This window comes from Oncorhynchus tshawytscha, linkage group LG01 (genome assembly GCF_018296145.1).
Source record: "Oncorhynchus tshawytscha isolate Ot180627B linkage group LG01, Otsh_v2.0, whole genome shotgun sequence".
NCBI lineage: Eukaryota > Metazoa > Chordata > Actinopteri > Salmoniformes > Salmonidae > Oncorhynchus > Oncorhynchus tshawytscha.
The window spans coordinates 16,427,946-16,488,893 of NC_056429.1; the positions used below are offsets into that span (position 1 = coordinate 16,427,946).

A 60,948-nucleotide genomic window follows, 5' to 3' on the forward strand; every position below is an offset into this window, starting at 1 on the left:
GGGACAACAGACTGGGATAGGGAAAGATTGAATATGTTTGTAAACACTTCAACCAGCAGGTTTGCGCATGCCCTGAGGACTTTGTTAACATTCTCGGTTTCACGAAATCATGGCTCTCTCCGGATATACTGTCCACATCCTTACTGCCAGGGGGGTCTCCATACATTGCATGGAAAAAGAAAGGTGGAGGTGTATGTTTCATGATTAACTACTCATTGTGTGTTTATGGTTAACGTACAAGAACTGAATTTTGTTTGTTCTCCCTATCTGGAATGCCTCACCATCAAATGCCGACCACATTACCTCTCGAGAGAATTCTCTTCAGTCATTGTCACGACCATGTATTTTCACATTTAGATGGAATATTTGGCTGTTTTGGCGGCCTGAGCCAATTCGCCTCTAAGAAGAACATATAAGGTCCTTGGACTATAAGGAGTAACGTTAGGCTCCTTTAGTTTATTATTATTGGGCTACCCAGGCCTATGTTGTGCATTTAAAGGTTAAGAACATAAATTGTGGATGTATGATATTGTTTTGTATTGTATTGCACCCTCAACTTTTTCCACTGATCCCTTCTCCAATATTCATGTAATCTGTTGTTGCTAGCGATATTCATAAAAAAGACATTTCTATTTTGAGATCTGGTTGCGGACTCCCTGCAGTGTCGGACCCACTTTGGGAACCCCCGGCTAACTCGTTAAGTTTGTCTAGCTCAACCTTCATTTTTTAAGGCATTGGATGTCAAAGGTAGTTATTTTTGTGACAAAGTTCAGGATTAAAGTAAATGTATTTTAGATTAGTAGATGTTAATTATTGGAGGCGTACCAGACAGGAGGTAGGTCTACATGTCATTGAGTTCTCTGTTTTATCCTTTCTCCTTTCCTCCAGACCTCCAGCAGCGTACTCTCTCTGTATCTGAAGAGGAGGTTCCCCCTGAGCAGCAGCAGTGTGAGCAGGAGTGGAGCCCCAGTCTGGGACAGGAGGACCCAGAGCCCACACAGATTAAAGAAGAGCAGGAGGAACTCAGGACCAGTCAGGAGGAACAGCAGCTTAAAGGGCTTGAGGCAGAGACCATAGAATTCATATTCAATCCTGTCTGTGTGAAAAGTGATCGTGATGAAGACCCAACTCAGCCCTCCCATCTCTATCAAGCCCAAAAGGGAAACGGAGAGAGAGACACTCTACCCAGTACTACAACTGAAAATATCAAAACAGAACCTAATGGAGAGGACTATAGGGAATCAGAACCAACCAGTGTCTCTCAGCCTTTCTTTAGTGTAAATCCAGACTGTTCTGCATCTCAGAGTGAAAACAGTCAAAGTGTCAGTGGTATGGAGACTGGAGAACCTCCTTCAGGTTTTAAGTCAGTCAAATCAAAAATAAAGATGATAAAAGGACAAATGTCCCACATCAAAACTAAGGGTAGGAAATCTACACAGTTGTCCCTCCTGAAATCACCCAGTCAAAGTCATGCTACTCCTTGTTGTTGTAAGGTGTGTGGCAAGTCTTTTCATCACATGGGTACATTAATTAAACACGTGCAAATTCATACAAAGGATGAAGAAGGTATTTGTGGTGTGTGTGGAAAATGGTTTCAGTCTACAGAAAGTATGAAAGATCACTTCCAAACTCACATTGCAGATAGGTTTTGTTGTCATGTTTGTGGTAAAGGTTTCACCTTAAACAGTAATCTAAAAAGACACATGAGGAGCCACACAAGAGAGAAACCATATGGCTGTCATTATTGTGGCCAAGGATTCAGCACTGGCAGCACTCTGAATAGACACATTAGGATCCACACAGGGGAGAAGCCATTTTGCTGCCCTGATTGTGGCAAATCATTCACTCAGAGTGGACATCTAAAAATACACATGAGGACCCACACAGGGGAGAAACCACATAGCTGCCCTGATTGTGGCAAAGGATTCAGCATTGCCAGTAATCTGTCAGTGCACATGAAGATCCACACAGGAGAGAAAAGACAAAAGGATTCAGCACTGGCACCAATCTGAAAGTGCACATGAGAACTCAGGGGAGAGACCATACTGATGTCCTCATAGTAGAAATGTATTTCCCAATCAGGTACATTAAATAACAGACACACCAAGGAAGCACTTTAAATGTGTGGAACTGGCAGTATTTTTCTAAATGATAGAACTCTGCTAAAGTAACATGAAGAACGATCACAAGGGGGAGAAAACATGAGTGTGCTGTTTGGGGAGAGGTCTGGAGACAAGATTGAGAGGCACATTGTACAGTGCCTTTAAAAAGTATTCATACCCCTTGACTTATTCAACATTTTGTTGTGTTATAGCCTGAATTTACAATGACTTGAATAAATGTAAAAAATAATTATGAGCTTATATGGTATTAAAGTTAAGGGACATCACCCTGGGTGAGATGAACCTCAGTTGGGGATAAAAAGGGAAAACACCATCTTTGAACTAAGTGTGTTACTTGCAAATTACTGTAAGTGTGTACTCCGGGTTGCAATCCTTATTAAACAAACTAACCTCTGATCAAGGAAGTTTCCCGTGGTCTCTTGTATGAACATAGGGCAGAATTCCCTTGCATTTCCATCTGGTCACTCTCCCATAAAGCCCAGATTGGTGAGGTGCCATAGAGACTGTTATCCTTCTTGCAGGTTCTCCCATCTCAGCCAAGGAACTCCGTAGTTCTGTCGGAGTGGTCATTGGGTTATTGGTCTCCTGCCTGTTCAAGGTCCTTCTTGCCCGGGTTGCTCAGTTTGGTCGGACGGTCAGCTCTAGCCAAAGTCAGGGTAGTTCCATATTTTTTCAGTTTCCCAATGATTGAGACCACTGTGCTCAATCAAACATTCAACACACTATAAATTGTTTTATACCCTTCCCCTTTCACAGTCCTGGAGATCTACGGACAATTCCTTGGACTTCATGGTATAGTTTCTGCTCTGACATGTACTGTCATGTACCTTATATAGACAGGTGTGTTTCTTTCTAAATCATCTCCAAACAATTGAATTGGCCACAGGTGGACTCCAATCAAGTTGTAGCGACATCTCAAAGATGATCAAAGGAAATTGGATGCACCTGAGCTCAATTTTGAATGTCATAGCAAAGAGGTGTGAATACCTTTGTAAATTAGTTATGGGTGTTTCATTTTCAGTTTAAAAAAAAAACGTTTTTCTAAAAACATGTTTTCACTTTGTCGTAAGAGGGTATTGTGTGTAGATAGGTGAGAATGATTTATTTAATCAAATTTGAATTCAGGCTGTAACACAACACACTGTGGTATAAGTCAAGGGGTATGAATACTTTCTGAAGGCATTGTATATTCCACTCTTAGGTGAATAAAATATGACTGAATTACAACTTCAACATAAGAACAATACATCACCCGAAGCAGCCACCACTGTCTAACAGAGAGCAGTCTGGATTTCTGAGCAACAGTAGTCCCTGGTCATTAGTTATAGGATGACAGAAAAACATTTGAAATGTCCTCCATCTCTACATAAAATATGGTTTTGTCAATATGTTGAAATTTGCCACATTACATCTGTTATGAAGTTGTTAAAGGGCAATTCCATGGTAACTCTATGCACAAGGACCACCTTTTAACAATTTCCACGGAGGATTTTACAAAAACATATTTACAGATAGAACTGTGCAGATCCAAAGTGTGGTAACAGAATAAAACTGAGTTTTATACTGTCATTCTGTTACCAAACTTAGCATCTGCACAGTTTTTCCAGTAAATGTGTTTTTATTTCATTTACTGTGTAAATTGTTCAAAGTAGTCATTGTGTATATAGTTGTATGGTTTGTTAAACTTAGGTAATCAATGGTTTTGGTTTGGCACACATTTTTAAATGAAAAAATCAGATCAATTCCGTTACCATGGAATTGCCCTATGAAGTAGTTTTCGCAATATCAATTACTTTGTATATCAGTTAGGAGCTGAAATAATCCTACCATTATTATTACTTCTGAGCTTGATGCCAATATCCACTCTGAGGGGAAAATACATTTTTATTTTGTTTTCCATGTTTTGAAAAGCATTAAGAAAATTGTTGTGCTATGCTCAAGTGGACCCATTCATATACTGTAAATGAATCTTCTGAAACGTGTTTTTTTATATTCTAGGGATTGTACATTTTATCTGCCTTTGTATAACAGAATAAATGTTGATAACACATGTTCATTGTGAGGTGTCTTTACCTGCACATTTTTCTTTCCTCTGACTGTTCATTGCACTTTTATGAAACATTGGAACCATTTAAATGTTTGACAGTTACAGTTCAGAAAGTATTCAGACCCCTTGACCTTTTACACATTTTGTTACGTTACAGCCTTATTCTAAAATTGATTAAATTAAACAATTTCCTTATCAATCTAAACACAATACCCCATAATGACAAAGCGAAAACAGGATTCTAGAAAATGTTTCACATTTATAAAAAATAAAACAGAAATACCTTATTTACATAAGTATTCAGACCCTTTGCTACGAGATTCGAAATTGAGATCAGGTGCATCCTGTTTCCATTGATCATCCTTGAGATGTTTCTACAACTTGATTGGAGTCCACCTGTGGTAAATTCAATTGATTGGACATTATTTGGAAAGGCACACACCTGTCTATATAAGGTCCCACAATTGACAATGCATGTCAGAGCAAAAACCAAGCAATGAGGTCGAAGGAATTGTCTGTAGAGCTGCGAGACAAGATTGTGTCGAGGCACAGATCTGGGGAAGGGTATGAAAAAATGTCTGCAGCATTGAAGGTCCCCAAGAACACAGTGACCTCCATCATTCTTAAATGGAAGAAGTTAGGAACCACCAAGACTCTTCCTCGAGCTGGCCGCTCGGCCAAACTGAGAAATCGGGGGAGATGGGTCTTGGTCAGGAAGGTGACCAAGAACCCGATGGTCACTCTGACAGAGCTCCAGAGTTCCTCTGTGGAGATGGGAGAAACTTACAGTTGGACAACCATCTCTGCAGCATTCCACCAATAAGGCTTTTATGGTGGAGTGGCTAGACGGAAGCCACACCTCAGTAAAAGGCACATGACAGCCCACTTGGAGTTTGCCTAAAGGCACCTAAAGGACTCTCAGACCATGAGAAACAAGATTCTCTGGTCTGATGAAACCAAGATTGAACTTTGGCCTGAATGCTAAATGTCACGTCTGGAGGAAACCTGGCACCATCCCTAAGGTGAAGCGTGGTGGTGGTAGCATCACGCTGTGGGGATGTTTTTCAGCTGCAAGGACTGGGAGATTAATGAGGATTGAGGGAAGATGAACGGAGCAAAGTTCAGCGAGATCCTTGATGAAACCTGTTCCAGAGCGCTTGAGACCTCAGTCTGGGGCAAAGGTTCACCTTCCAACAGGATAATGACCCTAAGCACACAGCCAAGACAACGCAGGAGTGGCTTCGGAACAAGTCTTTGAATGTCCTTGAGTGGCAAAGCCAGAGCCCGGACTTGAACCCGATCTAATATCTTTGGCAAGACCTGAAAATAGCTGTGCAGCGACGCTCCCCATCCAACCTGACAGAGCTTGAGAGGATCCACAGAGAAGAATGGGAGAAACTCACCAAATACAGGTGTGCAAAGTTTGTAGTGTCATATCCAAGAAGACCCGAGGCTGTAAGTGCTGAGTAAAGGGTCTGAATACTTACAGTTGAAGTCGGAAGTTTACATTGACCTTAGCCAAATATATTTTAACTCAGTTTTTTCCCAATTCCTGATATTTAATCCTCTTAAAAAATCCCAGTTAGGATCACCACTTTATTTTAAGAATATGAAATGTGAGAATAATACTGGAGAGAATGATTTATTTCAGCTTTTATTTATTTCATCACATTCCCAGTGGGTTAGAAGTTTACATACACTCAATCAGTATTTGGTAGCATTGCCTTTAAATTGTTTAACTTGGGTCAAACATTTCGGGTAGCCTTCCACAAGCTTCCCACAATAAATTGGGTGAATTTTGGCCCATTTCTCCTGACAGAGCTGGTGTAATTGAGTCAGGTTTGTTGGCCTCCTTGGTTGCACACAAATTTTCTATAGGATTGAGGTCAGGGCTTTGTGATGGCCACTCCAATACCTTGACTTTGTTGTCCTTAAGCCGTTTTGCCACAACTTTGGAAGTATGTTTGGGGTCATTGTCATTTTGGAAGATCCATTTGCTACCAAGCTTTAACTTCCTGACTGATGTCTTGAGATGTTGCTTCAATATAGCCACATCATTTCCTACTTATGATGCCATCTATTTTGTGAAGTGCACCAGTCCCGCCTACAGCAAAGCACCCCCACAACATGCTGCTGCCACCCCCGTGCTTCACAGTTGGGATGGTGTTCTTCGGCTTGCAAGCCGCCCCATTTTTCCTCCAAACGATGGTCATTATGGTCAAACATTTATATTTTTGTTACATCAGACCAGAGGACATTTCTCCAAAAAGTACAATCTTTGTCCTCATGTGCAGTTGCAAACTGTAGTCTAGCTTTTTTATGGCGGTTTTGGAGCAGTGGTTTCTTCCTTGCTGAGCGGCCTTTCAGGTTATGTCGATATAGGACTCGTTTTTACCGTGGATATAGATACTTTTGTACGTGTTTCCTCCAGCATCTTCACAAGGTCCTTTGCTGTTTTTCTGGGATTGATTTGCACTTTTTGCACCAAAGTATACGTTCATCTCTAGGAGACAGAAGACATCTCCATCCTGAGCGGTATGACGGCTGTGTGGTCCCATGGTGTTTATACTTGCGTACTATAGTTTGTACAGATGATCTCGGTACCTTCAGGCATTTGGAAGTTGTTCCCAAGGATGAACCAGACTTATGGAGGTCTACAATTTTTTTTCTGAGGCCTTGGCTGATTTCTTTTCATTTTCCCATGATATCAAGCAAAGAGGCACTGAGTTTGAAGGTAGGCCTTGAAATACATCCACAGGTACACCTCTAATTGACTCAAATGATGTCAATTAGCCTATCAGAAGCTTCTAAAGCCATGACATAATTTCTGGAATTTTCTAAGCTGTTTAAAGGCACAGTCAACTTAGTGTATGTAATCTTCTGACCCACTGGAATTGTGATACAGTGAATTATAAGTGAAATAATCTGTCTGTAATCAATTGTTGGAAAAATTACTTGTGTCATGCACAAAGTAGATGTCCTAACCGACATGCCAAAACTATAGTTTGTTAACAAGAAAATTGTGGAGTGGTTGAAAACAAGTTTTAATGACTCCAACCTAAGTGTATGTAAACATCCGACTTCAACTGTATTACTGCACTGTTGGAGGAACACAAGCACGACACTACACCCGCAATAACATCTGCTAAATATGTGTATGTGACCAATAACATTTGATTTAATTTTAACAAAATGTGGAAAAAGTTAAGGGGTCTGAATACTTTAACGAATACACTGTACATTTCATCTTCATGTTCTGGTGCCGTTCGGGCAATTTAAAGTTTTGATTGGGGACTTATTTTGTTGAGGAATGTAACTGTTTTTCTGGGTGATTGGAATTTTTTTCCCACATTTTGTTACCTTACATACTTATTCTAAAATTGATTAAATCATTTTTTTCCCGTCATCAATCTACACACAACACCCCATAATGACAAAGCAAAAACTGTTTTTTATTTTTTATAAACTAGCAAAAATCTAAGAACATTTTGGGATTTTTCTTTATCGGGTATTTTGTGTAGATTGCTGCAGATTTTTACATTTTGTATCCATTTTAGAATAAGGTTGTAATGTAACAACATATGGAAAAAGTCAAGGGGTCTGAATACTTTCTGAAGGCACTGTATATATCGTACTTTAACAAAGGCCTTTTCAAAGTCAGCTATGAATACCAGGCCTGGTTTCCCAGATGTTTCATAGTGTTCTATTGTTTCCAGTACTTCTCTTATATTATCTCTGATTAGGATGAATAACATACAACAACACCTTTTTAATTCTATGTGCTATGCATTTTGCTAGGATTTTTTTTATATACAGTACCTTAACTGGTATGCCATCCAGCCCTGGATTTGTCCCAGACTTGAAGGCTTTAATTTAAGAATGATAGTAAAAAGCTTTGGGGCACCATAAATTACATTTTGGGGAAAAAAGCCAGTTCGGCTCCATAATTCACTGAATCAGATGACTCAATCATCACAAAGCCCACTGATATTGTCAACTATTTTAATGACTTTTTCATTGGCAAGATAAGCAAACTTAGGGAGGACATGCCAGCAACAAATGTTGGCACTACACATCCAAGTATATCGGACCAAGTTATGAAAAACAATAATTGTACTTTTGAATTCTGTAAAGCCAGTGTGGAAGAGGTGAAAAAAGTATTGTTGTCTATCAACATTGACAAGCCACCCGGGTCTGACAATCTGGATGGAAAATTTCGGAGGATAATAGCAGACGATATTGCCGCTCCTATTTGCCACATCTTCAATTTAAGCCTACTTGTGCCCTCAGGCCTAAAGTCATTCCGCTACCCAAGAATAGTAAAGCCCCTTTTACTGGCTCAAATAGCTGAGCCTGTTCAGCCTGTTACCAACCCTTAGTAAACTTCTGGGAAAAAAATTGTGTTTGACCAGATACAATGCTATTTCACAGTAAACAAATTGACAAACAGACTTTCAGCACGCTTAAAGGGAAGGACACTCAACAAGCACAGCACTTACACAAATGACTGATGATTGGCTGAGAGAAATTGATAATAAAATGATTGTGGGGGCTGTCTTGTTAGGCTTCAGTGTAGCATTTGACATTATCATAGTCTGCTGCTGGACAAATGTATGTGTTCTGGCTTTACACCCACTGATAAAGTGGATAAAGAGTTACTTGTCTAACAGAACAGAGGGTGTTCTTTAATGGAAACCTCTCAAACATAATCCAGGTAGAATCAGGAATTCCCCATGTTAGCTCTTTAGGCCCCTTCCTTTTTACATTTTTTGTTACTAATGACATGCCACTGACTTTGAGTAAAGCCAGAGTGTATATAGATGCAGATCACTCAACACTATACACGTCAGCTACTACAGCGACTGAAATGACTGCAACATTCAACTAAGAGCTGCAGTTAGTTTTAGAGTGGATGGCAAGGAATAAGTTAGCCATACATATTGTTTTAACTAAAAGCATTGCATTTGGGACAAAACATTCACTAAACCCCCTAAACCCTAAACCTCAACTAAATCTTGTAATAAATCATGTGGAAATTGAGCAAGTTGAGACGGTTAACCTGCTTGGAGTAACCCTGGATTGTAGACCTTCATGGTCAAAATATATTGATACAATAGTAGTTAAGATGGGGAGAAGTATGTCCAAAATAAAGCGCTGCTCTGCCTTCTTAACAACACTATCAACAAGGCAGGTCCTACAGGCCCTAGTTTTTAATTTTTTTATTGATTTATTTCACCTTTATTTAACCAGGTAGGCCAGTTGAGAACAAGTTCTCATTTACAATTGCGACCAGGCCAAGATAAAGCAAAGCAGTTCGACACATACAACGACACAGAGTTACACATGGAGTAAAACAAACATACAGTTAATAATACAGTATAAACAAGTCTATATACGATGTGAGCAAATGAGGTGAGATAAGGGAGGTAAAGGCAAAAAAAGGCCATGGTGGCAAAGTAAATACAATATAGCAAGTAAAACACTGGAATGGTAGATTTGCAATGGAATAATGTGTAGTAAGGTTAGGGAGGTAGGGCAATAAATAGGCCATAGTGGTAAAATAATTACAATTTAGCATTAACACTGGAATGATAGATGTGCAGATGATGATGTGCAAGTAGAGATACTGGGGTGCAAAGGAGCAAAAATAATAATAATATGGGGATGAGGTAGTTGGGTGTGTTATTTACAGATGGGCTGTGTACAGGTGCAATGATCGGTAAGCTGCTCTGACAGCTGATGCTTACAGTTAGTAAGGGAGAAATAAGTTTCCAGCTTCAGTGATTTTTGCAATTCGTTCCAGTCATTGGCAGCAGAGAACTGGAAGGAAAGGCGGCCAAAGAGGAGTTGGCTTTGGGGATGACCAGTGAATTATACCTGCTGGAGCGCGTGCTACGGGTGGGTGTTGCTATTGTGACCAGTGAGCTGAGATAAGGCAGGGCTTTACCTAGCAAAGACTTATAGATGACCTTTGTAGTTGTCCACATATTCTAAGTCAGAATCGTCCAGAGTCGTCTAGATTTATCGGTGGTGACAGTATTTCCTAGCCTCAGTGCAGTGGGCAGCTGGGAGGAGGTGCTCTTATTCTCCATGGACTTTACAGTGTCCAAAAACCTTTTGGAATTAGTACTACAGGATGCAAAGTTCTGTTTGAAAAAGCTAGCCTTAGCTTTCCTAACTTACTGTGTATATTGGTTCCTGACTTCTCTGAAAAGTTGCATATCGTGGGGGCTATTCAAATCAAATCAAATCAAATTTATTTATATAGCCCTTCGTACATCAGCTGATATCTCAAAGTGCTGTACAGAAACCCAGCCTAAAACCCCAAACAGCAAGCAATGCAGGTGTAGAAGCACGGTGTATTAGCAAGTATTCGATGCTAATGCAGTACACCACGGGATTTTTTTTGTGCTGGTCAAGGGCAGTCAAGTCTGGAGTGAACCAAGGGCTATATCTGTTCTTAGTTCTACATTTTTTGAACAGGGCATGCTTATTTAAGATGGTGAGGAAAACACTTTTAAAGAACAACCAGGCATCCTCTACTGACAGGAAGAGGTCAATATCCTTCCAGGAAACCCGGGCCAGGTCAATTAGAAAGGCCAGCTCGTTGAAGTGTTTTAGGGAGTGTTTGACAGTGATGAGGGGTGGTCGAATGACCGCGGGCCCATTACAGACGCAGGCAATGAGGCAGTGATCACTGAGATCCTGGTTGAAGACAGCAGAGGTGTATTTAGAGGGCAAGTTGGTCAGGATGATATCTATGAGGGTGCCCATGGTTACGGATTCAGGGTTGTACCGGGTAGGTTCCTTGATTGTTTGTGTGAGATTGAGTGCATCTAGCTTAGATTGTAGGACGGTCAGGGTGCTAAACATATCCCAGTTTAGTTCACCTAACAGTATGAACTCTAAAGATACATGGTGGGAAATCAATTCACATATGGTGTCCAGTGCACAGCTGGGGGCTGAGGGGGTCTATAACAAGCGGCAACAGTGAGAGACTTATTTCTGGAAGTGTGGATTTTTTAAAGTAGAAGCTCAAACTGTTTTGGCACAGACCTGGATAGTATGACAGAACTCTGCAGGCTATCTGCAGTAGATTGCAACTCTGCACCCTTTGGCAGTTCTATCTTGAAGGAAAATGTTGTAGTTGGGGATGGAAATTTCAAAGTTTTCGGTGGCCTTCCTAAGCCAGGATTCAGACACAGCTAGGTCATCAGGGTTGGCGGAGTGTGCTAAAGCAGTGAATAAATCAAATTTAGGGAGGAGGCTTCTGATGTTAACATGCATGAAACCAAGGCTTTTACGGTTACAGAAGACAACAAATGAGAGCACCTGGGGTATATGTGTGATGCTGGGGGCTACTGGGCCTGGGTTAACCTCTACATCACCAGAGGAACAGAGGAGGAGTAGGATAAGGGTACGGCTAAAGTCTATAAGAACTGGTCGTCTAGTGCGTTGGGAACAGAGAATTAAAGGGGCAGATTTCTGGGCATGGTAGAATAGATTCAGGGCATAATGTACAGACAAGGGTATGGTAGGATGTGAGTACAGTGGGGGTAAACCTATGCATCGAGTGATGATGAGAGAGCTTGCATCTCTGGAGACACCAGCTAAGCCAGGTGAGGTCTCCCATGTGTGAGGTGTGTGACAAAAGAACTATCTAAGGCATGTTGAACTGGACTACCAGCTCTAAAGTGAAATAAAACATCAGAAGACAAGGCATATTGACATTTGAGAGAGGCATATGTAGCTGAGTGATCATAGTGTCCAGTGAGCAGCAATAGGTTAGTCTGGGAGCCATTCTGTAGTCGCTACTATGCTTGGCGATCGGGAGGCACGGCGTTCAGAAAGCTAGCAGGCCGGGGATAGCGGATGGGTCTTCGGTGACATCGCAATGGAATAGCCTGTTGAAACCGCATCGATTACGTCGACAGACCAGTCGTGATGGATTACCTTATCTTGGCCAGGTCGCAATTGTAAATGAGAACTTGTTCTCAACTTGCCTACCTGGTTAAATAAAGGTGAAATAAAAAAAATAAAAAAATGGATCGGCAGTGCTCCGTGTCGGCAATAAAGGGTCCAGGCCAATTGGCAAAAGAGGTATTGTAGCCCACGAATTAGCGGGTATACCTCTTCGGCTAGTCGGGAGATGGGCTTAGCTCGAGGCTAGCTCAAGGCTAACTGATGCTTGCTTCGGGACAGAGGCGTTAGCCAGCGGTAGCCACTCGGTTGCAGATAGCTAGCTGGAATGATCCAGTGTAATGGCCCAGAGCTTGCAGCAGGAATCCGGTGATGTGGTAGAGAAAAGCAGTCCGATATGCTCTGGGTTGATATCACGCTGTGCAGACTGGCAGGTATTGCCCGAGCTAAAGCTGGCTGGTGTCTGAGCTAAAGGTGAAGACCGCTAGCTGTGGTTAACAGTGACTACTAGCTAGTAGCTAGTTAGCTTGTTAGCTTCTGATGGAGGTTCCAGTTATAATGTATAAAAATCGCAGATCCATACCACATTGGGTGAGGCGGGTTGCAGGAAAGTATATTTAGATCATCGATGGAAAGTGAGATTAAAATATATACGGAAAAAAACTATGAAACCGACTATTTACATGGGACAAAACAAACACACGTCCAACTGCTACGACAACCAAATATTTTCTGTAGTTGCGGATCAGACCTGCACAATGGTCCGGAGGAATTTTGGACCATTCCACTTTATAAAACTGTTTCAGTTCAGCAATATTCTTGATCCGCAACAACATAAAACGTTTGGTTGAGGTTATTGCTGCCAAAGGAGGGTCAACCAGTTATTAAATCCAAGGGTTCACATACTTTTTCCACCCTACACTGTGAATTTTTACACGGTGTGTTCAATAAAGATATTAACATGTAATTGTTTGTGTGTTATTAGTTTAAGCAGACTGTGTTTGTCTATTGTTGTGACTTAGATGAAGATCATATCAAATTGTATGACCAATTTATGCAGAAATCCAGGTAATTCCAAGGGTACACATACTTTTTATTGCCACTGTATGTGATAGTGGTGGAATAGGGGCCTGAGGGCACACAGTGTGTTGTGAAATCTGTGAATGTATTGTAATGTTTTTAAAATGGTATAAACTGCCTTAATTTTGCTGGACCCCAGGAAGAGCAGCTGCTGTCAATGCAGCAGCTAATGAGGATCGGTCAGAAATACAAATACAGAAATTGCATCTAGAGGTTCCTCCTTTGTAATTAGGCCTTCACATGAGTCTTTCTGTATAGCTGTTCAATTTACACTATTAATATAAAACAATCCTTACAATGAACTTCAATTAGTGGAAATGGAGGAGACTGAAATGAAAACATATAGTATCTATTACTCACACCACTCCTCTCAGGATCCCTCCCCCTTGACCCATCTTTCTCTACTTTTTCAGGAACCTCTCTCCGACACACTGCTGCCACATGCCCATAAGCTTGAGCGCTGTAATAAGGTAATGTATTTGGCACAAAAGCTCATTCAGGATAACTTATATAGCCTAACATCCCTTGGCAAATGCTATCGACCAGCGCGCTTTGTCATTGATCAACCAATGATGTGTTAGATACCACCCACATACATTTACTTGACACCCCCTCATTTTCATATTGGAGAAAGAAATATGGAAATCAATAAATTAAGAAATAATATAAATGAATAAAATGAAAAAGTAGATTAATTATTAAATTAATGATGTATCTATTTATGTATGTATTCATTCATTCATTTATGTATGTATGTATATATTTATGTGTGCATTTATTTATTTATTTTTAATTACAGTAGATTTGGTCCGCCATACATTTCCTCTCTTTGAAGGGAAATTAGGTCGAGGGGAGGTACTTCAAGAAGAGGAATTGTAGAAATAGGGGGGATTTAGCCATAATGAAGACTTTGTGGCTGTAGTAACTAGTGACGACCTTTCGCAACCGGATGCTTTTGTCGCTGATGCCGGACGTGATGAAAACAACACAACGCGCTATCTTTCTGGCAAACTAGCATTTTCTACAAATGTCTAAAATAAAATTATTGAGGGTTTTCCTCAACGAGAGATTAACAGCTGCTGCTGAGGAGATATTAGGGGTTGTTGAAAAAACTATTGCAGAGTATGAGGAGGAAGTGTTCCGTCTACAGAGTCTGCTCGACATTGACATTGTTCTTCAACCTGAGATAAACCTACACAGAGCAGGTAGGCCAACCCATTACGTTTGTCTAACTAACTCAACCTTCATTTTATAGGACATCGGAGCAAAGGTGGTTATTTTGTAGATGAAGTTTAGGATTAGTCAATCAAAAACGGGACTTTTTTGGCCGCACCTTTTTTAATTTGAACGAAACTAAGTTAGCTACATGTTTGTCCATGGTAAAATGGTCAGAATGTGAATATTGGATCAGAATTATCAACCATTCGTTGGGTAAAGGCAAAGATTCTATTGACAGGCGCGGTCCTGGCCGTTCTGCCGCCTTAGGCGAGACAAAAAATTGTTGCCCCCGCAAATGACAATGGGGAAGTGTTGTCTAGAGACTTTGAAGTTAATTTAAATTTCTTGATGAAATGTGAAAATACATTTTCTGGACGTTTAAAATGCATATTTTCTGGACGTTTAAATGAATATTTTATGGACGTCAAACATCTATTTTCCGGAAGTTGAAATCGGGTTCATTTTTGGTTTTGAATGAACGTTGAACATATCTAATTGCCGCACCAAATCTGAACCAAACATAGAGATGGAAATGTATATATGTCCATCCATGTAGTGGGCCTACCTTTAGTAAAACAGGCAGTTGCATTGGCTTTATTAGTCCGGATTCCTGTGACTAATCAATTTGGCAATTTTTTTAATTTAACCAGGTAGGCCAGTTGAGAACAAGTTCTCATTTACAACTGCGACCTGGCCAAGATAAAGCAAAGCAGTGCGACACAAACAACATATACAGTCAATAACACAATAGAAAAATCTATATACAGTGTGTGCAAATTTAGTAAGATTAGGGAGGTAAGGCAGTAAATAGGCCATAGTGGCAAAATAATTACAATGTAGCAATTAAACTCCAGTGATAGATGTGCAGAAGATGAATGTGCAAGTAGAAATACTGGGGTAAAGGATCAAAAAAGTATAATAACAATATGGGGATGAGGTAGTTGGGTGGGCTATTTACAGATGGGCTGTGTACAGGTGCAATGATGTTAGGCTGCTCTGAGTGCTGATGCTTAAAGTTAGTGAAGGAGATATGACTCCAGCTTCAGTGATTTAAAAAAAAAAAAATTTTTTTTAAAAATTTAAAAGAAATTTAAATTTTTTTTAAAATTAAAATTATTTATTTTGCAATTTGTTCCAGTCATTGGCAACAGGGAACTGGAAGGAAATGGCTTTGGGGATGACCAGTGAAATATACCTGCTGGAGCACGTGCTAAGTGTGGGTGCTGCAATGGTGACCAGTGAGCTGAGATAAGGCAGGGCTTTACCTAGCAAAGACCTATAGATGACCTGGAGCCAGTGGGTTTGGCGATGAATATGAAGCGAGGGCCAGCCAACAAGCGCATACAGGTCGCAGTGGTGGGTAGTATATGGCGCTTTGGTGACAAAACGGATGGCACTGTGATAGACTACATCCAATTTGCTGAGTAGAGTGTTGGAGGCTATTTTGTAAATAACATCGCTGAAGTCAAGGATCGGTAGGATATTGTTTGACAACATGAGTGAAGGATGCTTTGTTGCGAAATAGGAAGCCGTTTCTAGATTTAATTTTGGATTGGAGCTGCTTAAGGTGAGTCTGGAAGGAGAGTTTACAGTCTAACCAGACACTTAGGTATTTGTAGTTGTCCACATATTCTAAGTTTCTAAGTCAGAACCGTCCAGAGTAGTGATGCTAGGCGGGCGGGTGCGGGCAGCGATCGGTTGAAGAGCATGCATTTAGTTTTACTTGCATTTAAGAGCAGTTGGAGGCCACGGAAGGATTGCTGTATGGCATTGAAGCTCATTTGGAGGTTTGTTAACACAGTGTCCAAAGAAGGGCCAGAAGTATACAGAATGGTGTCTGCGAAGAGGTGGATCAGAGAATTCAGTCCATTAACATCAACAAGCCTGTAGTGGAGCGGTTCGAGAGTTTCAAGTTCCTTGGTGTCCACATCATCAACAAACTATCATGGTCCAAACACTCCCTAGACAGTTGTGAAGAGGGCACAACAAAACCTTTTCCCCCTCAGGAGACTGGAAATATTTGGCATGGGTCCCCAGATCCTCAAAGTTCTACAGCTGCACCATTGACAGCATTCTGACCGGTTGCATCACCGCCTGGTATGACAAATGCCCGGCATCATACACCCCCACCCTTATTTTTCCCCGAGGGATGTTTATTTCTGTCGGCGCGACGCACAAAGATTCCTGTTGGCTGTACCGACTCCGACAGCATATCCCGAGAGAGCCATGTTTCCATGAAACAGAGTATGTTACAATCCCCGATGTCTCTCTGGAAAGCAACCCTTACCCTAACTTTATCTACCTTGTTATCTAGAGACTGGACATTAGCAAGTAATATACTCTGAAGTGGTGAGTGGTGTGCGCGCCTCCGAAGTCTGACCAGAAGGCCGCTCCGCCTACCTCTTCTGTGGCGACATTGTTTTGGCTCAGCCTCTGGAATCTGTTCAGATGCCCTGGGTGGTTTGGACAAAGGATCCGCAAAGGATTCCTCGTCCGTAATGCTGGTAAGTTGACGTCGCTCTGATATCCAATAACACGTAAAGTTTTCTGGGCTAACAATGTAAGAAATAATACATTAAAAAAACGAAATACTGCAAAGTTTCCTAAGGACTAGAAGCGAGGCGGCCCTCTGTCGGCGCCATCTTGTACATACATTAAAGCTAGCTTGACGTTTTTGCGCCACAAATGAGTCGTAACCCCATCCTTGTGGGTATTACTGCACTGTGTTGCTATTACTGGACTAGCTACACATGAAGGAAAAGTACTACAATCCTCGCTTTATTACCACTTCCAAACGCACAGGAGAGGAGGAGATGCAGGTTTTTTTTCATTAATTTATGTGGTTTCTACTTTCTGGATGTACAGTGCATTCGGAAAGTTTTTGGACTCCTTTTTCCACATTTTGTTACGTTAGCCTTATTCTAAAATTGAATAAATACATGTTTTTCCCTCATCAATTTACACACAATACCCCATAATGATAAAGTAAACTGTTTTTTTGAAAATGTATTAAAAATAAACTGAAATACCTTATTTACATAAGTATTCAGACCCTTTGCAATGAGACTGGAAATTGAGCTCCGGTGCATCCTGTTTCCATTGATCATCCTTGATGTTTCTACAACTTTATTGGCGTCGACATGTGGTAAATTATATTGATTAGACATGATTTGGGAAGACACACACCTGTCTATATAAGGTCCCACCGTTGACAGTGCATGTCAGAACTAAAACCAAGCCATGAGGTCAAAGGAATTGTCCGCAGAGCTTCGAGACAGGATAGTGTCGAGGCACACATCGTGGGAAGGGTCACAAAAAATGTCTGCAGCATTGAAGGTCCCCAAGAACACAGTGGCCTCATTCTTAAATGGAAGAAGCTTGGAACCACCAAGACTCTTCCTCGAGCTGGCCGCCCGACCAAACTGAGCAATCGGTGGAGAACGGCCTTGGCCAGGGTGGTAACTAAGAACCCGATGGGTACTCTGACAGAGTTCCAGAGTTCCTTCATGGAGATGGGAGAACCTTCCAGAAGGACAACCATATCTGCAGCACACCACCAATCAGACCTTTATGGTAGTGGCCAGATGGAAGCCACTCCTCAATAAAAGGTACATGACTGCCCGCTTGGAGTTTGCGAAAAGACAGCTAAAGACACGCAGACCATGAGAAACAAGATTCTCTGGTCTGATGAAACCAACATTGAACTCTTTGGCCTGAATGCCAAGCATCACACCTGGAGAGAACCTGGCACCATCCCTACGGTGAAGCGTAGTGGTGGCAGAATCAAGCTGTGGGGATGTTTTTCAGCGGCAGGGACTGGTAGACTAGTCAGGATTGAGGGAAAGATGAATGCAGCAGAGTTCCTTGATGATAAACCTGCTCAGGACCTCAGACTGGGGAGAATGTTCACCTTCCAACAGGAAAACAACCCTAAGCACACAGCAAAGACAGCACAGGAGTGGTTTTGGGACAAGTCTCTGAATGTCCTTGAGTGGCCTAGCCAGAGGACGGACTTGAACCCGATCAAACATCTCTGGAGAGACCTGAAAATAGCTGTGCAGCGACACTCCCCATCCAACCGGACAGACCTTGAGGATCTGCAGAGAAGAATGGGAGAAACTCACCAAATACAGGTGTGCCAAGCATCATACCCAAGAAGACCTGAGGCTGTAATCGCTGCCAAAGGTGTTTTTAACCAAGTACTGAGTAAAGGGTCTGAATAGTTATGTGTGATATGTCTGTTTTTATATTTAATAAATGTGCAGCTATTTCAAAAAATGTGTTTTTGCTTTGTCATTATTGGGTATTGTGTGTAGATGTATTTATTTTTTAAATCCATTTTAGAATTTTTTAAATCTTTATTTAACTAGGCAAGTCAGTTAAGAACAAATTCTTATTTTCAATGACGGCCTAGGAACAGTGGGTTAACTGCCTGTTCAGGGGCAGAACGACCTTGTCAGCTCGGGGGTTTGAACTTGCAACCTTCTGGTTACTAGTCCAACGCTCTAACCACTAGGCGACGCTGCCGTAGAATAAAGCTGTAACGTAAAAAAAAAATAAAGGTAGGAATACTTTCCGAATGTACTATATATAGTGTACCTCCAGATTATGTAAAATTGGGTATAAGCTACGATGAAGAACAATCTCACACATTTTTAGATCATTGACTTTAAAGGTTACATTCCCTAATTGTTATTTGAACGTTTTCTAAAGAAATTTAAAAAATCGTTTTGCAACCCTCTTTGTAAACTTTCAGCTTATTTTTCAGTGATGAAGAAAGATATGGTTGTCCCATGATAGGGTTGGGGTATGCAAAATGGGTTAACTTTGTTTTGGCATTCATGGGCAAAAATGTTTTTGTTAAAATCAAAAGGGGTGCAGTCAAAAAGGTGATTTGAATTCATATGGAAAGACCCATTTCTTTATACTTTACTAGCAGAAGTTAATTATTGCAGGCGTACCAGACAGGAGGTAGTTCTGAAATGTCATTGACTTTTCTATTTCATCCTTTCTTCCAGATGTCCAGCAGCTCAAACTCTCTGTCTCTGAAGAAGAGGTTCCCTCTGAGCAGCAGCAGTGTGAGCAGGAGTGGAGCCCCAGTCTGGGACAGGAGGACCCAGAGCCCACACAGATTAAAGAAGAGCAGGAGGAACTCAGGACCAGTCAGGAGGAAGAGCAGCTTAAAGGGCTTGAGGCAGATGCCATAGAATTCATATTCAATCCTGTCTGTGTGAAAAGTGATCGTGATGAAGACCCAACTCAGCCCTCCCATCTCTATCAAGCCCAAAATGAGAGAAATGGAGAGAGAGACACTCTACCCAGTACTACAACTGAAAATATCAAAACAGAACCTGATGGAGAGGACTACATAGAATCAGAACCAACCAGTGTCTCTCAGCCTTTCTCTATAGTTCAGAGTGAAAACAGGCAAAGTGTCAGTGGTAGGGAGACTGGAGGACCTCCTTCAGGTTTTAAGTCAGTCAAATCAAAAATAACAAAGATGGTAAAAGGACAAATGTCCCATATCAATAGTAAGGGTAAGAGATCTACACAGTTGTCCCTCCTGAAATCATCCAGTCAAAGTAATTCTACTCCCTGTTGTAAGTTGTGTGGCAAGGCTTTTCATCAAATGGGTTCATTAATTAAACACGTGCAAACTCATAAAGATAAAGAAGATATTTGTGGTGTTTGTGGTAAATGTTTTCAGTCCACAGAAAGTATGGAAGATCACCTCCAAACTCACATTACAGCTAGTTTTTGTTGTGATGTTTGTAGTAAAGGGTTCAGCAAGAACAGTAAGCTGATAGTGCACATGAGAAGCCACACTGGGGAGACTCCATTTCGATGTTGTCATTGTAGCAAAGGATTCAAACAGAATGGAAGTCTAAAAATACACATGAGAATTCACACCGGGGAGAAACCTTTTTCATGCCCTATTTGTTGCACATGTTTCAGTCAGAATGGAGATCTAAAAATACACATGAGGATTCACACAGGGGAAAAACCATATAGCTGTTGTCATTGTGGCCAAGGATTCAACCAGAAGGGAAATCTAAAAACACACATGAGGACCCACACAAGAGAGAAACCTTATCGCTGTCATGATTGTGACCAAGGATTCAGCACTGGCAGCGCTCTGAAAAGACACATTATGATTCACACAGGGGAGAAGCCTTTTTGCTGTCCTGATTGTGGAAAAACATTTAATCGGAGTGGACATGTAAAATTACACATGAGGACCCACACAGGGGAGAAATAATATTGCCATTTGTGGCAAAGGATTCAGCACTAGTGTCCTTCTGAGATTAAAAACATTTGGATTCATACTGGAGAGAAACTATCCATAGTGACTGTGGTAAAGGATTCTGCACTGGCACCAATCTGAAAGTGCCCTTAAGGACTCAGAGGAGAGAATAGATACCCTCAATTGAGAAAATTATTTCCCCAATCAGGTACGTTAAATAACAGTCAGACACAATGAGAAAACACTGTCTTTCATTTAAAATTGATAGAACTGTCACTAGAGGGAGAACTTAACGGTGTGCTGTTTGGGGAAAGGTCTGGAGACCGAAGATTGAGAGTCGATGTCTCAGAACACTACTCGTGGGTGAATAAGATATGACGGAATTACTGCTTGAATGTAAGAACTCCATCACTATCTAACAGAGAGCAGTTGTTAGTTATAGGATGACCAGACATTTTGGAAACTCCTCCCTTTGTACTTAAAACATTTTTGTTTTTGAAATCTTATACATTATGTACACTGAGTGTACAAAAAATTAGGAACACCTGCTCTTTCCATTAAATAGACTGACCAGGTAAAACCAAGGTGAATGCTATGATGCCTTATTGATATCACTTGTTAAATCCATTTCAGTGTAGATGTTTTGTATACTCTATGCTTTGACGGACTAGCGCTCTCGTGAATAAACATTTTGACTATCATAGCTGGGCCTCCGTCTGTTTCATTCAACCAGTATCTTACAAATTCTAGGTTGCAGACTGAGTAGTTTAATTGAATTGGGTTTTGAATATTGAGAACATAATTCTCGTGACACAGACGTAGTTTCTCTGTCCTGGCGATGCAGAGAAAACCCAGCCAGCTCTATATTATACGTGTCGTTGTTCAGTCACAACTTGATGAAACATAATACACTGTTCAAAAAATAAAGGGAACACTAAAATAACACATCCTACATCTGAATTAATGAAATATTCTTATTAAATACTTTTTTCTTTACATAGTTGAATGTGCTGACAACAAAATCACACAAAAATGATCAATGGAAATCAAATTTATCAACCCATGGAGGTCTGGATTTGTACACTGAGTGTCACACTCAAAATTAAAGTGGAAAACCACACTACAGGCTGATCCAACTTTGATTGAACAAGTCAAAATGAGGCTCAGTAGTGTGTGTGGCCTCCATGTTCCTGTATGACCTCCCTACAATGCCTGGGCATGCTCCTGATGAGGTGGACCTGGACTGAAGCATCTGCCAACTCCTGGACAGTCTGTGGTGCAACGTGGCTTTGGTGGATGGAGCGAGACATGATGTCCCAGATGTGCTCAATTGGATTCAGGTCTGGGGAACGGGCGGGCCAGTCCATAGCACCTTCCTCTTGCAGGAACTGCTGACACACTCCAGCCACATGAGGTTTAGCATTGTCTTGCATTAGGAGGAACCCAGGGCCAACCGCACCAGCATATGGTCTCACAAGGGGTCTGAGGATCTCATCTCGGTACCTAATGGCAGTCAGGCTACCTCTGGCGAGCACATGGAGGGCTGTGCGGCCCCCCAAAGAAATGCCACCCCACACCATTTTTATTTTTTTATTTTTTTATTATTATAATTTTTTTTAACCTTTATTTAACTAGGCAAGTCAGTTAAGAACAAATTCTTATTTTCAATGACGGCCTAGGAACAGTGGGTTAACTGCCTGTTCAGGGGCAGAACGACAGATTTGTACCTTGTCAGCTCAGCTAATTTGCTGGATACAGAGTTCAAGTGAAGGTCAAGCAAATCAGAGAAAGCAGACTGTATTGCAATCATCTATGATGGATGGTCGAATGTTCGTGGGCAAGGAATAATTAACCACATCATCTCCACCCCTCAACCAGTATTCTACAAGAACACAGACAACAGACAACAGACACACCGGTTTCTACATTGCAGATGAGCTGAAAGCAGTCATCAATGACCTTGGACCACAGAAGGTATTTGCACTGGTGACAGACAATGCTGTGAACATGAAGGCTGCTTGGTCTAAAGTGGAGGAGTCCTACCCTCACATCACATCACACCCATTGGCTGTGCTGCTCATGCATTGAATCTGCTCCCCAAGGACATCATGGCACTGAAAACAATGGATACACTCTACAAGAGAGCCAAGGAAATGGTTAGGAATGTGAAGGGTCATCAAGTTATAGCAGCAATCTACCTCACCAAGCAAAGTGAGAAGAATAAGAGCACCACATTGAAGCTGCCAAGCAACACCCATTGGGGTGGTGTTGTCATCATGTTTGACAGTCTCCTGGGGTGTAAGGAGTCTCTCCAAGAAATGGCCATATCACAGTCTGCCGGTATAGACAGCCCCATCAAGAGGATCCTCTTGGATTATGTATTTTGGGAGAATGGTAAGCAGCCGTAAACTCCTGAAACCTATAGCAGTAGCCATTGCATGGATTGAGGGAGACAATGCCATCCTGTCTGATGTTCAGACTCTGCTTGCAGATGTAAGAGAATAAATCCGTACTGCCCTGCTCACTTCACTGTTGCTCCAAGCAGAGGAATCTGCAGTTCTGAAATACATCAAAAAGCGTGAAGACTTCTGCCTGAAGCCCATACACATGTTGGACCCCAAGTATGCTGACAAGAGCATCCTGTCTGGTGCAGAGATCAACAAGGCCTATGGTGTCATCACTACTGTGTCTCGCCTGGATGAGGGCAAGGTTCTTGGCAGTCTGGCAAAGTACACTTCCAAGCAAGGGCTTTGGGATGGAGATGCAATATGGCAGTCGTACCAACATACCTCATCAGCCACTTGGTGGAAGGGACTTTGTGGATCTGAGGCTCTTTCCCCTGTTGCCTCCATCATCCTCCAAATCCCACCAACGTCTGCCGCCTCAGCGCGCAACTGGTCCTTGTTTGGGAATACACACACCAAAGCACACAACAGGTTGACCAATACAAGGGTTGAAAAATTGGTGACCATCCGGGCAACTTTGAGGATTTCTGAGCCTGACAACGAGCCATCCTCAACAAGCTTGGAAATTGACAGTGAAAATGAGGCCTGATGAGTCTGATGGTCAAGAGGTGGACATTGAGGAGGTCCGGGGAGAAGACATGGAAGCCTGAGAGGAAGACAACCAAAGCTTTAGTTTCTAGACTATCATTTTACAGATGTATGTTGAAAAGATTTTTGGGTGATGCGATGAATCATTTAATTAAAGTTAAATTCATTTTTTTTTTTATTCTATTGGAAGGATTTAATAATTTGCAATTATGTCTACTTATGATAAGGTGAAAGGGTTTTGTTTCTGTCTTCATATGATATGGTAAATATATCCAATGCAAAAAACATCTCCATTTAAATGGTATTAATATGCATATATTTCAGTTAATTCCCATATATTCACAAGGAAAGTTTCCACCTCTGAATATTCCCCAAAATATGCAACCCTAATCATTACACAAGTGCACCTTGTGCTGGAGACAATAAAAGGCCACTCTAAAATGTGCAGTATTTTCACACAATGCTACAGATGTCTCAAGTTTTGAGGGAGCGTGCAATTGGCATGGTGACTGCAGGAATGTCCAACAGAGCTGTTGCCAGAGACCTGAGAATTAGCTAACCAAGGTTGCCAGGTGCACGGTGTACCCTCCGACACATTGGTGCGGGCTGGCTTCCGGGTTGGATGCGCGCTGTGTTAAAAAGCAGTACGGCTGGTTGGGTTGTGTATCGGAGGACGCATGACTTTTAACCTTCGTCTCTCCCGAGCCCGTACGGGAGTTGAAGCGATGAGACAAGATAGTAGCTACTACAACAATTGGATACCACGAAATTGGGGAGAAAAAAGGGGTAAAAATAAAAAATAAATAAAGCCCCTTTGTGGGAGAAAACTCAAACTGGCTGGGCCTGGCTCCCTAATGGGTGGATCTGGCTCCCAAGTGGTGGGCCTATGCCCTCCTGGGCCCACCCATGGCTGCGCCACTGCCCAGTCATGCCTAATGAATGCATTTACATTGACCAATTTCCTTCTATAAACTGTAGCTCAGTAAAATCTTTGAAATTGTTGCATTTATATTTTTGTTTATTATAAATGAGTGTTTAGGATATGCTCTGAGACCAGGTTGAATGTAATGGAACTGAGGACAAGGACTATGGTAACTCATTCACTATAAGCAAACAACCTTATCATGAGTGTGGCGATGCATTCGTGCATTGTGGAAGGCGTCGCCACATTTGTGATTTGGTTTACATTTGTTTGTAGTGAATGGGTGACCGTGCACTACATGGACAAGATCACACAAAAGGTTTCTTATATCAAACGTAATAGTATCTGAGTAACAAACATGCTCTGTGCTTTATCTCAGGTTGAAGAACAATGTCGAGCAGCCTCTGTTGACGGACAGCTTCCTGTTGATACTCTGCTATTGTTTTTTCAACGACCCCGAATATCTCCTCAGCAGCAGCTGTTAATCTCTCGTTGAGAAAATCCCTCAACAACTGTATTTGAGACATTCTTTGATAATTCAAATTGAGTCAATAACCTGAGTTCTTGGCTGCTTCACAGCGGTCTAAATATTGACACGTCACAGATTATTTTTTGTTGTTGGAATCCTTTAGAATAAAAGTCCCGTTCTGTATACTTTTATACTAGTTATCATACAGATAATAATTTAATTATTTCTATAAGAATGTAATTTGTAAAAAAAAAAATTCAGGCCTAAATGGTCAACAATATTTTGGGGTTTGTACTCCCATAATTTATTGCACGAAAATTATCTGTATATTGTGTCGCATTCTACTCAGGAGCATTTCAGCTTTCCAGCAGTGTAGCAGCTAATATTGCAGCCATATTTAATATCGGACATACATACTGCAGTAAAAGGTGTTGCAGTAAACGGGGATCCATTTTACTCGGGAGCACCTGTAGTTTCCAAATCCACAGAGGTCGTCGTTGCAATTCTTCCATGCCATCCCTAGGAGGGGTGCTTCACTTGAGTGGGTTGAGTCACTGACGTGATCTTCCTGTCCGGTTTGGCGCCCCCCCCCCCTGTGTTGCGCCATGGGGGAGATATTCGTGGGCAATACTCGGCCTTGTCTCAGGATGGTAAATTGCTGGTTGGAGATATTCCTCTAGTGGTGTGGGGGCTGTGCTTTGGCAAACTGGGTGGGGTTATAACCTGCCTGTTTGGCCCTGTCTGGGGGTATCGTTGGACGGGGCCTCAGTGTCTCCCGTTCCTCCTGTCTCAGCCTCCAGTATTTATGCTGCAATAGTTTATGTGTCAGTGGGCTAGGGTTCTGTTATATCTGGAGTATTTATCCTGTGTTATCCGGTGTCCTGTGGGAATTTAAGTATGCTCTTTCTAATTCTCTTTCTTTGTTTATTTCTTCCTTTCTTTCTCTCTCTCGGAGGTCCTGAGCCCTAGGACCGAGCCCTAGGACTATGCCTCAGGACTACCTGGCCTGATGTCTCCTTGCTGTCCCCAGTCCACCTGGCCGTGCTGTTGCTCCAGTTTCAACTGTTCTGCATGCAGTTATGGAACCCTGACCTGTTCACCGGACGTGCTACCTGTCCCAGACCTGCTGTTTTCAACTCTCTAGAGACAGCAGGAGCGGTAGAGATACTCCAAACGATCGGCTATGAAAAGCCAACTGACATTTACTCCTGAGGTGCTGACCAGTTGCACCCTCTACAACCACTGTGATTATTATTATTTGACCCTGCTGGTCATCTATGAACATTTGAACATCTTGGCCATGTTCTATTATAATCTCCACCCGGCACAGCCAGAAGAGGACTGGCCACCCCTCATAGCCTAGTTCCTCTCTAGGTTTCTTCCTAGGTTCTGGCCTTTCTAGGGAGTTTTTCCTAACCGCCATGCTTTTGGGAATTTTATTTTGAAGGAAAAGCACAGTAGTCATTCTCTTATTCTTTCTTGGTCTTGTTATTCTTGCTAGCGGAAGGGAGGTGCCAGATAGTTTGTGGCACATTGTTATGTTTCACCATATTGGATCACTCCAATATATTGGTATCACTCTGCGGCGGAAGGATACACCCGAGGTGAGGATTTACAGATTTTCTCCCGTGTACACCTATGTCACTGCTGGGGTCCGCCCCTATATGAATGGCATTCCGGCTCTTTCCAGTGAGCCGGCTCGTTCGGCTCAGCCCACCAAAAAGGTTTGCGATAGTTTGACTATGATTGGTGTTAAAACAACTCTAATTAAATTCTTAAATGAAATCATACTCTACCTTAACCACAATGTATTTAAGAATTAATTGGTTTGTTATGAAAAAGAATGCTATGAAACATTTGCAACTTTTTAATGTATATAAACAAAGTGAATATAAATCGAACCATTCAAAATTAATACAATCTGAACAGCATAATAGAATATTGCACCATATCAAAGAAAAATAAATAACAATGTGCAAAACAGCAGGATCCCACTTAAAACATTAAACTGGTCCCTCTTTTCTCTCTCTTCTTTATTACCATGTTATAACCAGCAGCACACAGCAATGCTGACTATATTTTGCATTTATGGGAGATTTACATTCAGAAATGCAAGCTCCCTCACTTTCGAGGGGCTGATGCGGTTTCTTCTCTCAGTAATTATTTGTCCCGTTTTCGAGAAGACCCTCTCAGAGGGAATGGATGTGGACACTATGCAGAGTCTCCCTGTCATGACTTTAGATAGCCGTGGGTAGACAGAGGCTTGTTCTTCCACCAGCTCAGAGGATCTGCAGATCTTTGGAGGGGCTTCTCCAAATAGGATTGGACCTTCATTATGGCATCTGCTGAGGGATTCCTTCGTGCTGCATCCCCAGTTGCTCTCTCGTCAAACAGCATCCAAACAGCAGACGTTTGTGGCACTACTGCTGGTGCTTCTGCTCCATCTAATCTCCCTTCTTCCTGTTGCCCTGGTGCCTGAGCCAGCTGACTGCTGGGGCTGTTCCCCGCTGCTGCTGAGGTTATTCTTTGAAGAGCCTCATCAATCGCTCTGGCATCACTGAAGACTTCTTAAACCTGGGGTCAAGTGCAGCAGTTTCTGATAGCATGTGATTATATTCCATTCTGTGGAACTTTCTGTCCATTGATGAACATAGGGTGTCCATCAACTCTGTCACATGTCCTGTGGTTACATTTGCTTCTTTCTGGCGGCTGGCTGTGATTCGCTGCAGACCCTTACACAGGAGTATCATTTTTGAGGCTGTCATATAGCTGAAAAGAGAGAACTTATTAGTTCAGGTTCATGTTTTGTCTACTGATACTACATTCTCATCTACATATATAATACGGGATTAAATAATGATGTAGTAATAACTGCTTACTGTACCTCTCTCCACTGATCTCCACAGTGACCTTCTCAAAGGGTTCCAGGACTCTGCACACCTCCTCCACCACCTCCCATTCCTCTTGGGTCAGAGCATCAACAGGGGCATTGACAATGGCCAGGATAGAGATGATGGCATCATTTGACTCAAGAAACCGCTTCAACATTTTCAATTTTCAATTCCACCTTGTAGTGCAGTCTTGCAGTCTTGCAGTCTTGCAGTCTTGCACTACAAGGTGGAATTGAAAATTGAAAATGTTGAAGCGGTTTCTACTACATCATTATTTAATCCAGTATTATATATGTAGATGAGAATGTAGTATCAGTAGACAAAACATGAACCTGAACTAATAAGTTCTCTCAAGACTGGCATCCCCATCTGGCATTATGTAGACTTTAGTTTTTCAGCACCTACTGTGCTCCTGTGGAAGTATTCCACAGCTGCGTTCACTTTGTCCACAGTGGGCTTCATCACCTTCAGAGCATCTCTTACAATCAGGTTGATTGTATGGGCTTTGGTTATGTTAAACTGCATTGTCGCTAACACAACAGACCACTTTTCCATCTATTTGCAATTCTCTAGCCACTGTCAACAGTTCCTCTGCCAAGTTCTTTGAGGTGTGTTCTGTCACTGAACTCCAAGCAGTCCAGAAGGCAGCTAGATATCTAAAAATGTTCAAGGAAGTTACATGTAACCGACATGTAAGAGGTGGTTACACTTGTCCAGCAGTCAGTGGTAAGGCAAAATGCAGTAGCTTTTTGGACTCTTTCCCGCACTGAACGCTGTGTGCGCTCATACAGTTGTGGAATATGTGATTTTGAAAGGGTTTTCCTGCTTGGAATTGTGTACATTGGATTTAGACTATTGCTATTCTAAAACCTCTGTCCTCCATGATCGAAAATGGCATTTTAGCCAATGCAATATCAATTTAGCCTTGTTTTGCTACAGACATAGACTGGTCCATAGAAGACTGCGTTGCTGTGGGTCGCGGAGTAGGCCTACTTGACTGAGTGCATACGCTGGCCCCCACCACTATTACTAGCAGGCCCGCTAGTTTCTCGAAGCTCCGCTACAGCTAGCTTCACAGTTGGGTGCACAATTCGCATATGCCGGTGTAGGTTGTGCGTAGAACTGGCTTTATATGAGATTTCTCAAATTCTACACTGTGCTCTAACATTGTCTACATTATTAAAATGCATCCAAATGCTACTGTGCTTCAGACTCATTTTCCAGCTGTTGTTTTCACAGCTGTCCTTCCTCTTCCTCTCTCTGACTGTGAGTGAGTTGGCTCAGCCTTTCCTCACTCATCTTTGGTTCATTGGTTGACACTGCGTGTCTGATTGATGAGGCTGTTAGTCTGAGCAGACAGTCAGAACGAATGTGTGTGCGCTTGAGCGTTTAGGCCTATATTATTTTATTTATTTTTCGTTCCTTGAATTAGTTAATTCTGTTCATTTAAATCTTTTGATTACTCATATCTTCATTTTAAAATATTTGTATAAATAGATTTGGCTCTTCTGATATGCGAGCCAGCTCCCAACGTTCACCTATAAGAGCTGGCTATCAATAATATATAGACCCCATGGCCGCGACATGTTCTCTTTCATTTTCTCGGCGGACGTCCATATGGTTTGAGGTACAAACTTTCTGAAGTTCGCTTGGCATGTCACTGGTAAGTATCTTGCGTGGAAGTATACTCACTGGCTGTTTGCAGCCTGGAGCAGCTGGCCTGTCGCAGCGAGGTTGATCTGTATCTTCCGCCCGTGGTTTGTCATGCTTGTGTTTTGTTAGCGTTACTGTAACGGTCGTCGGTAGAAGGTGAGGACCAAAGTGCGTGTTCATAATTCTTTTAATAGAACACAGAAAAATACAAAATAACAACGTTTAATAACAAAAACCGAAACAGTTCCGTGTGGAACACACAGACACAGAAAATAATCACCCACAAATCAAGGGTGAAAACAGGCTGCCTAAGTATGGTTCTCAATCAGGGACAATGATTGACAGCTGCCTCTGATTGAGAACCATACCAGGTCAAACACAGAAATACCAACTCATAGAAAAACAAACATAGACAACCCACCCAACTCACGCCATGACCATACTAAAACAAAGACATAACAAAAGAACTAAGGTCAGAACGTGACAGTTACACTACGACTCAGTGTGCCAACTGGCTTGTTCTATGTGTGTGTTGTGAATTGCTTAACATGCTCCTCCGCGGGTTCTCTGTTAATTATCTTGCAGGGTTATTTCTTCGCCCCCAGCGATTTATGTTTTTAACATAAATCTCCAATAATGTTCAAACCGGAGAATTCCTTTGTCTGTAGAAATGCAATGGAACAGAGCTCGCTCTCACGTGAACGAGCGCGGTCAGCTCATGGCACTCTGCCAGAGCCCTGACCCATTCCCCTCTCAATCGCCTCCACTTCACAGTAGAAGCATCAAACAAGGATCCAAAGACTGTTAACATCTAGTGGAAGCCGTAGGAAGTGCAATATTACCAATATCCCGCTGTGTATTCGATAGGCCAAGAGTTGAAAAACTACAAACCTCAGATTTCCTACTTCCTGGTTGGATTTTTTCTCAGGTTTTTGCCTGCCATATGAGTTCTGTTATACTCACAGATATCATTCAAACAGCTTTAGAAACTTCAGTGTTTTCTATCCAAATATACTGCTAATATGCATATCTTAGCTTCTGGGACTGAGTAGCAGGCAGTTTACTCTGGGCACCTTATTCATCCAAGCTACTCAATACTACCCCCAGCCACAAGAAGTTTTAAAGATTTACCATCTCCCAAATTAAACTCTATAAGGTATACATCTATTACATCAATAAACAGTCACCTTATTAATCATTACCTCTTATCATTTTGAACAGTGGTAACCTTCTCGAATCTGCAAAAACCCCAGCCTTCCTCATGATTCAGTACTACACAAATTTGTTTAATTATTTATTTACTAGCTAATTAAATAACACAGAATAAACATACCCACTTACTACATGAGACAAAGGTCCCTAGCAGACTGACACAATATGGCTTTTACACAACAACATTGAGAGGGAAAAAGAGAAAAAGACTTATCGCCGATACATTTTCAAAACTATTCTCACAGTAATCATAGTTTTACTATATGATTACTGTTTGGAATAAGAAATCAAGAATGTATTTACGTGTGAGTGCCTTTGTTCGCCGTTTATCTCTTTCAGAACCAGCCCTCCTTAGGAAGGTTGTTGGCCTTTCAGCGGCAAGCTTGTATGGCTCAGATTGTCCGAAAGGGGTGTCCTCTTTCCCATCTTCTACTGTTGTTCACTCTGGAACATAGCTAGCCAACCGTGTCGACGGTTCCCATCCCATCCCATATTGAAGTTTTGGATAGCTACAACCCTGACATTTTCCATAACATCAATAGACTACTAAGGGCCATCATCACCCCTCCTATGACTTGTAGTGTTGAGAGACCCTTCTCCACTACAGGCCATATCCAAACATCCATCCAATCTTGCATGCTGACTGCATGTCGCAACAATCTAGCTCTGTTGTTCTTTGAAAACAAACTCAATCAATGAAAGTGATGGGGGCATGTGAGCATGTTACTTAAAGGTGATTTTTACCATTTAAAAAAACAACATGCTCACATGGCCCCATCTCTTCCATAGATGTTTAGCTAGCATTGGCTAGTTTCTCCTGCTCCATAGACTACTTTCAGGGTGAGTCCTTCAATGAAAACACATTCAGGGCTTTCTATTTATATTCTTCCTTTCTTCTTTGTGCAATAAGCTATTTGCACATATTCCTGTGCCGAGCTCCTGGTGTCCGACCCGCTGACCATGGTCCATCTTCCCGAAAACATCTGAAACCTTACCGCTTCTTAAAAAAGACTTCCCCCACCCCTTTGCACTTGTCTTTTCCTACAAAACACGGACTTTGCTGATAGCTCTGGATAAGAGTGTCTACTAAATGAGTAAAATGTACAAACGTAATGGAATATACTGAACACTTATTTCTCCATATTTTGTGACAATATAACTTTTCCCATTTTATCACTTTGCTGCTGTAGAATCTCTCTCTCTCTGAATTTGTAGGTGTTAGACATTTGTATTTCATTATTAAGTTAGTTTACTGTCGGACTTGGACAGTCGGCCCGAGGGGTATACTACAAAGCAGAATCAATGAGTTAGCCAGCTAACTTTCCCAAATATTCTGAAATAAGTGCAATTAACAGGAGGAAAAATAACTGTGCAGGTAAAGACACCTCACAATAAACATGCGTTATCCACATTTATTCTGTTATACAAAGGCAGATTAAATATATACATTCCTAGATTAAACAAACATGTTTCAGAAGGTTCATTTATATGAATGGGAACACTTGATAGATAAAAAAAAAGATAATTCCTCAGAGTGGATATTGGCATCAAGCTCAGAGGTAACAACAAACACGATAGGAATTGTTCAGATCCTGTGGAAACTGGAAACATAAGTACAGAGTAACTGATATTGTGAAAACTACTGTAGGACAATTCCACGGAAACGGAATTACGCTGAGACTGAATTTCACTTTAAAATGTATGCCAAACAAACATTTTAACAAACAGTACAACTCTATGCACAACGACTCATTTGAACAATTTAAAATATATAATTTACTGTAAAAACTGTGCAAAGTTTGGTAACACATTTTGGTAAAATCTCCCTCAGGTGAATTGTTATCAAACTTTGTACCGGCACAGTTCTTCCTGTAAATGTGTTTTTGTAAAACTTTGCGGAGATTGTTAAAAGTAGTCATTGTGCATAGAAAATGGTTTGTTAAACTTTGAAATCAATGGTTTTTGTTTGGTATACATTTTAAAAGTGTCTCAGCATAATTCCGTTACCATGTAATTTCCCTTTAGCAACATCAAAACAGATGTCTTGTCGATGTAAAAATGTTCCACATTACATCTACACGTAAAACATGTTTTATGTACAAAAGGGAGGACGTACAGGTAACAGCCAAAATAAAGGAAACACCAACATAAAGTGTCTTAAAATAGCGTGGTGAGGAGTCGTCGTGTACCGTGTCCGGAAGACTCCATCATTCATTTCTGGATTCAGGGTTCACTCAAACATAGTTTTAAGCGTTGTTATACTATTGACAACTACAGCTGATTTCAGGATTGTATATCAATTCGCTCTCCTTAAACATTTGTAATCTGACATATTCGTTTGTCTCTGAATTGTTTAATCAAACTTTCCACAGCCAGCTCCTGATAGAGCATACAAACTACAAATCGGTCTCCTGAATTAGCCTAGTGCGCATAGCTAGATCCTGTCCCGAGCTTGTTTTACCCGGCTAAACTAGCTGAACAATGCTTGTTTATGTCCTCATTGCAAAACTCCAAAAATACTTCACCCCCAACTTTAAAACTCCTTTGCTAGTTATATAATCATGAAAGAAAGACACCACGGATACAAGTTCAGTTTTGAGATCCACCTGCGTCATTAGCGTAGGGTTACTTTGACATTTCTGACTGGTCTTGGAAAGGTGACAATGGACAGCCTCTCCCTGCTTGGCTCGATGAGATATGTAGTGATTTTACCAACAGACATATGTACAGTCTTGTACCCTTAACCTATTTTAAACTGACTATTGTATTTGTTGATTAAATCTGATTTCTTTTTTAAGGGGGTAGATCAGCTTTAATACTGCAGATAGATTGTGGATTCTATCAATGTAATTGCATAATTTCCAATCCCATATATATATATTTTTGCCTTTATTATTTTACCCTAATTCTACCACCCCTCCCCTAATTGGAGTAAAATAATTTACTACAATACTTAGGCTTCTACTTACAGCTTATACATACTATATACATTTTATGACACGGTATATTTGACATTAGGTATCTTTTTTTGTTCGTTTTTAGCCCCACCCTTCAGTTACCCTCAACCCCTCCTATCAATCTCTGAAAACCATACAGTTTTCATTTCTAATTGCCATATTTTTCCAATTGTGCTGTAATGTTTCACAACAGTTCCGTACCTTTCTATTCTCATAGTTTCTACAGATTGTATATTAAAGATGAATATTTTTTACTAAAAGTACTACTATATTACTGATCAATTGACTATGGCTTTTCAAGTCAACCAGCAGTGGTTTTTGCAGTTAGCTCCAGGTAAATGTTGCAATGCTTAAGCCATTCCTGAACCTGCAAGCAACAACAAGCTATATACATATGTGCAGTACCAAAACAAGTGATCAAATTATTCTGTCTCTTCGCAGCAAAATCCGCAGTACTGGGATGTTGTATGCCCCATATACAGTACCAGTCAAAAGTTTGGACACACCTGCTCATTCCAGGGTTTTTGTTTACATTGTTTTTGTTTACATTGTAGAATAACAGTGAAGACATCAAGACTATGCAACACATATGGAATCATGTAGTAACCAAACCATGAGATTCTTCAAAGTAGCCACTCTTTGCCTTGACAGCTTTGCACACTCTTGCCATTCCCTAAACCAGCGTCATGAGGTGGTCACCTGGAATGCATTTCAATTAACAGGTGTGCCTTGTTAAAAGTTCATTTGTGGAAACAGTTTTTTTTATTTTACCTTTATTTAACTAGGCAAGTCAGTTAAGATTTTCAATGATGGTTAACTGCCTGTTCAGGAGCAGAACGACAGATTTGTCAGCTCGGGGGTTTGAACTTGCAACCTTTCGGTTACTAGTCCACCACTCTAACCACTAGGCTACCCTGCCGCCCCAGTTGAGCCAATCAATTGTGTTGTGACAAGGTAGGGTTGGTATACAGAAGAAAGCCCTATTTGGTAAAAGACCAAGTCCATATTATGGCAAGAACAGCTCAAATAAGCAACGAGAAACAACAGTCCATCATTCATTTTAGACATGAAGGTCAGGCAATCCGGAAAATGTCAAGAACTTTGAACGGTTTTTCAAGTGCAGTCGCAAAAACCATCAAGCACTATGATGAAACTGGCTCTCATGAGGACCGCCACAGGAAAGGAAGACCCAGAGTTACCTCTGCTGCAGAAAATCAGTTAAGAGTTACCAGCCTCAGAAATGGCAGCCCAAATAAATGTTTCACGTTCAAGTAAGAGACACATCTCAACATCAACTTGAGATGGTTTGGGATGAGTTGGACCGCAGAGCGAAGGAAAAGCAGCCAGCATGTGGGAACTCCTTCAAGACTGTTGGAAAAGCATTCCTCATGAAGCTGGTTGAGAGAATGAAAAGAGTGTGCAAAGCTGTCATCAAGGCAACGGGTGGCTACTTTGAAGAATCTAAAATATATTTTGATTTTTTTACACTTTTTTGGTAACTACATGATTCAATATGTGTCATTTCATAGTTTTGATGTCTTCACTATTATTCTACAATGTGGAAAATAGTAAAAAATAAAGAAAAACCCTTGAATGAGTAGCTGTGTCCACACTTTTGACTGGTACTGTACATAACATTCTATTGGTTGCAATAATTTTCATAACATGCCATTTACACCAAAAACAGATATTTGGTTGTAAAAAACGTCCCCTTTAAGGAGTATACATTTTCCCCCGCTTAATCAGAAATAGTCATATTCTATTAAGACAAGTAAAACCATTAATTGATTACATCAATTGGAAACAAATAAATACTCCTACACCATAATTTTTCAATTCATAAAATGTGTAGGGTAAGCTACATTGCATTGTATATTTGCCTTGGTAAACGAGGAAATCAGTTGTACGGATAGTCAAATAGATAAATGGCCCTTAGTCAATTTAAAATTGCAGGATTATATTGTTACGATGATAATACCCACCATTGGGCAAAATCATCTTGAAAAATGTTGGTTGCAATCAGGACTAAAAGATAAGCTCGACATCTGCGTTAAAGGAGCGGTAAATCGGTGGCCAACGATGGTTGCAATTGAGATCAGCTGTGCGGGTGATTTTAATGCGTATTGATGGTTTAATGACAGATCAGCTGGATATAGTCTGGTGGCCATAGATGGTGCCTATTGCTATTCAATGTACCCGATTGGAAAATTAATCTTCTACTATAGGGACATCAGTATGGTCTCTCCCCTGTGAGTCCTCGTGTGCACTTTCAGATTGGTGCCACTGCTGAATCCTTTGACTTTTCTCTCCTGTGTGAATCCTCCTCATATGCACTGACAGATTACTGGCAATGCTGAAACCTTTGCCACAATCAGGACAGCTATGTGGTTTCTCCCCTGTGTGGGTCATCATGTGTATTTTTAGATGTCCCTTACGAGTGAATGATTTGCCACAATCAGGGCAACAAAATGGCTTCTCCCCTGTGTGAATCCTAATGTGCCTTTTCATAGCACTGCCAGTGCTGAATCCTTGTCCACAACAATAACAACGATATGGCTTCTCCCCTGTGTGGATTCTCATGTGTATTTTCAGACCTCCATTCTGCATGAAGCATGTACCACAAACAGGGCAGGAAAAAGGTTTCTCCCCTGTGTGGCTCCTCATGTGCACTGTCAGCTTACTATTTGTGCTGAACCATTTACTACAAACATCACAACAAAATCTAGCTGCAATGTGGGTTTGGAGGTGATCTTTCATACTTTCTGTGAACTCCATACATTTTCCACACACACCACAAATACCTTCTTTATCCTTTCTATGAGTTTTCACATGTTTAAGTAATGAACCCATGTGATGAAAAGACTTGTCACACACCTTACAACAACAGGGAGTATCATGACTTTGACTGGGTGATTTCAGGAGGGACAACTGTGTAGATTTCTTGACACAGGAGCTTTGTCCTTTCATCATCTTTGTTCTCTTTGATTTGACTGGGTTAAAACCTGAAGGAGGTCCTCCAGTCTCCATACCACTGACACTTTGACTGTTTTCACTCTGAGCTGCAGAACAGTCTGAATTTACTGTAGAGAAAGGCTGAGAGAGACTAGTTGGTTCTGATTCTACATAGATGTCTCCATCAGGTTCTGTTTTGATCTTTTCAGTTGTAGTACTGGGTAGAGTGTCTCTCTCTCCGTTGCCTTCCTTTTGGGCTTGATAGAGATGGGAGGGCTGAGTTGGGTCTTCATCATGATCACTTTTCACACAGACAGGATTGAATATGAATTCTATGGCATCTGCCTCAAGCCCTTGAATCTGCTCTTCCTCCTGACTGGTCCTGAGTTCCTCCTGCTCTTCTTTAATCTGTGTGGTCTCTGTGTCCTCCTGTCCCAGACTGGGGCTCCACTCCTCCTCACACTGCTGCTGCTCAGGGGGAACCTCCTCTTCAGAGAAAGAAAGAGTACGCTGCTGGAGGTCTGGAGGAAAGGAGAAAGAATAAAACAGAAAACTCAATGACATGTAGACCTACCTCCTGTCTGGTACGCCTGCAATAATTAATTCAACTAGTCAAATATAATTTAACTGTAATTCTAAACTTTTAATCCTAAACAGTTAGGATTAGAATAAGGTTTAGGTTAAGGGTTAAGGTTATGGTTAGTAGATAGATTACATTTTACTGATGGACTATCCAAATAAAGTGTTACTGAAACAGATATTTGCATTCCTGAAACATTATTTTGAAGTATAATTTGATCTAATTAATTGTACACAAAATTGGCCCTTTTAATTTATAGTGTTGATATAATCTTCAATAAATATTGTAATAGTTCCATCTAACAATGAGTAAGACATGAGGAATCCAATAAAATGATCAAAAGCCACCAATGATCGAGCCCAGGCTCTGTCGCAGCCGGCCGCGACCAGGAGGTCCATGGGGCGACGCACAATTGGCCTAGCGTCGTCCGGGTTAGGGAGGGTTTGGCCAGTAGGGATATCCTTGTCTCATCGCACACTAGCGACTCTTGTGGTGGGCTGGGCGCAGTACACGCTTACCAGGTCACCAGGTGCACAGTGTTTCCTCCGACACATTGGTGTGGCTGGCTTCCGGGTTGGATGCGCGCTGTGTTAAGAAGCAGTGCGGCTTGGTTGGGTTGTGTTTCAGAGGACGCATGGCTCTCGACCTTTGTCTCTCCCGAGCCCATACGGGAGTTGTAGTGATGAGACAAGATAGTAACTGCTAACAATTGGATACCACGAAATTGGGGAGAAAAAGGGGGTAAAAGAAATGTTTAAAAGAAGAAAAAAGCCACCAATCGATCCCTCACACCCCACGCCAGTCTCACCCCAACAACTGCTATACACTGTAAGTTCTCTATGTCTCACAAGTATTATGGAGCTGCGGCTTAGAGTATGGTTTCTTCCTCCGAGAGCTGCCTTTTGTTGCAGTATTCAAGGAGAGATTGGTTTAAGCATTAGGTTGCCTAGAGATGGGTTTCCCAAACTCAGTCCTGGGGCCCCACCTGGGTGCACATTTTATTTTTTGCCTTAGCACTACACAGCTGACTCAGTTTGGGAAACCCTGGCCTAGAGAAGGACCAACTGAATTACTTTCATGAAGGACAGGTTTGGCTTGTTGTGAGGATGACCATAAGTTATTTTCATCATATGCAAAAGCTACTGGTTTTCTACTCAAAGTTGCAAAGAAAATGTTATGATAAATGTAATAAACACAAGAGACCAACAACACTTATAAAAGAGTGTGGCAACAGCAAAAACAGCAGCATCTAGGAGGCAAAACCTGGTACTTTCACAATTTATTGTAAATACGGGAAGAAACGTCAATGACTATTTTCTCTGAATTAGGGAAAAAAATATAAATCAGATTCACTACTTGTCAAACATAGAGAAGTGATACTTTGTACTGGTGGTTGGAGTGGGATTGGTGTGGGGGATCATGGGTGACTTTTCACCATTTTATTCATTAACGGTGGGAAGAATTATGGTCCAAATCAGATGTTGCGTACTATATTTATTGACAGTATTGGGAAGCTACTCTGAAAAGATAGTTTACCAACCTGCCAAATACTTCACACTGGAAGAAGTTAAGCAGCACTAAAGCTACCCTTAAGAAAAATATAGTTTACTAAAGTTACTTAAAAGTACATCCAAACTACTTTGTAAAACATTATCATTTGTAAATCTGAAATGTCATAGACTGCAAGAAGAGATCAATTTGGGGTCAAATGTTAACAGCAGTGTTTTTGCTGCAGTCATCTAGCAATGGCACTGCGCCACAGCTAAATCATTGTTGCCACCGTCCCAAAACTATGGAACATTAAAAAAAATATTTCTGCCGAGATGCACTTTGAAGATGCTAGAACAGTCCATGTTTACTTTTTCCTTGCAAACAAAACAACTAATGACTAGAAAAATCTGACAACCCCATAGCAGAATAGTTTATGTTTTTAACTAGTCAGCTTGTTGTTGCTCTATGCGAGAGAAATGTTTCTCTCGAGGTGCACTCAAGTTACAAGTACAATACGGAGGGAAACTTGCTTCTGACAAGCAAACAATACTCAACCATTCTTGCAATCGTAGGGGAAACAGCAGTTTTAATGTCCTTTGTTAAAAAAAGGGGATCCCAGCTTTCCATTGCTACTTTATTTTTTAACTGCTAAATATGTGCGTACTGCACCATTTTAAACTCAAGAGTTTCTAGCAGCGGCATGGTTAATTAAGCCACTTACTGCTCAGCAATTCCCTGTGAGTGCATATGGGAGAGTGGCGCTGAATGTAACACGGGTCAATTGTAAGGTAACTTGGGGTAAAACACCACCCTACCTCAAAATAGTTTTTTGGGAGTGACTTAAAATTGTGATGAAACATTACATTTTTAGTTGAGCAAGAGTAGTGACAACCAGGGAAAGTGTTGGGGGGGAAAAGTGACAAGTAGTTTCTGTGACAAGTAAAGTCAGGGGGAGTGTTACCCCGGGTGGCGGGTTAACCCAAGTTACCCTAACAGGCCTACATTATATTCCAGGGAAAGGGGACCTAGGTCAGTTGTCCAACAATGTATTCAACTGAAATGTGTCTTCCGCATTTAACCCACCCCCTCTGAAACAGAGAGCTGCCTTAAATCGACATCCACGTCGTCGGTGCCCGGGGAACAGTGGGTTAACTGCCTTGCTCAGGGGCAGAACGATAGATTTCTACCATGTCAGTTCGGGAATTCGATCCAGTAACCGAAACACTAACCACTAGGCTACCTGCTGCCCCATTCACTATGTTTATGCATGTTTTCTGCTAAATAGTTAGTCAAAATATCCCATTTGTGATCTGGGTAATGATTAGACCAATAAGGCAGGGGTATTCAACTCTTACCCTATGAGGTCCGGAGCCTGCTGGTTCTCTCTTCTACCTGATAATTAACTGCACCCACCTGGTGTCCCAGGTCTAAATCAATCCCTGATTTAGAGGGGAACAATGAAAAAACGCAGTGGAACGGGCTTCGAGGTCCCGAGTTGAGTTTGAAGGCAATAGGGTAAATGGCGATAGGCAATCCCATGTTTCAGCCTATTTATTAATAGCCAATATTCTGCATCAGTTCGGCTACAGGTGATGATGCTTATATCTAGCCATTGATCATGACTCTCAGTTCCATTACATTACACATAAGAGTCATTGAACGAAGGTGTCTTCTGTATGGGGGAGTTTTTTTAATAGCCCTGACACCCAATCTGAACATTAACAGCCGTTGCTTGGGTACGGTTTTGCTTGCGGTACGGGGAAGTATTCTGTGTGTTAGTGTAACTTGGGTAGTGTAGCTTCATCAGATCGAAGCACACATAGCTGTATGAATCTGTTCTCATTTTAAAAAATATATTTAAGATTCTTTCTCGCTGATTAAAGATAAAGGCCATTTTTTTTAAAGCCGTATTGCAAGCAATGATTATTGACATGTTTTAAATGTTAAAATATGTCGGGGTTGTAGTTTGCATGAGTCAGTCGTGGGTGAAGTTAATGGCTGAAAACGGCCTAATTTTCGAATGCTAGCTAATAGCATACCTGATAATATGGACCATGCATAGGCTATACGCATGGTCCAACAGGTTAAAATAATACATAATTTTATCAATATGTTATTGGGCTCATTTCTGGAAGTGGAAATTATATTTTAGATGATGTCAGCATCATTTCCCCCCCCATTCATTTTGGAGTAGAATGTCCTTTCAAAAAGTCACCAGAACTGAGCTTCTCAGTCCTTCTATAATGAACCAAAATATAAAACATGCAGCAATTTCAAACTTTACTGAGTTACAGGTCATATAAGGAAATCAGTCCATTTAAATAAATTCATTAGGCCCTAATCTATGGATTTCTTCACATGACTGGGAACACAATTTTTTTTTTTTTTTTTTTTTAAAAGGTAGGGGCGTGGATCAGAAAACCAGTCAGTATCTGATGTGACCACCATTTGCCTCAGGTAGGGTGACACATCTCCTTCACATACAGTTGATCAGGTTGTTAATTGTGGCCTGCGTAATGTTGTCCCACTCCTCTTCAATGGCTGTGCAAAGTTCCTGGATATTGGTGGGAAATGGAACACGCTGTTGTACACGTCGATCCAGAGCATTCCAAACATGCTCAATGGGTAACATGTCTGGTGAGTATGCAGGACATGGAAGAACTGGGAGATTTTCAGCTTCGAGGAATTGTGTACAGATTCTTGCGACATGGGGCTGTGCATTATCATGCTGAAACATGAGGTGATGTAGGTGGATGAATGGCACGACAATGGGCCTCAGGATCTCGTCACGGTATCTCTTTGCATTCAAATTGCCATCGATAAAATGCAATTGTGTTGTTGTTCGTAGCTTATGCCTGCCCATACCACAACTCCACCACCACGGGGCACTCTGTTCACAACGTTGACATCAGCAAACCGCTCGCCCACACGACACCTTACATGTGGTCTGCAGTTGTGAGGCCGATTGGACATACTGCCAAATTCTCAAAAATAACATTGGAGGCAGATTATGGTAGAGAAATTAACATTACATTTTCTGTAAACAGCTCTGGTGGACATTCCTGCAGTCAGCATGCCAATTGCGCACTCCTTCAAAACATTTGTGGTGTTGTGTGACAAAACTGCACATTTTAGAGTGTCTTTTTATCATGCCCAGCACAAGGTGCACCTGTGTAATGATCATGCTGTTTAATCAGTTTCTTGATATGCCACACCGGTCAGTTGGATGGATTATCTTGACAAAGGAGAAATGCCCACAAACAGGGATGTAAACAAATGTATGCACAAAATTTGCAAGAATGGAACATTTCTGGAAGCTTTTATTTCAGCTCACGTTGTATTTATATTTTTGTTCAGTGTAGTTCACTACTCCCAAACCCTGTTTAATGGATATTATGTCAATCCTGTATAAATGAAAAGGGCCAATTTGGGTGCAATCCATTAGCTTAATTTCAGAGATCAAATCAAATGTAAAACAAAATAATGTTGTATGAATGTTAATATTATCTGTTTCTAACTACATAAACGACTTCAGAACGATCAGAGATCGCCATGGCTTGTTCAAACATGGAACGACTCTCATTTAAACTGCAACTTTTATGCTATTTTTGTCGCACTCTGAAGTAGGAGTTGTGTTCTGATATTCAAGGAAGTGCCTGATGAATTTTCTACCACAAAAGGGGTCCCCGGCGCAAAAAAGTTTTGGGAACCCCCGAGTTAGCCTACCTGCTCTGTGTAGGTTTATCTCAGGTTGAAGAACAATGTCGAGCAGCCTCTGTAGACGGACAACTTCCTCCTGATACTCTGCTACCGTTTTTTCAACGACCCCGAATATCTCCTCAGCAGCAGCTGTTAATCTATCGTTCAGAAAAACCCTCAACAACTGTATTTGAGACATTCTTTGATAATTCAAGTTGATTAGCTAGCTGTGTTTTTATTTTAGTTGTTATCCCTGTCCGTGCGTCATCAACAGAATCCGGGCTCTACTTAAAAAAAAAAACTCCACTGTTAGTGCATGTTCAAGTTATTACATTGTTGCGCTATAGCCACCTGCTGGACTGGAGTGCAACATGGAATTTCTCTGTCCTACAAAATTAAGATTGGTTTAGTTATATTAACGTTGAGTAAGAAACATGCCCTGTGTAGCTTTATCTCAAGTTGAAGAACAATGTCGAGCAGCCTCTGTAGACGGACCACTTCCTTTAGGCATTTTTAGATCATGCACGTTGATTAGCCATCTAGCTGTTCTGTTTTAATCATGTGCGGCATCTGCGACAAAAGATCATCACTATCATCACCAGCTTCCACACCACAAAGTCATAAACCCCGCCAATTTTTACAATTTCTCTGACCATTTTATTTTAAAACTAACCCTTAGAAAATATGACAAATACAATGTGTTTAGGATTCTCTCAACTCCTGTGGACACCAGAGGGCACATAAGCACAAAGTAACCAACATTGTGAACACTACTTTAACAACATCAAGAGATATAATGTAGCAGATTTCAACATATTGAGAATTTTGACTCTCGAAACAAAAAACATGTTTTATGTACAGATAGAGGACATAGGTTCAAATGTCTGTTGCGTCATCCTATAACTAATGAGTAGGAACTACTGTTGCTCAGAAATCCACTAACTGCTCTCTGTTAGACAGTGATGTGGAGATCTTATGTTCAAGCAGTAATACAGTCATATCTTATTCACCCAAGAGTTGTGTCCTGAGGTGCATCTCCTCTCACAGGTGAAAGTTAGTGATTTCTTACCCTTAGCATTGATATGTGACCTTTGTCCTTTTATGATCTCTTCTCTATTTGATTTTACTGGCTTTAAACCATTCTCCATACCATGTTGAACTGCAGAACAGATTGGGTTGACTGCAGAGAGGGGCTGAGAGACACTGGTTGATTCTGATTCCCTATAGTCCTCTCCATCAGGTTCTGTTGTGATCTGTTCAGTTGTAGTACTGGATAGAATCTCTCTCTCTCTCTCTCTCTGTTTCCTTCCTTTTGAGCTTGATGGAGATATGAGAGTCCTCATCAGTCACTTTTCACACAAGCAGAAGTCAAAATTGAGTATTAAAAAAACAAACATTTTTTATACATTTTTATTTAAGCGCACATAAAGAACATGTACTATACATACACAACATATATTTTCTGTCTTTACAAAGGAGCAAAACTACATTCACATGTCAAGGGTACATTTTGGCTGTATAGAGCATTTCAAGAGTCCGAATAAGATAAAGCCACAGATAAAGCCACAGAAAAACAACAGAAACAACAAAAAAAGAAATGACAGAATAAGACCAGTATAATATGTCAGGAACGCCGACCAGACACCTTCATACCTATGCTGTCTATGTTGCAAGGTTGATGTAATTCTCTCCATGTCAGCAAGTTCCCCACATAGACCTCACCACATATCTTTTGAGGATGCATGTTTATTTTTCCAGGATTTTGTTACACATTTCCTTGCTAATGCTAAAAGATCTTCTATCCATTTAAGTGGAAAGGATTGGAGTGTATCCACAGGAACAATACCTAGAAGGAGATCACATGAGTCTGGTTGAACAGTAATACCTGTGGTGTCCTGTATAACATGGAGAATTTCAGACCAAAAAGACCAGATTCAAAATGGAGCCTTTAGTATCAATCTCAATCCCCTTAAACGGCTCTTCCTCCTGTCTGGTCCTGAGTCACAACAGTTGATACAACAGTAGTAGGCTTGATTACCAACAATGACGAGAGAGCCTACAGGGAGGAGGTGAGGGCTCTGGGAGTGTAGTGCCAGGAAAATAACCTCTCCCTCAACATCAACAAAACAAAGAGATGATTGTGGACTTCAGGAAACAGCAGAGGGAGCACCCCCCCTATCCACATCGACGGGACCGCAGTGGAGAAGGTGGAATGCTTCAAGTTCCTCGGTGTATACATCACTGACAAACTGAAATGGTCCACCCACACAGACAGTGTGGTGAAGGCGCAACAGCACCCCCTCAACCTCAGGAGGCTGAAGAAATTTGTCTTGGCACCTAAAACCCTCACAAACCTTTACAGATGCACAATTGAGAGCATCCTGTCGGGCTGTATCACCGCCTGGTATGGCAACTGCACCGCCCGCAACCGCAATTCTATTCCTTCTGCTATATTTTGTTGGGCTTCATCGATTGATGTAGACTGGCGCCGTGCTTGGCTCACTACACACAAATGTATGGTGACCAATAAAGTAAATGAGATCTCCTTTCAGATTATCCATAGATTCTAACTGTGTAATAGCTTTATTTCTAAATATATACCTGATGTTACCAGTGAATTCAGTTTTTGTGAACTAGAAACGGAATCTATTGAACACCTGTTTTGTAATTGTTTACATAGTGAGGTGTTCTAGTGAGGTGTTCTGTTCTGAGCCATTGAAATATCAAATGTGGACATTATTTTACTACACTGATTCCACAATTGAACGTCAGTATGTCATAAATCTTTATTTTATTAGGAAAATGTTTCATACGCAAATCTAAATTTAAGAAGAATTTAAAAACATCTGATTTGGAAAACTATTTAGAATCATTAAAACGTATGCAAAACAAAATATTTAAAAGATGTATTCCCTACATGTCTGTATTTGATTTGATATTATGTGGATTTGTATTTTTTTCTCTTCCTCATTTCTTGGTGTAATCCCTCTGGCTGTTCTGTTTTTGGGGGTTTGCATGTTACTGTTCAATAAAAAAACATATATAATAATAATTAACACTAAAAACAAAATTAGAAGAAAAAATATATATAGATTTTTTTAATTTTTAAAGAAAGGAAGAAGTGCAAGGGTTTACTCCTCCCAAATTCTGACCACGAATTTCATATTTTTTATGGAGGTCAATTAGTGTTGAAATTCTGCAAACAAAAAATGTAATTGCTAATTTGCTACGTGAGGGCAGTGGCGACCTGTCATTTTGTGTCCCAACTGCGTGAGGTTTATTTGATTGAGGTTTCCTTTCATTCTTTATCGATTTGTGATTGTTGCTTAGCTCATAGTACTTTGTTCTATATTCCACTTTGTCGTTATCTATAGTTTCACTCAGTGCTAGGGGGTTAAGAAATAATGTAAACAGCTTAAAACAGCTTAAAACAGATGTATGTTTTTTTCAAGAGTCTCTTTCAGTTGCTACTGACGTCAACTTCTGGAGATCTCAGTGGGGTAATGATGTAAGGCTCTCTCATGGTTCTGAACGCTCTGCTGGAGTTATCACTCTAAAGAATCATTTCAATGGAAGTATTTTGCACTCCGACTGTGACCCTTTTGGTCACTTTCTTCTGTCTTGTTATCAACTGTAACAACATCGTCATTATTGTTCCCAAAATGTATGGTTACAATTCCAAACTTGAATATGATTACTTACTTGAATCTTTAGAAAAGCATATTCTCCATTGGCTAACCAAGTTCCCGAATGCTTTATTTATAATAGGTGTGGATTTTAATATATCTCCCCGAATAATTTAATTGATAGATGGCCTCCGGGACAGTCCACTTCTATGAACACAAGTTTGAGGCAGTTTATGGAAAGGTTTGATATTATAGATATTTGGAGAGTAAAGTTTCCTAATGACAAGTCTTTCACATGGAGTAATAAGGCATGCCCCAGACAATCACGCATAGATTCTTGGCTGGGGTCTAAATGTTTTGATAAACAGGTTATTTCTGTTAACATCCTGGCCACTCCCCTTCCATGATCATAGAGCTATTTATATTGACATTAAACTTTTTTATCTCTGATAATGGCATTGGCAGAGCATCCTACTGGAAGCTTAATAGCTCTATATTAAAACATGAGTTGGTCAAGATGGAGATAAACAATTTAATTACACACTTTTGGAACAAAGCTATAAGTGACAATTAATGCAGTAATAACTGGGAGCTTTTTAAATACGAGGTTGGAAAATATTTAAGAAAATATGGGACTTTTCTTGCCAAGACAAGGAGAGCTGAAAAAGAAAGTGTAATTAGATTTAATCTTCAAAGATAGTTTTATTGTCTTCATAGACTTTTATAAAGCCTTCGATACAGTGGAACATGAGTTTCTATTTCTCTCCCTTGAGAAATGTGGTTTTGGGGAATTATTTTGTAATACTATTAAAACTCTTTATATGAATGGGAACAGTTCAATTAAATTAAATCATGGCACTTCTCCTAGATTTGATTTGAAAAGAGGGATTAGGCAAGGTTGCCCAATTTCTCCTTACCTCTCCCTGCTTGCAACCCAACTTCATACAAGTTCCTTTAAATCCAACAATATAAAAGGGATCTCTATTGCTGACAGATATTATCGTAAGTCAACTTGCAGATAACACAACCCTGTTTTTGAAAGATGCTGACCAGATTCCTAGAGCTGTCGATGTGATAAATATATTTTCCAAAGCATCTGGTCTTTGCCTAAACCTTAATAAGTGTGAATTGTTTTCTGTTAAAGACTGTGTGATAGCCTCTACGTATATGCAATATTCCAGTCAAGGAAAAAGTAACATACTTTGGGATTACCATATCTACGGATCAACAGGAAAGATGCTCATTAAATGTTATACCTATTATTGAAAAAAACAAAAAGAAGTTGAACCATTGGTTGCAGAGGGATTTATCCTTGAAAGGTCGAGTATTGCTTTCTAAAGCTGAAGTTGGGTAAAGCGGTTAACCAGGTGCTTTTCAACTTCATCTGTAAAAATCGTACACATTGTATTAGGAAATCTGTCGTTATGAACTCATATGAATATGGTGGTCTCAATTTTTTAGATTTTCCTACTTTGAATAATAGTTAAGATAAATTGGGCTAAACATTTTTTAAAGAATCCAACTTCAATTTGGAATTTCATCCCTCATTATATCTTCTCCCGTTTTGTAACTGTAACATTGACAAGACTCCTGCAAAATTATCTGCTTTTCATAAACAAGTATTCATAGCATGGTCGTTAATATATAAACAATTTTTCCTCGCATAGGTATTTAATTTGGAACAATAAGGACATTTTGTATAGAAACAAGTCTTTATTTTTTAAGAACTGGTTCAATAATCATATCCTGCTGGTGAGTCAACTTTTTAATGCAGAATGATTGTTTCTCAATTATGAGGAAATTTTATCTTGTTACAATATCCCTGTAACACCTAGAGAGTTCGCCATAGTCTTTAATGCTATTCCATCTCAAACTCTCATGTTATTTAGTGGTGTAGCCAGACCTCACCTTCTTGACCTACCCTCAATTAATCCAGTTGACTCTCCAATAGGGAAAATATGTTTCTCCTCGCTCCCTCAGAAGAACAGATCTATACATGCTTTATTTCAAAGGGATATTGTATTCATTCCTTATATCACAATTTACTGGAATACATTGGTCACTAATATCTGTTGGAAAAAAAGTCTGGTTATTACCACACAAATACTTGTTAACAAGGTCAAGGTCTCTTTCAGAATGATCCAGAAGTACTACCCTGAAGAAACTCAAAAAATACATTAACATTGATTATACTTTTTGTGTTGAACATCCAGAAAATGTTGCATTTATTTTGGCATTGTCTATATGTAAAACAATTATGGAAAGATATTCACAGTACATTAAGCAGTACATTAAGACCATTCTACATTATTCTAATAAAAAAGCTGTTAAAACAATCAATATGGTTGTTTCTTTTAAGGTCTTTGTATAATCTGTAATTTGTTGTACCCCCTAGCATATGTTATCATTGTCTATTTATGTACTTATTGTATGTATACACACTAAAAACAAAAATAGAAAAAAATAAAGGTTATTTGATTGAATAGAAGTTTCGTAATGGTTAGGATGTTACGAAAGCACTGATACAGTATAAGTAGAAAAATGTAGCATTTCGGCAACTTACATCAGAGTAGTGCCTGTTCACACGTGCATCTGACCTCTCATTGGCTAGAATGGTATCACCTGATCTTGGCTCCTCCTCCCGCCTGCCTTCCATCTTTGAGGACACGTACATATATTGTTGGAGCGGTCACTCAACTATATTGTCAATATAATAGATCATCTTTGCCCATAGTCCTTCTCCGGTGAGAGTTTGGTACTGGAAGTTCCTCCTGCGTGTGTGAGAGATACTGTTTGAGAAGAAATGTTTAAGGTGTGGTCCATTATTTATGAAAAGGTATGCGTTGTTTGGCCAGCAGTGAGTTTGATCATATTTAATGTGTACAGTATGTAAATATGTTTTCAGTTGGTTTCATTAGAGAGGCTTTGCTGGCTTCAAGGTCCAAGTGATTTATTGGAAGAGCCCTCCCTTACAGTGTTTGTCTTTTGAAGATGTATTTGTATTCGGGCAATTCCATGGTAATGGTATTATACAGACTCTTTTTAAAGTGAGATTATTTTCATGTTAAAATGTGTCAAACAAAAATCATTGATGCAAAAAAATATATATTTTTACAAACCGTACAACTCTCTGGGGATGACGACAATGGAAATAGTCTGGGTAGCCATTTGATTAGGTGTTCAGGAGTCCTATGGCTTTGGGGTAGAAGCTGTTAAGAAGCCTTTTGGACCTAGATTTGGCGCGCTAGCACTGCTTGCCGTGCGGTAGCAGAGAGAACAGTATGGCTAGGGTGCTGGAGGACAGAGAAATCAGAGGAAAGAGAAATGTGCAGGTAAAAGACACCTCACGATATACATGTGTTATCAACATTTATTCTGTTATACAAAAGGCAGATAAAATGTACAATCTCTGGAAAAACACATTTCTCAAGCTTCATTCATATGAATGGGTCTACATGAACATATTACAACACATTTTCTTAATTGTCAAAACATGGAAAACAAAATAGATACAAATATTTTCCCCTCAAAGAGTGGATATAGGCATCAAACATCGGTAATAACAAAAATGGTAAGATTCCTTCAGCTCCTGAGACTAACAAAAATCAACTGTTATTGTGAAAACTACTTTAACATCAAACAAGATATAAAGTAGCAGATTTCAACATTTAACAACACATTTAACTCTAAAACATGTTTTATGTACAGATGGAGGACATCATGTTTTCTCCTTTGTCATGATTGTTTATGTAACTTTGTAGGAGTTCTATCATTTTGAGAACTCCTGCAATCATTGCACCTATACAGTGGTGCCTTGGTATGTCTTTGATTGTTATTTAATGTACCTGATTGGGAAATGCATTTTCTACTATGAGTCTCTCCCCTGTGAGTCCTCATGTGCACTTTCAGATTGGTGCCAGTGCTGAATCTGGTTCTCCTTTTTCTCCTGTGTGAATCTTTATGTGCACTGACAGATTACTGGCAACGCTGAATCCTTTTCCACAATCAGGACAGAGATATGGTTTCTCCCCAGTATGGGTCCTCATGTGTCTTTTCAGATCTCCAGTCTGCATGAAGCATGTACCACAAACAGGGCAGGAAAAAGGTTTCTCCCCTGTGTGGCTCCTCATGTGCACTGTCAGCTTACTGTTCTTGCTGAACCACTTACCACAAACATGACAACACAACCTAGCTGCAATGTGAGTTTGGAGGTGCTCTTTCATACCTTCTGTGGACTCCATATGCTTTCCACACACTCCACAAAGTGTTTCTTTATCCTTAGTATGAGTTTGAACATGTTTCATCAATGAGCCCATGTAATGAAAATACTTACCGCACACCTTACAACAAGGAGTAGCATGACCTTGACTGGGTGATTTCAGGAGGGACAACTGAGTAGATTTCTTACCCTTAGTGTTGATACGGGACCTTTGTCCTTTTACCATATCTGTTCTCTTTGATTTGACTTGCTTAAAACCTGATGGAAGTATTTTATTCTCCATACCAATTTGAACTGCAGAACAGACTGGATTTCCTGTAGAGAGGGGCTGAGAGACACTGGTTGGTTCTAATTCCCTATAGTCCTCTCCATCAGGTTCTGTTTTGATCTGTTCAGTTATAGTACTGGGTAGAATGTCTCTCTCTTTGTTTCCTTCCTTTTGGGCTTGATTTGAGAGCCGAGTTGGGTACTCCACACAGTCACTTTTTACACAGGCAGGAGTGAATATGTAATCTTTAGTAACAGTCTCAATCCGTTGAATCTGCTCTTCCTCCTGACTGGTCCGGAGTTCCTCCTCTTCATCTTTAAATTGTATGGTTTCTGGGTCCTCCTGCCCCAGACTGGGGCTCCACTCCTGCTCATAGTGCTGCTGCTCTGGGGGGATCTCCGCTTCAGAGACAGAGAGCTGCTGGAAGTCTGGAAGAAGGATAAGACGGAAAATTTAACAACATGTATGTAACAAGGTAGGAATCAAAGTATTGGTCAGTGTTTCATGTGGGACCCTAATTAGTGATCAACTTGGGAAATGTATAAAAGCACCCCATAGTCCTCCTCAGGTGAGAGCTTGGTACTGGAAGTTCCTGTATGTGTGTATTTTGAATAATGTAGTAGTAGTAGTCATCGTAGTCGTGTGTCCGCCCCGTCTGCCGAAGTTGGGACTTGGGAGTGTTCAGAATCATTCCGGTTTTACCAGAGTAATTGTACATTTTCATTGAAAATCACTACAATAAAATGTATTTTAGCTGTCACCCTGGCCTGAAATTGGCTACACTAGCTACTTCCCTCTCCTTACTGCAGGACAGCAGCCAGCAAGCAGGAGCGAAGGACACACTGTGCCGCGTGTTGTTGTGTTGCCAGGTTGCAGCTCAAACTCTCCCCACTGAGCGTTAGACTGTATCACGGTGACATCCAGAAGATTTGCAATATTACTAATGATTTCTCATGTAGGCAGCTATCCTACTCAAAATATAAAATCAGTGGGATGGAACAAATTGGCTACGTTAGCTAGCGGGTAGTGATATAGCTGCCTGATGAAGCAACTGCTGCCCAGTGGGAACCAACAGTGGCAAGCAACTCGATACAACACCGTTGCACTGGTCATTCACACCGGCTTGTCATTACGTTAGCTAATTGTCATGTCACGGTGACATCCAGATGTTGACCAATACTACAAGTTATTTCTCCCTCACCCATTGAAATTTACATCACAAGTTTTAACTAGTGCTGCTGTTGTTGCCAGATAGCATAAACTAGCTGAATAAGTGCATCGACAAAGTCGTCCCCGGAGTGACCATGCATAAATATCCCAACCAGAAGCCATGGACTACAGGCAACATCCGCATTGAGCTAAAGGCTAGAGGTGCCGTTTTCAAGGAGCAGGACACTAATCTGGACGCTTATAAGAAATCCTGCTACGACCTCAGAAGGACCATCAGTCAAAACAGGACTAAGATTGAATCATACTACACCAGCTCTGACACTCGTCGGATGTGGCAGGGCTTGCAAACTATCACGGATTACGAAGGGAAACCCAGCAGCGAGCTGCCCAGTGACACGAGCCTACCAGATGAGCTAAATTCCTTCTATGCTGGCTTCGAGGGAAGCAACACTGAACCATTCATGAGAGCTGTTCCGAACGACTGTGTCCAAAGCAGATGTGAGTAAGACCTTTAAACAGGTCAACATTCACAAGCCTGACTCAGTCTGCAATACCTACATATTTCAAGCAGACCACCAGTCTGTGTGCTCAAGAGCGCCAAGCTAACCTGTCTAAATGACTACCACCCCGTAGCACTCATCTGTAGCCATGAAAAGCTTTGAAAGGCTGGTCATGGCTCACATCAACACCATCAGACACCCTAGACCCCCTCCAATTCGTATACCGCCCCAACAGATCCACAGATGACACAATCTCTATTGCACTCCACACTGCTGGACAAGAAGAACACCTAAATGAGAATGCTGTTAATTTAATTCTGAGCTATTGTCAAAACCATAGTGCCTCCATGCTCATGACCCTGGGTCTGAACACCTCCCTCTGCAACTAGACCCTGGACCTCCTGACGGGCCGCCCTCAGGTGTTGAGGGTAGGCAACAACACGTCTGCCATGTTGAACCTTAACACGGGGGCCCCTCAGGGGTGCGTGCTTAATCCCCTCCTGTATTCCCTGTTCACCCACGACTGCTTGGCTGCGCACGACTCCAACACCATCATTAAGTCTGCTGATGACATGACAGTGATTGGCCTTATCACGGACGACGAGACTGCATATATGGAGGTCAGTGACGCCAGGAAAACATCCTCTCCCTCAACGTCAGCAAGACAAAGGAGCTGATCGTGATCTACAGGAAATGGAGGGCCGAGCACGCCCATCATCCACATCGACGGGGCTGTAGTGGAGTGGGTCAAGAGCTTCAAGTTCCTTGGTGTCCACATCACTAATGAATTATCATGGTCCACACACACCAACACAGAAGAAGTGAAGAAGGCACGACAATGCCTCTCCCCCCTCAGGAGGCTGAAAAGATTTGCCATAGGCCCTCAATGTTCTACAGTTGTACCATTGAGTGCTCTTGACTGGCTGCATCACTGCTTGGTATGGCAACTGCTTGGCATCTGAGTGCAAGGCGCTACAGAGGGAAGTACACTGCTCAAAAAAATAAAGGGAACACTTAAACAACACAATGTAACTCCAAGTCAATCACACTTCTGTGAAATCAAACTGTCCACTTAGGAAGCAACACCGATTGACAATACATTTCACATGCTGTTGTGCAAATGGAATAGACAACAGGTTGAAATTATAGGCAATTAGCAAGACAACCCCAATAAAGGAGTGGTTCTGCAGGTGGTGACCACAGACCACTTCTCAGTTCCTATGCTTCCTGGCTGATGTTTTGGTCACTTTTGAATGCTGGCGGTGCTTTCACTCTAGTGGTAGCATGAGACGGAGTCTACAACCCACACAAGTGGCTCAGGTAATGCAGCTCCTCCAGGATGGCACATCGATACGAGCTGTGGCAAGAAGGTTTGCTGTGTCTGTCAGCGTAGTGTCCAGAGCATGGAGGCGCTACCAGGAGACAGGCCAGTACATCAGGAGACGTGGAGGAGGCCGTAGGAGGGCAACAACCAGCAGCAGGACTGCTACCTCCGCCTTTGTGCAAGGAGGAGCGGGAGGACCACTGCCAGAGCCCTGCAAAATGACCTCCAGCAGGCCACAAATGTGCATGTGTCTGCTCAAAATGGTCAGAAACAGACTCCATGAGGGTGGTATGAGGGCCCAACACCGTGCAGGACGTTTGGCATTTGCCAGAGAACACCAAGATTGGCAAATTCACCACTGGCGCCCTGTGCTCTTCACAGATGAAAGCAGGTTCACACTGAGCACGTGACAGATGTGACAGAGTCTGGAGACGCCGTGGAGAACGTTCTGCTGCCTGCAACATCCTCCAGCATGACCGGTTTGGCGGTGGATCAGTCATGGTGTGGGGTGGCATTTCTCCATGTGCTCGCCAGAGGTAGCCTAACTGCCATTAGGTACCGAGATGAGATCCTCAGACTCCTTGTGAGATCATATGCTGGTGGGGTTGGCCCTGGGTTCCTCCTAATGCAATACAATGCTAGACCTCACGTGGCTGGAGTGTGTCAGCAGTTCCTGCAAGAGGAAGGCATTGATGCTATGGACTGGCCCGCCCGTTCCCCAGACCTGAATCCAATTGAGCACATCTGGGACATCATGTCTCGCTCCATCCGCCAACGCCACGTTGCACCACAGACTATCCTGTCATTTTGACTTGTTTTAAGGACATTACATCAAAGTTGGATCAGCCTGTAGTGTGGTTTTCCACTTTAATTTTGAGTGTGACTCCAAATCCAGACCTCCATGGGTTGATAAATTTGATTTCCATTGATAATTTTTGTGTGATTTTGTTGTCAGCACATTCAACTATGTAAAGAAAAAAGTATTTAATAAGAATATTTCATTCATTCAGATCTAGGATGTGTTATTTTAGTGTTCCCTTTATTTTTTTGAGCAGTGTACATACGGTCCAATACATCACTGGGGCTGAGCTCGCTGCCATCCAGGACCTCTATACCAGGCGGTGTCAGAGGAAGGCCCTAAAAATGGTCAAAGACTCCAGTCACCCTAGTCATAGACTGTTCTCTCTGCTACCGCATGGAAAACAGTTTAATGCACCAAGTCTGGAACCAACAGGACCTGAACAGCTTCTACCCCCAAGCCATAAGACTGCTAAATAGGTCGTTTGGATAGCTATTGGTAATCTTCATGGACCCTTTTTGCATTAACTCTTTTGACTAATCACATTCACTGCTGCTATGGTCTATCTATCCTGTTGCCTAGTCACTTGATCCCTACCTATATGTCACTAGCGTAACACAGTTTCTCTGGACCCTCCCGTAATGCTAATGGGTAAATGTTTATTAGTAGGCCTATTTGGTCATCATTTTCCCATGTTAAGCCTAACATTTCATGAAGTTATTCACTGTCGTATTGCTGACATTTTTAGACTGCTGGTGGCAATTATTCAATTACTTGTTCAGTAATTAAAAGTAGTATATTCAAACATTGTAAAATAAATATCCGATGCAACATCATACTAATCAGCTGCCAATTGATATTTTTTATTTATTTTATATATACACACTGAACAAAAAATATAAACGGAACATGTAAAGTGTTGGTCCCATGCTTCATGAGATGAAATAAAAGATCCCAGAAATGATTCATATCCACAAAAAAACATGTCAAATTTTATGGACAAATTTCTCTACATCCCTGTTAGTGAGCATTTTTCCTTCGCCAAAATAATCCATCCACCTGACAGGTATAGCATATCAAGAAGATTATCATTACATAGGTGCAGTTGTGGCATAAACAGCATGATCATTACACAGGTGCACCTTGTGCTGGCGACAATAAAAGGCCACTCTAAAATGTGCAGTTGTCACACAAAAACTCTTAGTCAGGAGCTTCATGAAATGGGTTTCCATTTGCAGAGCAGCTGTACACAACCCTAAGATCACAACGCACAATGCCAAGCCTGGGTTGGAGTGGTGTAAAGCTCACTGCCATTTGACTCTGGAGCAGTGGAAATGCATTTTCTGGAGTGATGAATTATGCTTCACCATCTGGCAGTTTGACGGACAAACCCTGGCGACACGTGTGTTTTATTAAGACAGTATGCATATTTTCCCTGTTTTCTTGCACCGACGAGCCATTAAATCACGTTAAGGAGGAAACACCTTTGCAGCCTGAATGGACGACGTACAAAACGGTCACCGGGGAGACACGAGTGTATTACCGGCTGGGCACATTAATCCCAGATGATAGTGAGGATCAATGGAATGCTCCTCAGAGGAGAAAAGGGAGGACCATCCTCCTCAGTGAATTTCAAAAACATAAAAATTGTGAAACATTAAAGTTATCCTTTTTAGATCAAACCACACAAAAAATATTAACGTTGCCAAATAATTGATTAAAACACAGTTTTACAATGAAGGTCAACAGTAGTCTCAGCAGCAGTCTGTAGGGTAGCACATTGGGGTAGCCGGGGGACAGCTAGCTTCTGTCCTCCTGTGGGTACATTGACTTCAATACAAAACCTAGGAGGCTCAGTTGAACAGTTTTGATTAATTTCTTCCAAAATTAAGAAGCAAGAGAGAGAGAGAGCTACTGTATATTTCGTAGTACATTTTATTTCACTTTCACCTAGATAGCATCTGGCTCAAACAGAGAGGGATGCTATGTTAGCTAGCAGAATATACAACACTGGAACTTTTCCAAGTCGAGGTAAGCTTTTGGTTTTATTAATTTATTGCAACTGGGGCCTGCCAGTGTAACTGCTAAACTGCTTGCTGCTGACTGTACTGCATGATTGTAGTGGGTTTATTAACTTGTTAGTTCTAGTAGCTACGTTAACTATGACGTGACAACTATGTTGGCTGTGTGCAGTTAGAGGTCATGATATGGAAATGTTGTGCACTGAAGTCCACAAGCAAAGGGAAAAGGTGAGAGGAGAGCACGTAGACAGATGCAAGAAGGAATATATATATATATATACACATACACACACAACAAGCTGTTTGTATGTGGCTGCTATGAAAGTGAACTGTGTTTGCATGTGATGAGCTTGCAAGGCGGTATTGCATGTATCACTGTCTGTCACCTTGATTACTCAATTATCTCGACCTGTGCACCTACATTGTAAACTTTCATTCAGAGGCTAGGTTGTAGCAACCTCATGATGGGTCCAGGGAAAATTCGAGCATCATGTAGTAGCCTAAACCTTTCGATGTTACATTGAGCTGGGTGAATGGAATATGAATAGTCATCCGATATGTTGTAATAGAAATTAGGCCACGCTCATAATTTAAAAACAAACAAACATCCTCCCTCATCTTAAACGGCACTGATCACGAATGGTGAGGATCCAAAGCGCCCACCCTAGCTAGGCTTGTTGAAATTAAATGGAACAACTGCTGGCATTAGGTCATTTAGGCATACCCGATCATTTTCATATTACACTTCCTCTAAAAAAAATAACTAACTCGGGCATTGCTCATTTAATTTCGTAAAATTGAGTTTGAGTTAGTTAGACAAACGTCATGAATAACAAACCTGCTCTGTGTAGGTTTAACGGTATCTCAGGTTGAAGAACAATGTCGAGCATCCTCTGTAGACGGACAACTTCCTCCTGATACTCTGCTATCATTTTTTCAACGACCCCAAATATCTCATCAGCAGCAGCTGTTAATCTATCGTTGAGAAAAACCCTCAACAACTGCATTTTAGACATATTTAAAGAATACAAATACATTAGCTAGCTAAGTGGCTGTGCTGTTTTCATCCCATCCATGTCCGTGCAAAAACAACAACATCCGGCATTACTAAGTAAAAACGGGAATCCACTGTTTGTGCACCTTCAAGTTAACAGCTTTTGCGCTTTCGCCACCTGCTGGACTGGACTGTAAACATGGCCAATGTACTGAGTAGCACGTGTCAAACTCATTCCACGGAGGGCGTGTGTCTCCGGGTTCTCTCTCCTGTGTCTGTAAATTCACTCTGACTATCTACTCCGATTTCAGGAACTCCCCTGGTTGTCTAAGGGTGCATTCGTAAATTCACTCTGGCTATCTACTTTGATTTCAGAGCGCACTCGTCTGAGTGTGCCAGAGCGCATAATAACTGATGAATTTACAAACGCTCAAAAGCCGTTGAATATGGCCGGTGTCAGTAAACGTTGGCAAAAAAAAAGCGTAATTAAATTGTTGCAAGCAGCACAGTTACAGTCACTAACGCACTGGATAACATGATCATAGCCTAACCAGCTCTGCTAGGTCGAGTAAAATGGTAAGAGTAGGGGTTCTCTCATTTGTGTCTGGAAGTAGCTAGCAAGCTAGCCAACACCAGCCAGTTAGCTTGACTAACGTGAGGTCAGAGCGCTCAGATCAACCCTACTCCTCGGCCAGAGCGTCCATGGTGCGCTCTGAATGCTCCAGAGCAAAATGCTCTGAAGAATTTACAAACTGACAACTCTCTGAATTTAGGAACGACCAGAGCGCACTATGCACTCACTCTGACATTCCAGATTTAATTTATGAACACCCTAATCAAATCAAAAATCAAATCGAATTTTATTTGTCACATACACATGGTTAGCAGATGTTAATGCGAGTGTAGCGAAATGCTTGTGCTTCTAGTTCCGACAATGCAGTAATAACGAACAAGTAATCTAACTAACAATTCCAAAAAAACTACTGTCTTATACACAGTGTAAGGGGATAAAGAATATGTACATAAGGATATATGAATGAGTGATGGTACAGAGCAGCATAGGCAAGATACAGTAGATGATATTGAGTACAGTATATACATATGAGATGAGTATGTAAACCAAGTGGCATAGTTAAAGTGGCTAGTGATACATGTATTACATAAGGATGCAGTCGATGATATAGAGTACAGTATCAACGTATGCATATGAGATGAATAATGTAGGGTAAGTAACATTATATAAGGTAGCATTGTTTAAAGTGGCTAGTGATATATTTACATCATTTCCCATCAATTCCCATGGTTAAAGTGGCTGGAGTAGAGTCAGTGTCATTGACAGTGTGTTGGCAGTAGCCACTCAATGTTAGTGGTGGCTGTTTAACAGTCTGATGGCCTTGAGATAGAAGCTGTTTTTCAGTCTCTCGGTCCCAGCTTTGATGCACCTGTACTGACCTCGCCTTCTGGATGACAGCGGGGTGAACAGGCAGTGGCTCGGGTGGTTGATGTCCTTGATTATCTTTATGGCCTTCCTGTAGCATCGGGTGGTGTAGGTGTCCTGGAGGGCAGGTAGTTTGCCCCCGGTGATGCGTTGTGCAGACCTCACTACCCTCTGGAGAGCCTTACGGTTGAGGGCGGTGCAGTTGCCATACCAGGCGGTGATACAGCCCGCCAGGATGCTCTCGATTGTGCATCTGTAGAAGTTTGTGAGTGCTTTTGGTGACAAGCCGAATTTCTTCAGCCTCCTGAGGTTGAAGAGGCGCTGCTGCGCCTTCCTCACGATGCTGTCTGTGTGAGTGGACCAGTTCAGTTTGTCTGTGATGTGTATGCCGAGGAACTTAAAACTTGCTTGCTACCCTCTCCACTACTGTTCCATCGATGTGGATGGGGGGGTGTTCCCTCTGCTGTTTCCTGAAGTCCACAATCATCTCCTTAGTTTTGTTGACGTTGAGTGTGAGGTTATTTTCCTGACACCACACTCCGAGGGCCCTCACCTCCTCCCTGTAGGCCGTCTCGTCGTTGTTGGTAATCAAGCTTACCACTGTTGTGTCGTCCGCAAACTTGATGATTGAGTTGGAGGCGTGCATGGCCACGCAGTCGTGGGTGAACAGGGAGTACAGGAGAGGGCTCAGAACGCACCCTTGTGGGGCCCCAGTGTTGAGGATCAGCGGGGAGGAGATGTTGTTGCCTACCCTCACCACCTGGGGGCGGCCCGTCAGGAAGTCCAGTACCCAGTTGCACAGGGCGGGGTCGAGACCCAGGGTCTCGAGCTTGATGACGAGCTTGGAGGGTACTATGGTGTTGAATGCCGAGCTGTAGTCGATGAACAGCATTCTCACATAGGTATTCCTCTTGTCCAGATGGGTTAGGGCAGTGTGCAGTGTGGTTGAGATTGCATCGTCTGTGGACCTATTTGGGCGGTAAGCAAATTGGAGTGGGTCAAGGGTGTCAGGTAGGGTGGAGGTGATATGGTCCTTGACTAGTCTCTCAAAGCACTTCATGATGACGGATGTGAGTGCTACGGGCGGTAGTCGTTTAGCTCAGTTACCTTAGCTTTCTTGGGAACAGGAACAATGGTGGCCCTCTTGAAGCATGTGGGAACAGCAGACTGGTATAGGGATTGATTGAATATGTCCGTAAACACACCGACCAGCTGGTCTGCGCATGCTCTGAGGGCGCGGCTGGGGATGCCGTCTGGGCCTGCAGCCTTGCGAGGGTTAACACGTTTAAATGTCTTACTCACTTGGGCTGCAGTGAAGGAGAGACCGCATGTTTTCGTTGCAGGCCATGTCAGTGGCACTGTATTGTCCTCAAAGCGGGCAAAAAAGTTATTTAGTCTGCCTGGGAGCAAGACATCCTGGTCCGTGACTGGGCTGGGTTTCTTACTGTAGTCCGTGATTGACTGTAGACCCTGCCACATGCCTCTTGTGTCTGAGCCGTTGAATTGAGATTCTATTTTGTCTCTGTACTGGCGCTTAGCTTGTTTGACAGCCTTGCGGAGGGAATAGCTGCACTGTTTGTATTCAGTCATGTTACCAGACACCTTGCCCTGATTAAAAGCAGTGGTTCGCGCCTTCAGTTTCACACGAATGCTGCCATCAATCCACGGTTTCTGGTTAGGGAATGTTTTAATCGTTGCTATGGGAACGACATCTTCAACGCACGTTCTAATGAACTCGCACACCGTATCAGCGTATTCGTCAATGTTGTTGTCTGACGCAATACGAAACATCTCCCAGTCCACGTGATGGAAGCAGTCTTGGAGTGTGGAGTCAGCTTGGTCGGACCAGCGTTGGACAGACCTCAGCGTGGGAGCTTCTTGTTTTAGTTTCTGTCTGTAGGCAGGGATCAACAAAATGGAGTCGTGGTCAGCTTTTCTGAAAGGGGGGCGGGGCAGGGCCTTATATGCGTCGCGGAAGTTAGAGTAACAATGATCCAGGGTCTTTCCACCCCTGGTTGCGCAATCGATATGCTGATAAAATTTAGGGAGTCTTGTTTTCAGATTAGCCTTGTTAAAAT

The 60,948-nt window shown here is 41.5% G+C and overlaps 4 protein-coding genes across 4 annotated transcripts in view; 2 read left to right on the plus strand and 2 right to left on the minus strand.

The window, feature by feature from the left end:
• Positions 1–2,975, plus strand: part of LOC112228059 (zinc finger protein 3 homolog) — a 16,639-nt gene extending 13,664 nt beyond the window's left edge. The window contains exon 2 of the mRNA XM_024393223.2: positions 889–2,975. Within this exon, the coding sequence (XP_024248991.1) occupies positions 889–2,012 (1,124 nt within the window). The 3' untranslated portion in view covers positions 2,013–2,975. The remainder of the gene's footprint in view (positions 1–888) is intronic.
• Positions 2,976–14,078: 11,103 nt separating this feature from the next.
• On the plus strand, positions 14,079–21,335 carry LOC112227996 (zinc finger protein 300). Its single transcript, XM_024393122.2, has 2 exons — positions 14,079–14,375; positions 19,407–21,335. Exons 1-2 carry the CDS (start codon positions 14,198–14,200, stop codon positions 20,645–20,647), a joined length of 1,419 nt encoding a protein of 472 aa, XP_024248890.1. The 5' UTR covers positions 14,079–14,197; the 3' UTR covers positions 20,648–21,335.
• Positions 21,336–35,346: 14,011 nt separating this feature from the next.
• LOC112228227 (zinc finger protein 583-like) lies at positions 35,347–42,787 on the minus strand. The gene is made up of 2 exons (XM_024393419.2): positions 42,539–42,787; positions 35,347–37,262 (listed from the first exon to the last, which is right to left on the minus strand). Exons 1-2 carry the CDS (start codon positions 42,708–42,710, stop codon positions 35,998–36,000), a joined length of 1,437 nt encoding a protein of 478 aa, XP_024249187.2. The 5' UTR covers positions 42,711–42,787; the 3' UTR covers positions 35,347–35,997.
• Positions 42,788–49,493: 6,706 nt separating this feature from the next.
• LOC112228303 (zinc finger protein 26) lies at positions 49,494–57,533 on the minus strand. Its single transcript, XM_024393542.2, has 2 exons — positions 57,277–57,533; positions 49,494–51,052 (listed from the first exon to the last, which is right to left on the minus strand). Exons 1-2 carry the CDS (start codon positions 57,473–57,475, stop codon positions 50,043–50,045), a joined length of 1,209 nt encoding a protein of 402 aa, XP_024249310.1. The 5' UTR covers positions 57,476–57,533; the 3' UTR covers positions 49,494–50,042.
• Between the last annotated feature and the right edge of the window lie 3,415 nt (positions 57,534–60,948).

Bases quoted from the DNA above. Each gene is read 5' to 3' on its own strand.
- LOC112227996 (XM_024393122.2), top strand. From the start codon at position 14,198: ATGTCTAAAATAAAATTATTGAGGGTTTTCCTCAACGAGAGATTAACA. The intron at 14,376-19,406 runs GTAGGCCAACCC...CCTTTCTTCCAG, and splicing joins GATAAACCTACACAGAGCAG to ATGTCCAGCAGCTCAAACTC.
- LOC112228227 (XM_024393419.2), bottom strand. From the start codon at position 42,710: ATGTCTCAAATACAGTTGTTGAGGGTTTTTCTGAACGATAGATTAACA. The intron at 37,263-42,538 runs GTAGGCTAACTC...CCTTTCCTCCAG, and splicing joins GATAAACCTACACAGAGCAG to ACCTCCAGCAGCGTACTCTT.
- LOC112228303 (XM_024393542.2), bottom strand. From the start codon at position 57,475: ATGTATTTGTATTCTTTAAATATGTCTAAAATGCAGTTGTTGAGGGTT. The intron at 51,053-57,276 runs GTTTGTTATTCA...TCCTTCTTCCAG, and splicing joins GTTAAACCTACACAGAGCAG to ACTTCCAGCAGCTCTCTGTC.